The following is a 72089-nucleotide window of genomic DNA, read 5'->3' as shown; positions in this document are numbered from 1 at the left end:
AAATAATGAATATCAATAAACGATATCCAACCACATTTTTTACAATTAAGGATTAATATATTGTGGTGTAATATAAATGTATTCCTTTTCAATTGTTGTAGTGTTTCTAGTGCTAAAATATAATATTAGTATAGAAACTATGAAGACCACTATGGCACCCATTAAAATTTTCATCTTAAGGTTTTTCCACCAAAATTTTCGTTTGAGATATTTAGTACTTTTCTCGAATTTATTGGCACTTTGACAGAGTTTAACGGATTTCTCTTCTAGAAGAGATAGGCTTTCTTGACGTCTCATAAGTTTCTCCACGTTATCTCTGACCACAACAATTACATCATCAACCTTTTTTTGCCATTTGATAATTATTTTAATTTTTTGATTACTATAATAGCTATATAAATATTTATTAATTATACAATCATTATAACAATTGGCTTCAGAAGATTGAGGGTGGGGTATTGCAACAACCCAAATGGTTAATAATGGGTAATGGCTCCACTGCATTATAAAAGAATATAATATAATTGAAATTGGCATTTATAACCTAATAAATTTTATACCTGACTTGATATTGAAGTAACAAAATCGGAATTATCTGTATAAAGAATTATATTAAGTAAGCTTACCCGGTTATTCAGTAATCAGAATTACCTAATGAATTTTAATTCATCGATCATCATATATGATGTTTATTTGTTTAAGTTTAAATTTAAAGAAAGAAATTTGTAATGGGGGGAAAAAATGCAAATCAAATCATAATGTTATTAAGTTATCCAAATGGATGAAAACAAAAATTACATTAGGTTAGAATAAGATTATTACAATGAATTACAGATAAAATATTTATTTTAAGTGAACCACTTTCCAGGGATGATAAAAAAAATCAGCCTTTAAAGTAGCGCAAAATTAAATTAGATTGTGCAACTTATTTTAAAACTATTTCTAATTAGGGGGGATTAGACACTTAAAAAACGATTTTTTTGGCCCGAGCTTGCCCGCGGCCGGCCATTTTTTAGATCTAAGCCAGGCCCAGGGCCCATTGTGACCTAAGGCCTTAATTTAATTTTTAAAAAAAGCTTAAAGGAAAGAAATTTCAAGGTCAAACTATTTATTTTAATTAATCTTAAATGTTATTCATTAAATTTAAATATTCAGAATAACATTTAATAATTTAAAATTATATTTAACAATTTTATTCTTATTTAATGCAAAATATGATAATCAATTTTAATATTTAGTGCCTCCTTATTTTTTTATTTTTTTAAAATTCTTTTTTATAATTGTGATAAACAATCAGGCACCGATAGGAATCTTTTTACCAGTTCAGCTTTCCCCGCTATAATCAAAAACATTTTGCACAAGTTGTCCAGCTCAGCTGGGCGGTTCCATTCTCTGAAGCTATCTTAAATGAGTCAGCAAGGGAAAAAGGGAAGGTCAAAAACGAAATCCCATCCCAACATGTTATAAAGATTTTAAATGAAGTTATATTATTTTAAAATAACTATTTAAAAACTTAAGGTCAATTATATTTATGATTTTTTTTTAGAAAAATAGATTCTTATAAAATTAAAAACAGGGGCTCGGGAACAAAGACATTTTTGGATTCCTGTTCTGACAAGAAATTATGTTTCTGAATTCCTAAAAATTTCATATTTTATTTCTAGTCTATTCATATACAATTATTCATTCCTTATAAGCGTAAGTTTATAAGATGATAAAAACATTGTTGATAAAAGTTTGAAAATTAATAATCTCTCCAATTGATGAAACCAAATGAAGCAGATTCACGCGATTGGTAGATGGAAATTGAAAATCGAGAGGTAGTTGGGAAATCGAAAATATTTCACACTTGGATATGTTTGAAGAAATGCCAAGTAAGAGACTCCAAGCTTTTGATTATATCTCGGATTTTATGATGTTTTGGAGGCAGTAGCAATGTGAGTGACATAATAAGGGTATCATAATAAATCTATATTGTTCGGGTCTTGTATGATATTTTTTATGCTTAGGCGAAAAATGGCAGGCCCTAGTGGTTCGCCATGTTGGATGCCTTTCCATGATTGAATAGTATAAGTGCCATATTGAAGTCATGTTGGATTCTCGTAACCATTCTCAATATATGATGTACATTAAGGAAATTTCTTGATTAAATAAGGTCATTGTTTAAATCAAAATTAACTAAGTGATGTGTCTTGTTCAAAATAATCTAGTAAAATTATTGTGGCATGAGAAGTACTTTCACAACAATCCTTGACACCAAAGCCCGATTGATAGGATTGCAAAGGTGTAGATAGGCTCTCTTTGATCCTGGAGCATATTATTTTTAATGTAATCCTACTTAACACTGAACCAATAGTAATTTAGCGTATTTATCTATTGGACTTTAAAGCGAAATTAATTTAACCCCAAATAATACAGGAATAACTGCGGAGTTTACGATTGCATAAGATGATTATAGTAAAAAAAAAGGATTTTAAAAAGAACGAAGGATTTATTAATAAAAAAAATCTTGTTCACGAACCTCACTTTGTAGATCCAGACAATTTTCCAAAATTGGAATCGACAGCATAGTGGATTCCTTTGATCTAGATTCATTTACAACTGTTATTTATTACATAGATCAGCTTCATACAAAAAAATGCTTCAATATTTTACATTATCTTTTAGATTTTGAAATATCGGCTCCTGGGTAACCCATAAAAGTTTCGTCTATTTTAAGGACTAATAATGAAGACAATTTCTTAATATCTACTATACTTACAAAGAATACAAATAGAATTAAATATTTGATTTACAATTCAAATACTAAATTCTTTGAAAATATTTTCAAAAATGAAAAATAAAATAAAATGGACTATAAAAATTTAAAAAGATTGATTTTTAATATATGGAAAAAGTAATTAATAAGTTCCACAAGGAAAATGTTAAAAGAAAAATTTCAAATATTTACAATTATTTAATATTGTGTGAATAATTTTAAATTCTACGATTAATTTCGAATAATTCGATCGAATAATAAACAAAAAATGATTCCACAGATAATATATTTTTCTTATTCTTATTTGCTTTGAATTTTTTTATTCGTATTTATAAAATAAGAATTGAATCGTATAAAATTGAATAATAAATAATTCGTATTCGGTATAATACCTATCACTTTGGCACAATTATTGCATTTTAAAAGCTATAGTTTGTTGTTTCTTTGAATTATTTGATTGGAATTTTTTTTGGTTTTGCAGATTAGATTATTGACAGAGTTGATAACGCTCCTTGTTAAAAGTAGCTAGTTCCCGCTCCCGCTTCTACCTTCTCAAAAGGAGCTAGCTTCCGCTTCTACCTTCTCAAAAGGAGCTAGCTCCCGCTTCTACCTTCTCAAAAGGAGCTAGCTTCCGCTTCTACCTTCTCAAAAGGAGCTAGCTCCCGCTTCTACCTTCTCAAAAGGAGCTAGCTCCCGCTCCCGTTACTACATTTTTGTAAGGAGCTAGCTCTTGCTCCAAGTAATGGAGTGCCACTCCATAACCGCTCCTTTAATACATTTTTTTAGAAGGTACACGAAACAAAATCATATTTTTTTTATTAAAAAGTTTTATAAAATATTTATAATCTTTTATTAGCCTTTAAAAGTATAAATTTTCTATAGAATCTAACAAACATCCACGCCTCTCCCCTAAGACCTGTTTTGCAATACTAAATAAGCGCTCCATAGGAGCACTAGAGGGAAGCGGGGTATTGTATTTTATATGAACAATGAGAAAATTAAAATAAATATTAAAATATATTTAAAAAAGCATCATATCTAACAACCCAAGCTCAACTATAATGAATTGCCCAAAAATAATTTATTACCATAAAAATATTATTCCAAAATAAAAAAAATATAGTTGTCATTTCGTAAAGAAAGATTTTTTAATTTTAGATACTTTTTTAGACTGGAGCTGCTCAATTTTGAAAATGAAATACCTTTATTTAAACACAAAAGGCATTGTACCCTTAAATTTCTTTGATCATTTGGATCAACATCTTTTAGAAGTATAATATATTTTTTGTATGATGGAAATGGAAATTCGATTTCTTCTTCTATGATCTCAAATCCATAATATTGAAAACTATTTTTTATTATATATCTATAAAATGAATATTAATATGATTTACAAGATTTTCCCAAAATTTTCAATAAAAGATTAGAAGAAAAACCAATATAAAACTCAGCTCAACATTTAATAATGGATAAATTTAAATAAAATAAAATTTCATTTTTATCAAATTTTAATTAACAAATTTTAATTAACAAATATTATTAATATTTAAAAAATAATTTAAATTATACCATAAATTTAAAAGAGTGGTGGAGCGGCGCTCCTCCACTCCAACCCTAAAAGGAGCTAGCTCCCGCTCCCACTCCTCATTTTTAAAAAGGAGGGGCGCTCCAAACAACTCTGGTTTGAGAGTATTGCATTGATTAAAATTTGGTAAGAAAAACAAGCAAATTAGACTAAGAATATACCAGAGCATTCTAAGCGTTTGAGAAATAAAATAAATAAAAAATATATAATTCATTATATAATTCATCTACCATAAAATTTGTACATTATTCCGAATCAATACTAATAGTCTATAAAAATTTAATGTGCAAACGTTCGAAATGTTGAAAAATGTTTTATAATTTATTTCGAAATGCTTAATCTTTACCTTACTATTTTTTAACATTAGCGCTCTCGAACACCCAAACTCTAGAACGCTTAGGTATGTTCTTAGCCGCCTTAGGCCTCCTTTATATTAAATGCGTATTGCTCAAACGATGCGACACGTATGGGTATTTTTCAAAGGCAAGCAAATAATAGGTAAAATTCATGATGACTGCTAATGCGATAAAATGAATTATCAATAAAGATTATAATTTTTACCCAATATTTACTTACTTTTGACCCAGTGTTATGTGTTACATCGCTTGAGCGATACGCGCTTATTATAGACAAGGCCTTACACTGCGTTACTTCGTTGCGGATTTGTGCTAACTGTGCATGCAGTGTAACTCCTTATTCACAGTTAGCACGAATTTAAGGCTGATATTTTAAAATTACAACTTATTTTATATAATTCGCTGTGAATTCGCGTTAATTATAAATGAATGTTAGACAGTTTTTTTGTTTTTAATAAAATTATTGATATCGCAAATCCCGGGTCGAAGCCCGGCCAAAATTTTTAAAAAAATTTGGAGCGGGTCAGGGTCGGGCTTAAATTTTAAAATATGATATCACTAAACCTTGTGGAATAAACTGATATTTTAAAATTCCAAGGCACCAATATTTTCTATTTATAGATATTTTTTTTACAATTAAAAAAATATTAAATTTTTTTTGTATATAATAAATTTGGATAGAACCGGGCTGACAAATAATATGCTTATATTTCGGGTCGGGCTTGAAAAATTGGGCATGATGAAAATCACTAATATTTATATAAAAAGAATATATATAAAAGAAACAAACGACTAAATTAAGTAACTTTTCTGTTTTTAACCTTTTGTTTACTAGGTTAAAAAATATAAAAGTGCCTTCATGGGGTTTTTGAAAACCCCAAATTTAGATTTTTTATATTATATAAGATTTAATTTTTTCTGGCATGATTATCATTGAAAATTCTTATCCAATAATATTACAAATATAGGAGTTAATTTTAATATACCGATGGTTATAAATCAGTAAAAATATAGCATTAAAAATCTAAAAAAATTTTATCTTCTAAATTAAAAATTATTTTAAACGTCAAATAAAACATAGAATTTAAAACTTATAAAAAATGAATATAGATTCATATTGAAATTAGAGCATTTTAAAAATTTCTGATTTGACCAATGATCACCAGTTTAATAAACCTAATATACCTTCGCTAGGTAAGGGAAACGAAGTCTCATAAGTAGTGGCAAACCTCAGATTTGCAAGATCATCGATTCTATTCTAACGAATAAAATATCATTTGGCTTTAAAAGAAGAGTTTTAGTATGTTAAGTAAGTAGTTGTATTGATATATATGACCAATAAAGGCGACTTTTCGATTAGAAAGAAAAACAAGAAATAAAGGAGGATGAAGAGATGTATACCGTATTGCAAATTTGAGACAGGAAAAAGACTCCGAGGAGAACCAAATGAAGTTTGATGGACGGGGTAAGGAAGGACAGGATAAGAATGGATTTCACCAATGGCGATGTACGTCACAAATCACAGAAATTGATAAAAGGGAATTGGAAGGACAATTAGCCTATCCGGAAATATAAAAAGGCCATTTAAAGCCCTGCATAAGACTGATTCTTCCAGTCTAGTCAGACAAATAACCCATTTTAGTATAAAGTTCCAAAGCTTAAGATAACATCTGATCCACGAAAAAAAAAATTAGTTTTCAAAAATTTTAGGTATATTAATTTTTTCAAGGAAAACAGGAGATTTATAAGCGCTTCTTAAGGAAATAAGTGTTGAGGTATTGATAAACCTCAACATGATGTTATTATCGCAAATAATTATTTGGCCTTGTGAGCTAATATTATTATTTTATTGGTTATCGTTAATGGAAAACTTCTTATATCAGTACTTAATAGATAAACTGTGATTTTAAATGATAATTGATTAGTTAATATAATGGATATGTAAATTTTGGGACAAATATATAAATATTTTGAAACAATTCTGTTCAAATGATTTAAAAATAAAAGTATTAAAAGTAAAACCGCTTAATAATAAGTTGCATCCTCGTTTGCAAAATAATATTTGTAATAAGTATTTGGAAAACAAGATAATTAAAAGCACATTTTCGAGATTTCGAATTCAGCCAAAAAAGGAGAATGTCCGATCGGAAAAGGCTTGTGCAGACCCAAGCAGGGTTCTATTATTTAGATTCAAAATAAAAATTAAAATAAATAAGGTATAAGAAAATAATATATTGTAGAGCCTTGAATTATTATTTTTGTTTAACTGAATTCCATCCTATCCTATCTAATATCAAAAATGAGAGATTTTAGTGAAATTCTCATTACAGTAAAACTTGCTTAGTTCCATTATTCGAGCCACATTCTCAAGTTGAACCAAAAATATTTTGGGCTATAAAAGAATTTCCTATTAACTTTTGTAGGATATATTTTTAAAATTTGTTCTTAGACCCGGGTCGGGTAGATTTATAAAAATTAAAATATGGCCCTTGACATGTACCAGGGCTAGGCTGTTAAAATATGGCCCGGAACATGTACCCTGGCTAGGCTGGGCTTGCAGGTCATTGATTTATAGTACCATAATCATAATTATTTATCAAAATACGGCTTTTAATAGCATTCGATATATCACTTAATGTTAGATTTTTCTTCTCTCTTTAAATTTGACAAACTATACGAATAATATGTTTTTTTTTGATAAATATTTTCTTCGTTTTTTTTTGTTTTTATCTCAAAATATAACTAAAGATAAAAGCAATTTTTTTTTCTTACAAAAAAAGGCGACCTTGATAATCTGGCTACTTATCCAAAGAAAATTTTTTTTTTATACAATAGCCTAAATCTGGTAAGTTTTAATGTGCATTGCTATAATATATTAATAAGTTTCTAAAATTTCTCCTATCGGCAAATTATACTTGTTGTTCCAATTTCTTGACCGCTGGAGATTTGACATAAGTGGTAGGGACGGTATTTGACACCGGTATAGTCATATCGGGATTATAGGTAGGTGTCACATATTCTTGTATACCAGTAATATTGTTACCTCTCGTATTTTCAACGTTTCCCGAAGCATTTCCCATATTGGCCTCTAAGATTCGATTCTGGTGGTAATTAGAAAAAAATTTGTTTTCACCATCGTGATGGGTAGGAATGTTGCCATCGGATAACGAGGTAACTACCTTTTGTTCGCTCCACATTATAATTTAACCTATATCATTATACGAGGATTTAAACTCGATTTTATCCGAAACCTATTATTTATTTTTTAGACTGGAACTTTAAAAATAAATAATTTTAATAATGATTGTTGTTTCAACACTCAATTTGTAAGTTATATTTATATAACATAATATAAAACAGTATTTCTTAAAAATTATATTCATTCTTTCTAAGTAATTTGATTTATAAAGAAGTTCTTTTTCTTTAAAAAATTTAATGATTTCTATATCTTATTTTTTTAAAATCAAATCTAAATAATTTTATTAGGATGATAAAATACTGTTTAAAATTAGGGAAAACAATTTGTCGAAATTTTTAAATTTGCGTTTTTTCAAAAAATAAAATAAATTCAAATAATAAAATTTAGGCGTTTAAGGCTATGAAAAATATTAATTTATCCCTAATTGACAATACTTAAACAACAAAAAAAATGAACGGATTGTGACAAACTTGACAAACTAAACAAATAATTTTTTGCTGTCGTAAATGGCAAAATTATTTTGAAAGAAAAATCCCATATTCTAGGGTTTCGCAATGAGTAAAATCACTTCTAAACCCAAATCATCGGAAGTAATGGAATCTAAAAATTTTCTAACGCCAAACGAACCCAAATTGTATCGAACGAAACCAAGAAGCGGAAGTAGGCAGGTATCCATAACCCCTCAAAAAATACCACTTTTTACTGCTGCTAATGCTATTAAAGATCTCGGTAAGGAACAACAAATTTCCGGAAATCTTGGCGATAACAAAGGTAAACCACCTGTTACCGCGTCGGGGTTGAATAAAGCGCAAAAACAAGTTGATGAAGTGGTGGATATAATGAAGGAAAACATCGAGAAAATTTTGGAAAGGGACACAAAACTCCAAGATTTAGATAGCCGTTGCGATACTCTGAAAGATACCTCCTCAGCGTTCAAGTCTACCACAAAGAAAATTGAAAAAAAATTCTGGTGGAAAGATAAAATCTATTTAATAATCATATTTGGCGTTCTTACTTTCATTATTGTATCTGTTATGATAGGTATAATTATTCATTTTGCGTAAATGTATCGGATTTTATTAACCAAATTATTGTAAAACGGATGTGATTATTAAAATTTGAAATTAATATGACCCTATATTATAGGCCAAAGACATCATTTATAAAATAATTGAAGGTTGAAAAATGAATAGAAATATAAGCGAAAAATAACAAACAAATTCAAAAATCTTTTTAGTAAGGGATGGAAATGGAAAAATTTGCAACCAATAGATTTAGGCTGTGTATTTCATTTTTCATTATATTATTTAAATTCAAAATTAGATATTAGTAAATAGTTCTTATCATCTATTTATAATATCAAAAGCGGCCTTTTCTTTTATATTCAAATGTTTCTCTAAAAAAAGATATTGTGCGGAGTTTTATTATACATTTAAACAAAAACCATTCATTTTAAAATTAAATACACGTTCAATTTTATATAAGGGCAACCACATAACTATAAATGAAGGGTGGGGGGACTCGATAATCTGCTACTCAATACAAAATATGACATAAATTTTATAATTTAAAATATAGATGCAAAGTGGGGGGGGGGAAGGTGGGTGCTCTTTATTATTTTTTTTAAGGATATGTTTGTGTATTTTAAGAATTATGTTAATTCTTTAGAAAATAAAATAAATTAGTAAATGCTAAGATCTTTAAGACTTGAGAGTTCGAAACTTCTTGTATCTTGGTTAGTAAAACTTGTATCGTATCGATTATAGAAATATAAAATAGATTAGGAATCGAAAAGAAAATATTAATTGAAGGAAAAAAAATATCTTATGAGAAGCAAATCATTTTGAAACATCAATAAAATTGCAATAGAGAAGGTGAAGCTAAGGAATCAGAACCTATACATAGAATCATAAGATTCAAAAATATTTTAAATCAGGAAAAATTTTAATATATTTAAACGTAATTGATTTTGAATCATAATTTAAAATTAAATATTTAAGATTCAGCATAAGGTGGTAGATTTTATTTCGCTTATAACTGATTTTATTTATTGTTGATGAATCAATAAGCATTAATAAGGCCTTAAGTATTGTTCGTCTATAATCTCCCTTCTAGTATTATGTCAATATGGGCAATTTATATTTATTTTGCCAATAATGTTTTTCTATAAACTATCTACCAAACAGGTAGAAATTAAGAAGTATAAAATAAGCACTAATTATTTGCATAAATATCAGAGATAATGCTTACCTATGATGACTTTACTCTTAAGGCCGGATATCATAGATTGTATTTGATTCGTAATTCGATTGCTTTTTTGTGGGTGGCGAAATTGATTAAAGAATTTATAAGTAAGGCACTATTAACGCAAACCAGATAGTAATAATAACTTCTATATTCTTCATTTTGGCATAAATTTAACCTTTTTTTAAATATTTTTTACCAATAATTATTAAGGCATTTTTTGACACGATATATGCTTTATATAGCCAGTCTAACAAAAATCAAATGGCGATAGATCAAATAGCATCTCAATTAGGATTTCAGTTGCGGAAGATTAGAAAGGTAATTGATGTACAATGAGCGTCACATATTGTTGAGGCAGTCTCGAATAACCCTGTAAGCGCATTTCAAAAATCAAGCAACAGTGTAAAATTTAAGGGGTGTCCACCCGATTAGAGAGAAGTAAATTTTTATTAGATACATCTTGATAGATGTTCTATTTGAATTATTCAATCTATCTCTTCAGACAAGAACAATCAGTTTACTTAAAGCTGAAAAATCAATAAAGCGAACAATTCGTATACTAAAATCGTTTAAGAATAGTTTGGCTAGACGTTATGCAAAATAGGTTAATTAGGAATTATTTGATCCATTCCGATTAATGCATTACATTATAATTACCTAATATTATGCAATAAAAAGGGAACTTTTTACACCCCAACCAACGAAGGATTCTACTGATTTTTCTCGAAGTCCGATCCAATTTCTTAAGCATTCACTCCTCTCTAGGGTGAAATGTTCCTTTTTTTAAAATGTTTTTTTAAAATAAAATTATATATTACAATTTTCAATATATTCTTATTTTTAAGTTGGAATTATTTTTTTAGAATTAAATAATTCAAAAGAAAAATTAAAAAAATATTATTTGAAATATATTTAAATTATATAACTTTAATTAGCTATTTAAAATATAGGTAGGTATAATGTATTTATGAAATGCTTCGTTATAAATTTTTTTTGCCTTCAATACTAAATATTTTGCATGTGAAATAAGTATGATAATTAGATTTTATAAAAGGAAGATATTTAACAGAAAAGGTGCTATTTTTTTACTTTTTAATATTTTATTATGAACAAAATAAATCTTTAGAGAAAAAAAATATTTATTTTAATGTACAAGAGTTTATATTACAAAAAAATAATAATGATGGTATCTATCTAATTTTTAACAAAATCGATTTTATCAGCTGGTCAGATTTTTCCAAATCAGTTTTGTATGCGTAAGCTGCTTCAGTCGCCAAATTCTTTTCACCTATTAAAGTATTGTATTTGATTAAATCCAAGCACATTACATCATCTGTTTGAGTTTGCTCATCCTTTTTACTAAAACAAAGATAATACATTAATATATCTAAAAAATAATATATATAAAATGATACCACAGAATATCCTTGCACGATTTAATCGATTCTGGCGCTAAACTTTCTTGCAAATTTTGAAGATCTTGAAATTCCTTTAACCACATTTCCTTTGAATTTTTTTAATAATGATTACAAAGTAAACTTATAATTCTCTTATAAGTTACACATTTGAAGTAATATATATTGAAGAATGTCAGTATCATTTTTTTATTAGCTTTTATTAAAAATTATCCGCGGCTAACCCATACCAGCTGATATTAAGGTAACTTAACAACGTAAGGGTATATAAAGAAGGAGAAAATTTAAACTTTATAATATATTATATATGTTTATAAAAAGAGATCAGATGGTTTGACAAGCAATAATTATAATAAAAAAAATACATCCTTAATACCAAAGAGCGTTTGTGAAATTTAGCATAATAAAATATGTTAATATAATCTATTACTTCTAAATTAATGGAAAATTTTTCGGAATAAATACAACTAAGTTATGCAGACGATAAATTTCTAAAGTGATAAAATTATTCGGAATAAATACAGCTAAGTTAGGCAAACGATAATTTTTAAAGTAATGGAAAATTACTAGGAATAAATACAACTAAGTTATGCAGACGATAAATTTTTTAAAGTAATGGAAAATTACTAGAATAAATACAACTAAGTTATGCAGACGATAATTTTTTTTGACTCTTCATAGCACAGGTGGGATTATGCAAGACTCTAGTTATTTAAAAACATAAATTATTAAGATTTTTATATGGATTTTGGTAGTACAATAATATTTTTAGGTAAATGAATAAATGTACAAAATTAATTTTGATTTTATTAAGTAGTACTTAATGAATTATAATGGTTTTATGGAGCTTAAGGTCTGCAAATACCCCACCTGATCATCCGTGTAACTTTTTTTTTCCATTTTATAACATTGACATATTAACATAATAAACAAATTTTTTATACATTACAAACAAATTTGATTTTAAGTTATTGGGGTCAGAAGGAACCCTACCTACTTTCATGTCTAACTCTTGCTACTAAGGATTGATATGCAATCGAAATATTAGCTAAATTTGAAGAATTTATTTAAAAAGCTTCTTTTGGCTTGTCATCTTTTAATATTTTTCGCTCAAACGCTAGAACGCTCGCTCATTGTATGTTCTTATCTTTATATTTTAAATAAGAAAGGAAAAATATCAAAGGATTGATAGGTCAGTCAATAAGTCATTATATTTGATGAAATTTTATCCTTTCTTTTGAAAAAATAATTAAACATTGTATAAATATTAAAATTTTGATAATTTATTTACCCGATCATATTTCAGATCAACTGTGCAATCTTTCAACAAAGTCTTGAGCTTAACACTTGTATTTTTGACACTTTGATTCATTTTGTTAAAAATATAATCGGTATTTGAAGTATCATTTTCTAATATTCTTTTTAAAATTTATAAAAATATTTTAATGATAGAGTCCTTAAGATTTTATTTATTTTACTTGAAATTTTGTTCTTTTTCAATTATCTATAGGGTATATAAAATTTAAAAAAATGATTGTTACATATATATAATATATTTTTGGGTGAGGTAGAGTGTAGATGGACAAAAAATTAGCAGATAAAATTAATTTATAAACTCTAGATATTAAAACTGTATTTATAAACTCTAGATATTAAAACTGTATTTAATTTTTTTTTAGTAAAACTAATCTTAGGCATAATATAATTATTAACCCCATTGAAGTAATCTTCCTTAGCGATATCAGACTCATAATAATCCAATCCTGAGTCTCCTGTTGATATATTTAGAGAGGTGTCCGATCCTTTATAAGATAATGACTTGTTTGGTATCACGATTTCGGGCACGTTTGACTCGGCAATTTTTTTTAGTACATCATTTTTAAAATCGTCGAAATTTTTTGAATTTTGAAAAACTATAAGATTTTTTATCATGTTTGATTTTTAAAATTATTAATAATTTGGATAATGCTGATTTTTGGTTTTTTTTACCATACGCGAATGAATAAAATATATGTTAAAGAAAGCATTATAAATTTTAAAATACTTGGCAATTAATAACTATTAATTACAATTTTTTTTAGTCAATTCAAAATGTTTCTTGCAACAATCATCTCAAAAAAAACAATTAAAAATATCTAATAAGATATCAGTTTTCTAAATGGTTATAAATGTTGCCATACACTTAGTTAAGCCACTATCAGTATAAGATTGTTTTTAAATATGTCATCGAATGATATAAAAAATTTTGGTACAATTTTTTTTTAAAAATTCTCTGTTTGATAATTGTTATAGCTTCTAATATAATAAAATCATAGTATTTCAATTTGTGGCATTTAGACGATGGTAGAGGAGACGGGGGCTATTTCGGACATGGGGTAAATCCGGACAGCCTTTATTTAAAAACTATTTGACTTTGAGACTTGAAATTTATAATTAGAATAGATTTTTTATAAAAAAAATTAATATGTGAAAAAAAATAATTCGGCTCGGACAATTTGGAAAAATTTTAAAGCAAAAATAAAACCTCTTTAAATAACTAGTAGTAAAAAAAATGTGCTTGATTTTTTTCAACCAAAATTAATTATTTAATTTCCACACATATCGTGATACTGTGAACAACTTTGACCCCTTAGCAAATATAAAATCTCAAAGATTTTGAACGAATTTATTTGATACCGATCTCAATTATGTAAATACTACCTCCATGTATACACTAAATATCATTCACATTTTTCTATAATTTTTTTTTAAAATGCTAAAATTTATAAAGAAAAATAATCATAAATATATTACAAATATAGATTATAACAAAATTTTAAAAATGCACGAGAACAAAGTATCTATTGAAGAACCATATCAAACATTTGGTCAATGATGGGCCTCACGGATTATTAAATTTAATAATAAAGTTTATTCATATAATTTGTCGATTTTAAAATCATTATATATTAAGTATAGCCAATAAACATTAGTCCCTAAATATATAGGTTGTGTCCAGGAATACCTCGGGCTTAGGGGAAATTAGGACAATGATTATCTTTAAATTTGTTCGGAGGAAAAAAAATTACTTGAGGCAAAAATTATTTAGCATAAAAAAATTTAGCCTAATGATAGGGGTTCCCACACATATAGTTATTTTTGCGAAAATCTTATTTTCAAAATTTCATGGCCTTCTAAATCAAAATTGTCGTATATAGCCCCGGTCTCCGCTACCATATGTAGTCCCTAGATAATGTACTTAGTTCTTTACAATATTTGGACACTAAATCCCATGTTTTAGACCTCAGATTCAATATTAATAAAACAAAATTATTAGTAACAAACCACCCAATTTGGTAAGCTACAAAATAATCACTCATGATATTTTAATCCCATTAGGCTCGCCAATACTACCATGTCCAAAGAATTACTACATAACATTTTCAAAAGCTTTTACAACATGGAACCATAGGCGTAACCATGGGTATTATCTATAATTAATTCAAAAAGGGAATAGATAGAAATATTGTTTTATCCCCCCTCCTCCAACCACCCAAAACTTAAATATGGATTAGTAATATTTGGGTAGTTATAAGGAATATATCCCATAAGTAATATATTTTAGACAATTATCCTTACTTTAATAATAATCAATTTTTTTTAAAAATAATTATTATATTGAAAATAAATTTTGCAAGGTTTTTTTTTCATGTTTAGTCTTATTAAAATAATGTTGATATAAAAATTTTTTATATATAAAAGTTTTATTTATATAAACTAAAGTAAAAGATCCAAGATGTTCAAATTAATATTTGTGTAATGTCTAATTAAAATTTTATTAGGTATGCTTATAAATATAGATAGATATTTTATATATGAAAACTAACAACACATAATTAATTCTTCATTGTGTGTCACATTAATTTTAAAATTGGGAAATTGCTTTTTTTTTGTTGGAAAGCTTTTAATTTTATTAAGAGTATAAAAAATATTAATTATTAATGTGTTAAAAAAAATTCTATTCATAGAAATGCATAATATAATGGAATTATATACCTTTATCTAAATATAAAGATTTCGGTAAAAAAGGAAATCTTTATAAAAGAAAAGGATTTCAAATGACCTCATTAAACATTCATGTGACCTCGGAGTTGGACTTTCATTGAAATTAGAAAATACAACTAATATATTAAAATATTCTTGAAACTTTTAAGCCACAATAATAAAGTATACACATATTATTAATAGAATAGTGTGATATTTAAATCAATGATTTTTATTAAAAATAGTAACGTTGCGATGTGATACATCCATAATATTAAATGTTAATATTCTATACGTGCATAAAAGATTAATCTCATTTTAATAGAATCCTATCTATCGATATCTTTCATTAGATGTTATTTTTATAGCTATCTAATATTATTATAAATAATATATGTCTTCTATAATTAGTATAATTCATGAAATATACTAAATTTCTTATATATTTTAATCTAAATAAAATATTATATCATTATATAATGTTAATCGTCATTTTGATCGCTTCCATCGTTATCAGCGGCAGTTACATAAATTTTAGGTACAGAGAGTTTGTTTTGATCGTTGGTCTTTTTAAATATACGAAGGAAATTTATATTATTTGGGGATATTCTGCAAGGTTTATTAGTAGCGATTGATTTATCTTTATATCTCGATGACATTTTTGAAAAAATATGTGTAAGAGGGTTATATTCATGCTTTTTATAGATGCGTTTTGAACATCGTTCATGCGGAATACCGCTATTCGTGTTTTGTTCGCTTTTTACTATTTTATACCCATGAGAATTCTCATTTTTTTTATCTTTATCCTGCATCGATAGAACACCTTTATCATATTGTAAATCTATGGATGGGTGAAGGTCGGACGCTTCGGTATTAGTGTTTAATTCTAAATTTTTTAAGCTAATTTGTTGATTTTCGATATCATCTGATAAGGCACTATTATCAGTAGTTTTCATAATTCTGATGTTTGATCTATAATCCAGATATCTGACATTATTGTGATTCAAAAATATTGTCGGATTCATGTTCAGAACGTCGTTTATGACACGGTTAAATCTAAAATCTTTAGTGTTCTCAATTGAATAATGTCCATTTTTTAAATCTCCCAAATCTCCCCCAAGAGTACTATACAAATGACTTTTACTCTCCTTATATCGCTTTGATTCTCGTAACAATACCTTTCTCTCCTGATCCGAATGATGTCCTTGATATATACACGAAGATCTGAAAGTGCTTATGGTTAACGTATATAAGTAGTAAAATAATTGTTCGAACGTTCGGCAAAACGCCTTTCGGTAAGTCTTGTTAAAATATAGGTAAAGGCCGACGTGAAACCAGTGATCCGTGAGGATTAATATGTTGTGGAGATGAAAGTAATTAAAGGAAAAATCTAGATGATCCACCAACTCCAATATGGCTAGAACGTAAAAGGGGACGGAGCACATGGAATATAAAATGAGGAGGGCAATCATCATCTTAATAGCCCTTAAGCTTCTTTGAATGGCCAAAATCTATTTAAATAAAAATAAATTTTGTGAATAAATATATATAAAAAAAATAGAGCTCGAAAAACATTTCGGGAAGGACACCTCTAAAATTATAAAAAAAAGAAAAAAAGATTTTATGAAATCTCTGGTTCACGAGGGGGAAATATTAAGAAATAGGGGTTTATTTGGTCAATTGGATTAGATGATATAAAACAATCCATTCAATTTGTGGCGCACTCCAGATGTAACTTTTTCCCGAAAATGATTAATTAAGAAAAATCATAATAAAGCAACATATGTGTGGGCTTTATTGTCTCAAAATAAGAATGGAGATGCTAGTGACCGAACCTTAAATATATGCTTTGTTTAGGTTTAGGTTAATAAATAAGAGTGTGATTCAGATTTGGTTTAAACCTTTAAAAACCGATTCGAACTTTTTCGCATACAAACTTATGGAATTATGTAGAGAGAGGCACATTTTTTTTTGAAATTTTGTTATAAAAGTTCACATATATACAACTAGCATGTATAATATTGTTATTGCACGTCGTTCAAATATATTAATTCAAAATTTTTATATTATGACAAATATACTCTTCTGTCTAATTAAGGAAAAAGAGCGAATTTATTGGGAACTCATATATATGCTAACTTGGGTACTGACACCTTCGAATAGAAATATAATAAAAATATCTAAAACTAGTTGCAATTCAATTAAAATTGATTAATATAATTCTTTAGAAAGAATTAGAATATCAAAAGGTTCAAACCCGTTAACACACCTATTTAGAAGCCGATTCAGGTTTGGCAACAAATTTTTAGCGCTTAGTTGGGTTAGGATTGCTGAATGTAGCTGTTCATTAATACATTTTGGCTTTATAAAAAAAATCATCTTTTATAATAGATAATAAAAAACGAATATAAAATCATATTTCTATCATATAATTTCATAAATTAAGAATATTTAAATTATGGTTCCATAATTAATTTTCTTCTTAAACAAACGTTTTAATTTATATTTTATACAAAATAGGGAGTACATGATTCTAGAGGATTTAATCTTAATAGTCTACCTCAAGTGCATTTCGAATAAAATTCATTATTCGGTTGAGCTAAATTTGCAATGAAATCCTCCAGATAAGTGGAGTTGTTTGGCAAAATCTGGCTAATTTAAAGAAGAAATTTATTTATTAGATGAGTATATATATATATATATATATAATAATAATAATACTTGTAAAGCTCTAATACATCTCGCCCTTATAGAGTTAATTTTGATATTGTTTTTCCATAAGTAGCAAACAATGTGGACGTATAATATACTCGCGACCGACAGTGGAAGGGTACATCCGACTATCATTTGCAACGCTACGCTAATTATATTTTCTCTGTTACTTAGGAAACATTCGAAACCAGTTTCAAAGTTTATTATGTGAGACTTTTCCGCTTTTAATGGAAGACTTTTATACATTTGCAAATATATGATAGTTGAGCTGTTGTACTTCGAGATAATAGATAATTTTTTTGTTGAATTAGGATAACCGGCACTGGGTGGCAAATTATTTTTAGAATCTTGGGAATTGAACGAAGACAACGAAATTTGTTTTGAATCGTTTACGAATGAAAACATGATGTTCAAGAATCTTACATATTTATTTAAGGGTTTACGACAATAATACACGTATTTGCGGATAGTTGTATCATTGCTAACACATAACTGGTCAAAAATAATAAGCTCATTTAAGTCATTATATATCAAATCTTTCGCGGGAACATTCGGTCGATCGCTGGAAGCCGATATGATCAAGTCCTTAAGTTTTTTCTTTATTTCGTTCGAGTTTTCTTGGGCTCTTTTAATCTTCGTAATTTTATTATACGTCCAAACCTCATCAAAAATGGTATCAATGGGGTCAAAAGTTTTATTTAAATTTGCATTGAATGTATCCCCATAATTGATCTGATTAAAGTTTGAGATCATATAAAAGTCCGCCTTACTTTTCCTCCCAAAGTTCAAAAGATATAATTCATTGGGTATATTATGACTCCGTAGTTGTGGGTTCGAGGATATCACTACCCTGGAAAAGTCGGAATTTATTTGAATGGATTCTATGACATGGGGTTCTTGTTTATCTATCAAATAATCTTGATAATTTTTGTTCTTTTTAGTGATCAAAATAATCAGCTCTGGCACACTATATAATATAGATATAAGCCAGATTCCAGCTATCATATTGAGACATATTCGTCTCGAAAACTTGGTTTTGACGTTTGATTGAACGATTGATCTATATCTATCGATAGATATACCCATGTTTGTGTAAGCGCAACATACACCAGTCACGCTGTTGATAAACGAAACTATGATAAAAATATTGCATTTTTCCATCAAGGTGTAATATTTGCTATAAAAAGCGGCAACTATATACAGTGGGAGCATTAAGAAGCCTAAATATTTTTTTTTAAAGTTTAAAAAAAAGGATTTGAATTTTTAGGAAACTAAAAATAAAATGATAAAATTACAACACAAATGGTTGGTCTCATTCTAATTAAATTGTATTCCCACACCTTCATACAACAAATACGAAGTATATATTTAGTATTTTAATGCGAGTTTATTTATAGCTTCCAATTAAAATGCAAATATAATGATGTAAAATTAAATGATAAAAAAATTATAAATACTATCTTATTCTCATTAATTTTCTTAGTCACCAGTCACCAAAATTCCTATCGGTCTTGGACCAGACAGATTGAAGGCCCCGTCTTTTTTCAAAAACCGCTGTATGGACCTTTATTATTTAAATTTTTCTTACTATTTAATTCATATAATATTTTAGTAAATTTTTATGTATATTCTATTTTATATTACATTTCTAGAGGAGTTACTTTAGTTTTTGTGATTTATTTCTTTTTTTTATATTGCAATATACTATGAAACGAAAAGTTAGTCAAAGAAGAAATTTGCAATTAAATATTTGTATTTTTTATTATATTATTCATATTTTGATTTGATATCTTTAATATAAAATATACAATAAAATGTTGAAGCAAAGAATTACATTGGTAAAAACTATTTTAAAATATCAAAAAACATTTATAGACAGGTCTTGAAAAGGTCTTTTTAATCAGGACCATGGTCAGGACTTGTATCGGTCTGATCCGGTCAACCAAACCGTGAGCCTTTTTCACTAGTCAGAGGCTCTATCACCACTCAAAATATGCATTTAATTTAATTCCTACACGAATGGTGCTTATCAAATTTATAAATAGTACTAACTAGCTTGGAAGATAAACTGATTTTAGCTGCTCTAGGCGAGTCCAAAAATTTTGGTGATCTGACAAAAATTACAGGGTCAAAAATCTTCGGACACAATTATCCTTGATAAAAATTCTCTAAAAATGGAAAAATGAGGACAAAAGTCTCCATTTTTTTTAATTTTTATTTTTGAAATATTAAGTTGATATCAAAAAAAATAATATTATTTAAGTGACAGGTATGGCTCACTGAGAAGTTACAGATATGGGCTGAGGTAATATGGAGTTCGATCACATAGGGACTCATTTTAAAACCCTCTTGGGGGAGGATAGGGTAAAATTAAAAGATTAGAGAAATAGAATGTATTTAAAAAATGGTTTTTGTCGTTTATGGCCTTTTTTCCAATTTTTAAGAATTATATTTTTTGCTCGTGGATAGCTATTTTTCTTTAATTTCCAAGTAATTTATCTTCTGAGGATTTTTGCAGCCCAGAAGATATAAGCCCCGGGATTGAAAATTAAAGGTCGAAATTTTGTTGGTAACTCCATATATAAGTGAAGGTTGCAATTATCTTACCCTATAATTTTAAAATAGTTTTTCTTATGAAAAATCATCATTATGTTAATAACAAATAGTAATAATGTTAGAAGACTTCCTTGATTTCTTTCAATTTGAGATAAGGCAGCCATCTACAAGAAATAATATTATTCATTTAAAATTTAAAAAGAAAGCAATTTTTGGCACATATACCAATGCTTTAATGTTTATGATTAAATAAAACAAGTTTTGTAGTTTCATGAAAGATCCGGTTCTTAATAATTTAACCATTATATCAATGCACAAAATTTACTTAAACAATTAGATATTGACGAAATTATAAATTCTTTCGCTTTCTCTTCCCCTAATTTTTTTAAATTATTCATTTAAAAATGTATTTTAAAGTATATATTTTTATTTATATTATATATTAAGCATTGATGCAATAAAAATTATTGAAATTAATATTTGAGGTTGGGGAGTCAAAAAATAATGGAGGTCAAAAAATAATGGAGTGGAGTATATTTTTTAGGGAGGGGGGGGGGATTTTTTTTATCGCTCAGAAATTATAGGTTTCACTGTTCATGAGCATCCTGTTCACTTTAAAGAATGTTCATGAATGCTTGATGGTCTATTATTTGTATTTTTGATTTTATTTAAATGATTTGTGAAAATAAAAAATTTGCAAAAATATTTTTTATCCCTATCCCTACAATCCACAAGTGATAAGACTCATAGTCATATTACATATAAATTTTAAAGAAGTAATGATAAGAATAGTTTCATGATATGTATAAATTTGTATTATAATATTTAAATTTATTTTTTTAAAAAATAGGAATAAAACAATATAAAAAATGATCATCAAAATTAATTAATTATTCTTTAAAATTTTAAGTTATTTAAAAAAAAATTTAACTTTACATTGTATAGTTTATTCATTTAGAGATAATCTTATCGATTTTTTTTGGCGAAAGTAATGTTTTAATTAAATACGTCAAGAAAAATATTCGTTTCTTAGAAAAGGAAATACAACTAGGAAACGAAAAGACATAAAGGTTACTTATTTGTTTAACATTTTGAGTGTTAATACTTTTAGTGTAATATAGTATTTAAATATAAAGAGGAAAAGTCGTTTGAGTATAATATTAAAAAATTATGAGTAAAAAAATATATATACCATATAAAGGCTATATAGATGTATTAATTTAACTATACTAATGATATTTTAATTTGATATAATATATTCTAAAAATTATCAAAAAAAAAGTAAATAAAATTAAACATATACCATTTTATTTCACATTATCAGGATTCTCAATATAATATAAAATTTCAGTTAACAAGAGGTTATTTTAAATTAAATCTATTAAACTACACAAAAAAGGATCATTTTATAATAATATCATAAACTAAATTTAATTCTGGTCATCCATCTTTAAACAAATCATGAATTTTGGCATTTGCTACTTTAATTTGTCTAAGGACCCAGATTTATTCTCAATTTTAGTTAACGAAATGTCAAAATAATGTCAACGCAGCTAACAATTTAATTTAACATGGTTAAATAATCATTACTGTAATTTGTTATTGTTAGAGGTTTTATGTCAGTAATCTATATGTGGGGATTGATTTTCTTATCGAATATTTCCTAATTAAAAAAAAGAAGATTTTAAAGGGTATAAATGGGGAAAGAAACTGCTAAAAAAAGGAAGAAAAACTTGGAATCCCTTACACTTCTCAGTTTTTTTCTTGGTGAAAAATTCAGAATATTTTCAAACCAAAAGAATTTTTAAAAAAGTTAGTATTTTTACTACCAACTAAATTTCGGATATCATAATAGGTAGAATAATTCTTCTAACTATATTTATGATAATCAATTTTAGAACTCATTTTGATATAGTCAGTTACAACCAATAAAGTAGAACCCCCCCCCCCCTCCTCCCCCCAATAATTATTTTATATAAAAATATCCCTAATAATCTATATAAAATTTATTTCTTATCCTGATCCATAAATTTTTTTAAAGGCAAAATATTATGATATTTTGCATCGTCTCAGGGTGTGTTCACTATAGTTAGGTAATGACCATATGGCAGCTAATTCCAATCTATAGACGCGTGCCGGAAAAAATTTATTAACATATAAGTTGGTTTAATTTATATTAGTTTCTTTCAAATTTGAGCAGCTATATTTTTTTTAGGGAAACCCCGAGGCCAAATTGATCGTTTTCAACTAAAAATTGGGATTAGCAGATATTTTAGCAAGCTTTAGCTTAAACGAATAAAAATATAGAAATTACCCAATTATGGTCAGTAGTTTCTATCTTTTAGGGTATAACTCGAATAATATCACTCTTTATAAAACTGTATTTGATTTGCTGTCATATAGCTATGGAAACGATATCGTGCCCCTTTTTTTCTTGCTTATATTATAAATTCGTAATAAAGATTCTAAATCGTCAAAAAAAAACTATATCAAAGTACTCCGACTAAAGGATCTTTCATATTCCCTCATTGTGCAATCCCCTCTCCAATTGAATTTATTTCCAATTTAGCTATTGTATAGAAATTATTGGGATGAGGGGCTAATCACTAGATTAAATTATCTTATCGCGTCATTGAGTTTAACTACAAGTACTATCGTGATGAATAGAATTGTTAGATGAAAGGGGTAAGATCGGGGACTATTTTATCTAATGACAAAAAACGGAAAAAAATTTAACATATCCTCTACATCTATGTCACAAACACAACGTCATACCAGCCACGCTTTCTTTTAGTCACATATTTTTTCCCGAAATAAATTTGATAATAAACATGGAGTTTCCTTAGGTATATACATTTTTTCTTTCTTTCTTTTCTTTTTTTCTTTCCTTCATACTTTCTCTCTTACATGGCCACTTATTTATCTTTATATTTATTATTATTAAAACGGCCCATTATATAGTGATAAATAAAGCATTTTGATTTCTTTTTTTAATGAATATTGCATAGTGTGTAAAGATTATAACATATAAAATAATAAAAAATTTAAATGCGTAAATTCTCCTCTAGTACTAAAAAAAGTTAAAATGTGATTTTAGTTCAACAGGGTACCAGAAATGTTTTTTTTTATTGAATCAATCAAAATCAACTTAAACAAACTATACGTATTTAGTGAAATTTATAAACAAAATAATTTCATAAATAAGAACTTAGAGTGGGTGGCCAGTCAACCCGGATAGTCACTTATCCCCGGTCTCTCCTAATGAAAACTGGTCAATTTTTTTTTTAAAGTAATGTTTACAAGAAATAATGATAATCAATAAAATATTAAGCAATTAATCATTATTTTTAAAACTATATATTTTGTTATATATAAATTAAATAAATAATAAGACAAATGAAGGCGATAAGATATATATTTTTTATCATGTGGACATTAATTAATTTATTTATATAATCAGTATAGTGCAAGTCCAAGGTTATAATTATTTATCTCAAGCTATATATTCTAATTAAATCGGAGTTAAGTAAGAATTGTAATGTATGGACTCTAAAAGTTGTTCGCATATGTATTGAAAATAAGGATGATGGAAAATATAATATTATAATCCTTAAATTTTGAAAAATTTAAATAACGTGTTTGTTATCTTCTTCATCATCAGTTTAATCTATCATTTTTAAAAACAAGATACAATTTTGATATTTATTTCAGAAATTTTAATGATTGCTGTATTATAAATTTTAAATAATTTTAACTATCTCCATAAAACTCTTCAATTTATAGCTTTAGGTTTTTTTTCTTCTCACATCTAATTTCATCGTCTATCTCTCTTCCTTGTGGTTTAAATCATCTATTGCAGCTACTTCTATTTTTTTACACGCTTGTTTATTTATATATTTTTTTACAATAGGCATCCATGTCAACATCCTCAATTCAATCGTTTCAAGGTTGTTTTTGGAGCTATGTTGAAACCATGTGCTGTATCATTGTTTTATATGATTTATTATAATAATGTTCAAGGTGTATAATATATCTTAGAACATTATACTATAACTAGCCATTTAATCCATCTAGCATGAGCCTGCCTTTCATTTCCTTGTCTAGACCACGATAAATTAAAGTGTGAATGCTTATTTAAATCTATACCTTTCAAGTTTCATTCTTTTATATAAATAATGAGGTTATCTATTGAAGATTTGAATTTACAAATATAGCCTTTATCCTAAGGATCTAAATAGACCTGCGATAAACCAATGTTAACTGTTATGATTTATAAATTCTAAACAAACCTGAACTACTAAAAATCTAAATCTGAACAGAACCTCTAAAAGGTGATGTTGATTGGTTAGAATATTTTGATACCTTACAAGTCTTTAAAGATTAATAATAATCGGTTGTGAACGCTAAGTATAAATAAATTTAGATATTTCTGATGAGGAAAAATGGCCCAAGTTTTAATACATCAAATTATATTTTAAAAATATTAAAATGTTGTGCCTATGTATATATATATATGTATGTATTGTTGTTAAACGGCTCAATTTGAGTCGATTTTTAAAAACGGCTATCTCAATATTTTATCCAGGAAAATATTACACAAGCTAAAGATTTTTCTTTTGGCGAAATCTCGAGGCTTAATCTATATTTTTATGGCTAAAATATTCATTTAGCTGCTTTTAAAAATCGGCTTAAATGAGCCGCACTACTATATAGTATATGTAAAAGGGCTAACTCATTCCATGCTTTCTGAGGTATCACTTCCTATTTATATCTTTATTCTTAAAGAAAAAATATCAAGTATACTTATGGCTATTTTTTAAGGATTGTTTGATGAATCAAGAATTTCGCATTTTTTTTAGTATTGATGGGTATAATGGTGAAATCACGATTTAGCCAATTTCTGACAAACCAGCTAAATTAATATTAGCCAAAACATATAACTAAAGAAATCTCGTAGATGTTACAGGGTAGGTTTAGCCCTGGCGAAATATCTAGGCTTACTAAATATTGGGTAAATAGAGGTTTCGAGCAACAATAAAAAAATAGGAATAAAGAGATTTATCCTATAATATTTGCCTGAACCCATAATTAGAAAAAGGGTTCGTAATTTGAGATATTTTTCTATGAATCCTACAATAATATTTGAATGATGGGCTTGTCTTTTATTGACATTTGATTAGATTTGTTATTTCAAATCAAAAGTTACTAAAAGGTATATAGTATGAATTATTCATAAAATTTTTACAAAATCTTAAATTTTAAAAATGTTACAATTATTTGTCTAATTATAAAATTTTATTTGAAAATATTCGTGATGTTTTACAATTCAGTCCAAACTTGTTATCAATAATATTTATCCAAAACAAAGTGATTAAATTAAAATGTTTCTATTCTCAAAACTGTAGCAATAGTCATAGTAGAGGTGATAGGATCTTCAAAAACCTTTAAATTTGTCAATGCTGTCCTCAAGACATCATAAAGTTAAAAAAAATATAACCAGCTACTTTAATTTTTATGTTAAATATAAAAGAATTTACATATAAAACTGTATAACATATATAAAACCTATATTAATAAAATTTAAAAACCATATTATAAAAATATGAGATATTTAAATTAAAAAAAATAATTTCTATAAAAACTGCATAGATGGATTGATAAAAAATTTGATTTGCAAATTTCTAAGGCAATATTCTGCCAGATAAAAGTATTTTGTCATTGAATAAATAGCTTTTTTCTCTATAAATTTTAGATGAGGACTTATGTCCAAAATTTTTAAGTGTTTTGGTGACCAAGTTAACGAAGTAAACATTTTTTAGGAATGAGTATCTATTTATTTTGCTGTTTCCAGCTTGAGAAATAGAATTTTCATAATTATTTGATTTGGCCAATATGTCTATGCGATATAATCCCACGCAAGAGGAAGGATTTTCTCCCAGGGTATCAAAGTCCAAAAATTTTAATATTAAAACGTTACGAATTTGTCAGCATTACTCTGATATACCATCGACTATAATTAAGAAGCAATTATTAGATTCATTCTTTTATAAAGCAAATTTTTCAAGTTTCAAATATATTATTATACTATAAAAGATTGGAATTAGTTTGGATTTAATCGTTTTTGTTTTTATCCCTTCTTTTCTTTTATAATCCATGTATATATAATTTGGACAAAGGTTCAGAATCTACAGTAAGTTTTATAAGACCAATCATATTGCCTTCTTGTTGCGTGTTCCCCTAGCAGGCCTTGATCACGAGAAATCAAATAACCAACATTACTATTATTCTTATGATTTGTCAACTGTGTCTATGAGGATTCATGTACAATAATATCCTGATTGATATTCCTCATTTATCTAAGCCTTCATATTATATGAATCAAGTGCGCTATATTTATCTTTAGCTATTTTTTATATGAACCTTCTTTGTTTTAAATTCATTTATATAAAAAATTATATATTTTTGTAAATCCAAAAATGGGTATCCCGTCATTACAGAGAAACCTTTATAGAAAATGCTAATATAGGAAAACTTTAGAGAAATTTTTTTATAGAATATATAGTTTATAGAGAATGATTTAACATAGAATTATTATAGAAAAGGATTTTATAGAGAAAAATTTGAGAATGATTTTATAGAAAATGCAAAAATGAACTCCATCATCATAGGGATACGATATTCCCATATGAGTTAAGAATTAATTGCTTCAAAGGTCTGTACCCCCATGCAGATTTTAGGAAGCAGTTGCTTCGCTTCGTATAGCGTTTTTTTATATTTTATTTAAAAAAAATACATATAAATTAACATCGTCCGATGGGGTGAGTCACAAGTGGTTCTCGACACAAAGGGAGGTTTTCGGTCATCCTTTATTATTTAATCTTAATATCCATTATGGTTGTTTTAAAAAAAAAATTAGCATAAAACTTTACATAATATTTTTTATAAGATACACATACATATATGTTGTATAATAAAATTAAATATTATAAAAAAATAATTTTTTTTTTAATTAAGTTAAAATCGATAACTTAAAAAAAATAAATTAATCTTTCATTATCTTTTTAGCAAATATGTAGTATATTCAAAAACAAAAATTTATAATCCTCCAGAAACGTCTTTTGAATATTTTTATACATTTTTTTAAAAAAAAATTGAGCTTAATTGTAATAATTTTTTTAAAATATTTTCTTAGCTTTAAAGAAATAACTGACCTCATAAAGTAGTCGAATACTTTAATATCTAAATCGTTCTTAACGACTATTATATTCTTCGGATTCCCGAATTCTCGAATATGAATAAGCGAGCTTATAATAACCCGATAATTAAAATCAAAAAATGCTAAAATTTGATAAAAAATATAACTCAAGAACCTAAATTATTTTAATGCCGGTTACGTCTCAGAAATAGTAAATTTGGAATTTAAGCAACGCAAGTTAAAATAGTAATAGCTTATTGAGATTAAGCGTTTTATATCTTAAAAATTGAAGCGTTTTCGTCTTGTAGGATTTTTCAAATACTGCATGTTACATGTTGATAAACGTTTTACTTTGCTTTTCCCCATTAATATTTCAAATATATATAGGGCATAGCCTGAGAGTTAGTCAGTTAGCAGAGGATTTTTTTTATTGGTTATTTTAAAAATGGCCTCCATTGCTTTTTGAAGCGAGAAAGATATAACTTTTTAAAATTTGAAATGGCCACAAAATTTTTTCTTATAGGTGGGCCATCTATCAAATGCTTTTGGATGGAAGTAACCGTGTAGAGTTACAAAAAATGGCATGTAATTTAATATATGAGATATTTTATTAACAATTAGTAATTTCATTTTAGCCTCAATCATGCCCTGACTCATATCTACATATTACAGAAATTGAATTGGTGTTGTAAGTGTTGAAAAAAATACACTGCTTTGGAAGAGATCGGAATCCATTTATACAATTACGGGGCAATCCCATAATTTTTAATAAAAAAAACAAAGATTGTGATAGTAAGCGCTCTTTTTATAAAATATATGTTAATCCTACTGGGCAGCATCTATGTTTTTCCAACCCATCCTAGCTTTTCGGAAATCAGGATATGAACCCAATAACTTTGAATACCCAGCAAGATATCACTTAATTACAGGAGCTGTTTGAAAAAAATTGGTATAAATTTGTATTAAATACATTTTTTATAGGTATTTATTCTCAATGTTTTAATGTTTATCAAAATTTAATTTTCAATTCCTTTAATTAAATTAGCCTATTTATAAAATTGTAAATTTAATTTTCTTATTATTTATCTAATTTTCCTCTATATGAACTTAATCATATTTATTCTATAAAATATATCACGTGAATATGAATGAATCCTAAATCTTTTAATAAAATTAGCGCTTCTTGATAAAAAAAAACTATAAATAAGTAAATATATGCGCTCCATGGCTAATTAAAAAAAAATCCCTTTTATTAAAACTGTAAATATAAATAAATCTTTTTATGTTATCTTTTAAAACATTTCGCATTATTTGTCGAATGATAAGGAATTCTCCTAATGGGTAGTCTAGGCAGTTACTTTCTTTTTGCTAAAAAATTGCAAATTTCAATGATATTATTTTTTGATACCTTTATTCGTTTTTGAAATAGGATTTTTGAATAAATAGCTAGTGTATATGAATACATTTTTACTATATATTATGTTTAAATATAAAAAATTCTTGATATATTACGGAATTAAGGAATATTTAGCATAATCTTAATTATTTGTAATATTTATTCTATATTTAAAAAATAACAATTCACCTTTTTATATGAAATATAAGTAGAGGACATGAAAATGCAAAAAATATTACAATTTTGCAAAATTTAATTGTCTAAAAATATTTCTAAGGGGGCTCTTGCTCTTCAAACGACTCCAGTAGTTACAATTTTTCAGTAGAATACAGTCCAAATTATTTTAACTTCATTTCCCAATTCCTTAGTAATTCCATGTGCATTGCAAAGGAATGCTGTCGTCCACCATTTTGTTTATAATGCATCCTTGCAAAATATTTCAACTACCCCCCCCCCCCTCCAATATGTATTATACATATACCTTATTTCTATTTTCTTCTTCTTAATTATAAAAGAGAGTTGAGGAAATTTTTTTTGAATTTAGGAGAGCAATTAATACTATAGAACCTCACTGGGTTAGTTTGAGCTCATGATTAGTGGGTTTATTTAAATGTGTTGACCTATTATTTTCAAGATTTTAATACTAGAGACCTAAGACACCCCCTTTTAAATAAAAATTTCGGGCCAGGCTTGAAAAATTAGGCCCGATGCAGATCACTAGTTTCCCTTAAAATTTAGAAATCCCACAATAACAAATTACAATTTATCGTGCGTTTAATAATAATATTACAAAAGGCATCTCGCCGTCTAATGTTGTGAATAAAATAGAGCTACGCTAGGTATTCCTCATTTCCATCCAACCTTTAAAAAAAATTTTGGGAATGAAGAGTTTCATTTACGTCTTTTTCAAATAAAAAGAATAAACAAATATTCATAAATATATATAATAAAAAATATATTAAAAATGAGTGTAAATTTTAAAAATATCGATGGCTCTAAAAAGAGCTTATAGTAAAAATGTACCTAAAAAACATGTATAATTATGTTTAAAAATTTCTAATTGTATTTTTTATTTTAGGAAGATTGACTCGCGTTTTTCGTTTGTTATGTTAAAAATTTTACGTGCTAAATTTTTCAAAAAAGAATATGTTGATTGGGAGAAATTACCATTAGTTGAGATGACTATGGGTTGGAAAATAAAATTAATAATTTGATATCATGTGAGTTCTTTCCTGGTGAAGGTGCCCTTATTAATTGTTATCCAAATTTGTCTTTTATAGGGTATGTATGGGCTATCTTTATTGGCCCATTTCTTTTGAACTTCAGCCCGAAGATGTTTAAATATATGCATACAAGTATGTGCGGCTATCAAGTATCACGTAATTTGTCTTTTCTATATTTATTTTTCTTAAATATTTTATGAACAGTTATTTCAATCTTTGTAAAAGAAAATCCATTATCATGTCAAATTGGGTTACGTCCAATCTATTAATCAATCAATCATATGGTTTATTATTTTAATAACTATTATATAATATTATATATATGGTGAATTCAATATCAAATCAATCAAAGTCGATTTTCACCCCGATCCCCCTCAGAATTTTTTTATATTGGTAATATATGCTATAATTAATAAAAAAAAATTTTTTTTACTTCATTACACCATTAACTCGCTAAGATTTGAGAGTTTAAAGAGCGGAAAAATGGTACATTTTTGACAAAATTTACTTCATTATTTACAAATATCTCCAGAATAAATTAAGTTAGAGCAATAATTTAAATTATTTTATTATATAGCAATAGTGGATCTTTAATATGACATAAATAAATGTGATAGAAACCCGATCAATACCCAAAACCGGATACTAAACTTAAAATTGCCCTAGTAATAAAAGTTTTTTTTTTTCAAATTTTTTTTCCTGCAATTAACCTAAGTGCTAAATAAACCCCCCCCCCCCTTCCCCCATCTCTTAAATATTTTTTAAGTAAGCGCCTTTCATTTAAACATAATTTTTTAATAAAAATTATTATTTAAGTATTCATTAAATTTAAATATGATGGTGTTTATGTTAAATTTTATCAATTTTAGCCATATAAAGGGTCATAACTCTTAGAACCACGTTTATCTTGGTCCCTTGCAGAAATATAAAACAATCTGGTATACATCTGCAAAAAAATATCTTTTTTTTCTATGGCCATTTCTAGTTTTGTACTTTGGTATATTATCGAATTGTTTTCACATTTATTTATATGTTATATAAAAGATCCATTATTAAGCTATAATATAAAATTTAAATTATTGCTCTAACTCAATTTATTCTTGAGATATTTGAAAATTAATGAAGTGCAGTTTGTCAAAAATTCACTATTTTTCAGCTCTATAAACCTCCATATCTTAGCGAGTAGAAGTAAAAATATCATTTTTTTTTCTTAGTTATACAATATATTACCATTATACAAAATTAAAGAAAATTCTGAAGGGGTCGGATTGAAACCTTGATTGATTTGATATGAAATGCACTATATATAAGTATAAACCTAGAAGTTCCGCAGGAAAAAAAAGCATGAAAATTTATCTTTTGGAAATCCTAACAAATGAGAAGACGGATAGAACTTATAATATAAAGTGTTTGTTCCACATGATTGCATTATTTCTAGTTGTTAAAAGATCCGATTCGGGTGACCCTAATTGGGCTTTTTAACAAACCCTAGTTATTTCATTATAAATTAATTATAATTGATTATAGATATCGTATGTTAATATGAAATTATTATATTTTATTTAATAAAGGATCTCTTATATAAAAAAAATATATAACATATTTAAAAGTGTAGTAATTTAAATTCACATTATTTACTTTTTATATTTTTATAGCTTACCCCAACCTCGTTTTTTAGGTCTAAAACACAGAATATAATGTAAATAAATATTAATTATATAATGGAATAAGATTAATCAAATATTATTTTATTTTAGCTGCATATCACGGGATTTTTATTAAATATTGATTTATATAATTATATTAAAAAAAAAAATTTTTTCTTAAATATTCCCAATGGCATTAATACTAACCTAAGTTCACGAATGAAAGATGATATTTAGTTAAATGAACATATTCAAAAAGTGAGTTTGCGGGATTTTCAATGATTAAAATGATAAAAAAATGAGAGATTAAGCTGGACAAACGCAATCACAAATCACATTTTATGTAAATATTGGTGAATTTTTTTGTAAAATTACGAATTTATCAATCTTTTTCTAAGTTTCTTGCTTGTAGTTTAATATTTCACCCATATTTTTTGATAAAAGATTATCCGTTTGTACGAATTTAAAGAGCATAACATATTTTGCAAACATATCGATATTTATATTTTATTTAAAGCTACATATGATTCTTTCAAAATGTTCTAACTTGATTCATTGTTCATCTTACAACTTTTAGGATAGTTATATTTTGTAATTAAAATTATATCTTTTTTCAATATGATAATTGTTTTAAATAATTCTGAGCTACTTCTTTATACGCTTCGACTTTGGCTTTATCAGACCCTTGCTAATGATGATTTTATAATTATACGGTAAAATCCAATCTCATATTGAGCCTTTATTATGACAACCATATCTAAATTGATAATAAATGATTATATTATAGCTTCATAAGATTCAAGCATTTTTATTATTTTATCTTTAACATTGGTGGATGTTTCAAAGAGAGAAAATATGTATTGCAGGAACAAGTTAAAGTTATCTTGCAGGAAATTTTTTACGAGATTTACCTGTTCCTTTACCTTATTTGTTAATTTATTAAATTCATTATAGCATTACTTTGTTATTGATTCAATATCAAAGGGTAAATATTATACCTCCTTAATTGCATTATTGGTTAAAGAAGGTGTTTCTTATTTTAAGGATAAGGATTCCGACAAAAATTCAAAACTTCGGATTTTTTGTAGGGTGGCACTGCCGATGACGTTGCCGCTAATGTATTCTAATTCCTTACCGATTTTGGTGTAGCAAAAAAATAACAGATACTTTTTGAATGAAATATACAGCTATTTTTTTTAATATTAAATTTCATAGATAAATATATATTTTTGAATTTTTCCCACCACATTACAAAAAAAGTTCCACACCTTAAATTACTCGTTGAGGTTCGGTTCAATTTATTCATATTGCTGATATCACCACTAGAACTTACGTATTTACCATAAACTTTTAAAATTAAAATCAGCCCTTCTCCAGCATCATTCGCAATCTACGTCATTATTTTCTTGATGATTTATATCTTGTTATCCATTTCACTTGGTTTTCTCTTCTTATATTAATCAATAGATTTTACAAATTTTATGTAGCCGAATTTTTTCAGCCATATTAATCGAACTAGAATATTAAAATTGAACATCTTATTTCACCAGAAGTTAAATAATATATATTAAATTTTGTTCATTTAGAATAAATCGAAATTCAATAGATATACTCTCAATATCGATAGTAATCATTTAGACTTACACAGAGAAATTTAAACTTAAAATCAACCACCTCCCACCCTAATTAAATTATATTGAAGTTGTCGAGTATAGGCTTTTTTTGCCCAACTCTTCTTTACTTAGTCTATGGACGTTTAATTTTCGGATAGTTGTGTGTACAAGTACGTGCGGCTTGCCCAAGTGCTCCTCATGTTTTCTTTCCCCCTAAATTAATATTAAGTTTGATGGATTATGAAAAAAATTAGTGTAGCTCTATTGCTTGTCAACACTAGAGGGCTTAGCGCTGAATCACGTATCACATAATTTCATAAATAAACTAGATATTTTATGGAATTTTGAGATTTATGATTATTTAACGGGATTTTTAGCATATTATTTGATTTTCTTAATTTTGCGGAATCTCGGGTAATTTGGGTGAGTTATTTTTCGCGGGACTAACTAGCTGACTCAATCTAAAATTATCCTCTGATAACAGAAATTCACCGATCCAATTGTATAACTTCACATTGGTCATTGAGCCTTGCCGACTTAGTTCTTTTTAAAAATGATATATAATCTTTCTAGATGTAGTATATAATTTTAGATGATATTTTCCAATATTTATAATCAAAAATTTTATTTTATTGTATAATTTTTAATATAATATGTTAATAAAAATTTTAAAATATTTGAGAATAATATTAAAAATTCAAACATAATTCCGGTAATTGGATCAAAAGATCTTTTCCATAGGAGCATCATGCAGGAACGCTAATAACTCTTCTAGCTAAATTAGCTGATTTCAAGAGTCCTAGTCGTTTCGTTTCTAAATAGATAGTGCATCTTGTTTCGGTACAATATGTGGACCAAGTAAAACATAACATTCCTGCTCCAAATTCTTAATGCTATTACAGTCTTTACCTATCCTATTACTTGATTATTCGAGATTTTTTCCGCATTTTTATCATTATCAAATGATACTTAATTAAAAATTAAAAATGTTAAAAAAATTTAAAAAAAAAATTTGGAAATAATCTTTAGATTTTGAAATGTTAAATCAATTTAATTTAATAGTTTTAAATTAAAATAAATTACTTTAATTATTTTTATCAGATTCTTTTTAATCTTTTCCGCCAATTTTAAGTAAGGCTCACAATTTCTTCAAAATTTGTTTATCAAAGTATCTACCACACTTGTACGCAAATCGTTTATCATTATTAGAGAGTGTAGTTATTTCACAGTTATAATTCGTTTGAGTCTATCGAAATTAATTGTATGAATATGATTGTTAATTTAGTGTTGTTAAAAAGCTAATATCCCGATTAACAGAAAAGTTTGGACATTTATTTGACAAATCTAGGAGCACTTATACAATATTATTTTGGCTAGGGGCATTTTTAAAAATTGACCCAAATCGGATTTTTTAACAACACTAATTATTAATGAAAAGGATATACTTGGCATAGTAGATATTTCAATATAATTCATATCTAATTTTATTAATTTCAATATTCAAAATAAAAAAAGAAGAAATTTATAATCTTCTTAAAGGTGCGAAAAAAAAATTGCCGATAATTTTTTGTTTGTGTTATTGTAAACAAGGTTTATATTTTATATATGTAAATAAATTATAATTAATATATTTAAAAAAATTAAGTAGTATCCACAGGAGATTTAACAATTTTCAATTAATATTGAATAAAGGGGAACGTTGTTGTATTGATTGCAACTCTATTATTTTAATCTGTTTTTAGTTATCTAAATTAACAAAAAATTTGTAAACAATATAAACAAGCCTATTCACTAATTCTTTTTTAATTACATGCGAAGATAAAGGCTCAGGCTCAGTAACATAAAATTTTATCCTTTTTATTAATTTTTAATATTGATTAATTTAAATATTTTATTCATTCCTTTTTCAAATAAAAATAATATTTAAACTTGTATAGTAAATTGGAAATGATTAAAAAAAATGCATTTAATTTTTAATATTTTGGCTGATTTCAATAAAATTGATATGGGCATTAAGTCTCATTTTTTTATAAAGTGTAGTTCCCAATTCACTGTTATCGTGCTTTTAAAGAGTAGTTAATATATGAGCCGGCAGTGAAAATTTGAAACTTAAAAAATTTGGCGGTATTTATTCCGACTATAGATTTCTATAAAAAATTTAAAACTTAGCCTCTTGAGTTCAGTTATAATGATGTTTTGTCGGTAATTTAAAGGTCTCCTGTTCATCATATTCCTGATTTGCTCAATTTTTTTTGTTCAGGTTAGGATAAAGGTTAAGGGTAAAACACTGATGGCCAGTATGGTTTATATTTATTTTTTTTTAAAAAAAGAGCGCATAATATTCAGAAATTCTATGTTTTGAATTATCTGTCATATGGTCCGCTTATAACCATTTTGAATCGTGTAAAGAATTTATCTTTATAATTTATCCCTTCAAATACATTTTAAATAAATAAAAAGTATTGAACCGTAACCAGAACCCCGAATTATTTTCTTAATATTTTATGAGCCACCATTTTAAAATTTCCAGAAACATAGTTGGGTGATTCTTTAAGTTTATACTCAAAAATCACTTAAATTTTTTTTAGGGTAACTACACTAGAACCGTTTTTTAGTTCAAATTTTAAATTATTTTTTTTATTGACTTGAAACAACAAAAAAAAGAAATGTTGATTTTTTATATTTATAATTAACTATTATTAAACAAGGTATAGGCTGAGACCTAGGTATGCTAGGAGTAGATGCAGCGTTAAAACTTTAATTTCAAACTATCTAGTGGCTCCTCCCCAAGCTAAAATTCTCTCGTTGTGATCTTGCCCATCTATTGACCATGCCACAGTCAATATCATTTTAAGCTAATTAAAATTTCTCACCTACATACCCCCTCCCCCACCTCCCTCTCCCCCAAAAATTTAGACAATATATCATTACGACGAAAAGAAAAATTATAACTTTTTTAATAACGACTATATAAATTAAAATTTTTAATAAAGCATTTTAATAAAAAAAAATGTGTAAACCCTAAATTATTTATATAAAAATATAATATAGCCAAAGGTCTACAATAAGTGGTGGACCTTAGGATTTCCAATAAAATTTATGAGAAAAAAATTAACCCAATAGTGCTTCCCCCCCCCTAGCAAATTCTGGATACACCATGACCTCAGTCAATAATTTAAATCCATAGGTTTTAAAAATGCTAATAAACAAACAAACAAATCCCAATATTTTTTTGAAATATTTTTCACTATTAATATTTTAAAGCTTTTCTCCTTGCAATTTTTTTGATCTATATCAAAAAAGAGAAGAAAAAAATGTTTTTTTCAATTTATACAATAATATCATCTAGTCATTTAAAAAAATATATATCTTCATTAATTATTATTTCATATTATGATGTTGTTATTGTAATAAAATCATATATATATACACTATATAATACATTACAATAACATTAATTATATCTAAAAAAGTAATTTAGTTAAGAATTGCGTGTACTATATATTTGTATAATTTAATAAAAACGAAAACATATAAGAAAGACTAATATCTATTTTCTTGACGATAATTTTAGATTTAAGTTAAAAACCTGATCTTTTAGGATCCAGTGGCGTATCCAGGATTTTCTTATAGGGAAAAATTGGGGGCCTTCGGCCGGGTCTTATGTTTTAGCTATTCTATTAAATTATTCACAATTTAATAATAATTATATTTCTATTTTTAACTATTATTTACTAATTCGTGCTTATGGATATTACAAGCCTATTTTTTATTATTTCAAGTTAGGTATATAATATTTGATAAAGTTTTTTTAATTAAATGTTGAAATAAAGTGTAGTGTCATTTTTTTTATAAAATTTGCTTTAAAAACTAGCCTCAGCTTAAATTCTCATACAATATAAGTAGAATATAATTTTTTTATTGAAAATACTAATAGTAGTATGTATAAAATATTGACTAGAAATAATTAAATTAACAAGTTTTTTTTAACTTCTTATCAAATACAATATTATACAAAATATTTTCTATAATTATAATGTGATTTTTAATTTTCGTGGGAATGTTGCCAATTCATCAAGAATTTCGTTTGTCGTTGGAACCAAATCTCTGTGGATATTTAACAGAGCTAACCCATTTAGCCGAGATTCAGTACTTCTATGTTTTCAAACCATCTCAAGTTGGAAAAAGTCCTTTCATTCGTACATGTTGTAATAGGCAAACATGCAAGAATATAAAACAACTTCAAAATATTAGGAAATTGAGCCAAGGTTTCTTTACACCGATTGAGCGCATCAATAGCATGCTCAGGTAAAATAGCTAAACGTAGTAAATATTTATACCACAATTCGAATTCACTGATTAAATTTATTTCAGTATTAATCTCATAGGAGTAAAATTTTGCTAAATATTTAATTTTATCAATAGTGGCATTAGAAAACGAAGAAGGATCTTTGGGTAATAAAACTTGAGGATAGCTAAAGACTTGTTTTTTATCTAAAAACCGTACTTTTATTTGCGATAAAAAAGTATCTAAGAATGGGATGAAATGGATATTTTATAACATTCTTCAGTTGAGCCAATATTTATTTTCTTCTCTGTATATTTTCCGCCAAATCAATAACCTGAACCAAATCTAAATTTGGTTTTTGTAAATTTCTACAAAGTAGTGAGCTAAAAACAATTTATTGATGCAACTAGCAGCAATGATAAACTCTGATTGTTCAATTGAATTCAATAATGATATCGCTTCTGACGACACATTACTTTTTTTCATGCTTAGCCTTATTTAATTTTTGTATTTCTACTTCTTCTGTCCTACAAAATGGAAGTAAAAATGAAAAATATTTAAAAAAATTATAGATATATATTAATAATTAAAATATAATTAAAAATACTTATTGATTCTAACTCACTACTAATTTTGAATTTAATAAAATAAATATATATAATAATAAAATAAATTATCGTTTGATTTCAATCTCTCCATTTTATTAATATTTTTGAATAATATGTTGGAAAATTGATATTCAAATATTTGTAAAATTTTGATTGGGGGGGGGGGGGTAAAATTTTTATTAGCTTAAAATGACATTTATGAAAATAGTCAAATTTGCGACCCCCCCCTCCCCCCTCCATTGGTTACGCGCCTGTATAGATCTATTAAAAACAATAGTTTAATTCAATATTATACATTATACTAGTTAGAAGAATATATTTTTTTGTTTAGATTTAAAAGTTTTTGAAACCTAGATATGACCTAAATTTGATGATATGGGCTGGGGATAAGGTTAATCGAATAAATATCATGTAAATATGACAGCTTTGATTTTTAACCAAATTTGGTATGATATGATTCTAGGGACACCCAATGTGAGTAAGAAATAATTCATAAATGCATTCATTTCAATAAAATTCCTAATCCCTGCCAAAAATATAATATTAATTCATATAATTAATTGGTACATAGTATAAACAATGATGTTGCTATAATCATTTATGAGTATGATGCATGAGCCATTAGGCCTGACATTGGCAATATTTATTATTATTATTTAGCTTAAAACACGTCTTTTGCTGATTTATACAAAAAAACCCCGCTATAATAATCAGAAATTATATTTCCTGGTTTTACTGTAAAAACATGTATAATTTCTATTTATTCTCTTCATATACGATATCACATGAACACAATATATCAACTAGCAAGTAATTTTAATCTCTATTTCTTAAAATAATTCAGCTATTTCAATATTTTTTTACTATTAAACTGACTAAAGGACTAATTTTTGGCTCATTAAAAATAACGAGTATTTCCTTTAAGGGTTTTTTAAAAAACATTACGGTGAATAAAATGGTGGTGGGAAAGTGGAAATGGATTAATTATAACAAAATTCACGATATTTAGTGAGGTATTATACATTATAGTGAGGTTTTACGACATAATATATAATTGTATTTTACGGCATAAATTATAATTTAGTTTATATAAAAAAATTATTTGTAATATAAAACTGAAGACCTATTTGTATATAAACATTTTAATAAAAAAATTTATGGCTTTTGAACGCGTTTAGTTTGTGTCCATTTTTATATTATAGTATTTTATTTATTATACATACTATTCAATATATTTTGAGCTCTAAAATTGTATCATTTTATTATATTATAAAAAAAAATCAAGTGTTTTCATAATGCTAATTTTTAATTTATTAAAAAATTTTTTTAACTTGGTTAATCTAATTCAATAAATTAGAAATTCTTCCAACTAAGCCTTAATCAACATTACAACTAAGTAAGGGCAAAAGTTATGAACATTAAAAAAAAAAATACGCATGCTTTTTTGATGAACTTACAAATTTGTAATAAAAGAAAGAAAGAAAGAACAGAAAATTTATCAGCGTTCTTTTAATTTTTGTTAGGCAAGTTTTTTTTGAAACAATCTTATTACAATTTCAGCAGTTTACATAAATTAATCTTTTTAATGATTTTTATAAATTATACTAATATTAAGTTTATAAATATTCATCAATAAATTTATATTTTTGGACATCATTTTTCATTCTATCATATATAAAAAACCCATTTTTAATAATAATCTATTGTTGTTCATCTTTTAAATTATTGTAATGCCCATTTATGTATTAGGTCAAATCGAAGTATAGAAACGTTGGTAGTATGATAGTTTATAGATTGAAAACGAAGTGGATATGAAGGATAATATGAGGAAGTTGAGGCTGGAGCCCTAGTTGAAACTAGAAACAAAAGTTAACAAGTAAGACATGTAATAAAGAAAGTTCTTAATTATTTATTAAATAAATGACAGTGGAATCTTGATATAAATGGCAAGTGTCTCATAGAAATATTAAATTGACGACCTTACCATTAAATAAAGCCCAACTTAAATAAAAGAACGGTATTAGCATTAATCTTTATAACTATATTAAATACCTTTTTTTTCCTACTAAGAAAAATTTATAGATATTAGAAAAAAAATTCACGTATGACAAAAGATTCAAAATGTTTTTTTTAAAAAAAATTTTTTTTTATTATCCTTTATTAACATTTTTTTATATAAGATTCTTTACAACCCAATAGAACATTCTTTTTCTTACACATGGCTAAACCCCAAATTTGAAATTTTTTTTTATTCTTTTAATTTTTACGAAGATAAAAATCTAACAAAAAATAAATTAAAACTTTATGGTTCAGATAAATAAAGCTTTGAAAATCCCAATAAATTGATTTTAGGAAAATTTAAAACCTATTTTTTAATATGAAAAATATAAAACATGATTTAATATAATTGTATTTAGATTCGTGGCTAATATTTAGCATTTAATATATTTTAAAATAAAATTATATTTAGAAAAAATATTATAATTATTATACTAACTAAATAAAGTACCTAGAGCTTAGCGATTGGAAGCATATGATTAAATCTGTTTTAATCAGGAATAACAGATTTACTGATTTGTAAATTCTTTCTATTTCGATACGAAAATACTTAATCAAAATTAATTGCAGATTTCCTTTTGAGGGAATATATTATATAGACTGTTTGAATGTATTTAATATAAATGTGAGTAGCAGGCATTATGATTTTTTTCTCCTTATTTTTAAGGCATAACCCCTCATTCATTGTTGACGCGAATTCGCTGAAAATTTTACAAAATACGCTGTATTTTTGTGTAATTTTATTACTTTGCCGCGAATTCGCGCTAATTGTGAATGCAGGGCAACGGAAGAGCTATGTTAATATAGCGCCTGAGTCCACTAAAATAAAGATAATTGAAATAGTCTATGAATGAATGATTATATAATATAATGAATGGAAAAAGATATATATTCGGCTGTATATTTATTTCTTTATTTATAATTAAAATCTAAAAAATTAAACAAAAATAATTAAAATATAATAATAGTAAATTATAAAGTAATGAGTAATGTTACTTTTAATAGTTAGGTTGTTACCTGATTTTGGGGAAATTTTAAGCTTGAAATTATAATTTATTATAGAGCAATAATTTTTTTATAGAAATAATTCTAATTTTTGATATTCTAAAATAAAATCTATAGTATCCACTGAATATTTTATTCAAAATATTAATATAAATTAGATTAGGATTTCTACAATTAAAATAGCGATTTTATTCTTAATAATATATATATAATTAACTAAATCATTAACAGTATTTTCATAAGTTAATTAATTTTATATTGAATCAGAATCTCAAGACCAAGAGAAAATTCATTGCGTGCCGCCATCTATTAATTGAGAAATTGATGCTAATTACAACATTGTAATTTATACTTAATTTGAATTTAGTTTTTTTTATAACTTATTATAGAAAATATAATTTCAATAATTTATATTAATATAAAAAATAAAACTGTAAAATTTTATGTGTAATTAAGGATCTATCAATAATAAAATATTATTTAAAAAAAATATTAAATATAAAATGTTAAGTATTGATTATTCTTGTTTTTATCGGAAGTTTATAAAAAATATTACTATATAAGTCAGATGGCGCAATATATTTAAAATATTTATTATGAAATCCTCATCATATACAAGATAAACAAGTTAATTTTATTGGTTGATTTAAACAAATTGTCATACTACCTGGTATGATCTTCCCAATCATGGCGCCCATACAACGTGACCAAACGGGCACATATGTCCTCTTTTGAAAAAGTGTAAATCGTGACCATAAATTTTTTAGCTAAAATCTCGTCTTAATGAGTTAATTGAACTTCGTCAAGTTAATGTGTTGTGAAAGTATTATTAGAAACATATAAGAATTTTACAAATAATATTTAAAGAGCAGATATCAAAATGACTAATTTTTATGTAAGAAGAAAATATTTTGTTTTAATATTAACATAGCACATTAAATATTTCCTTGCAAAATCAAAGTTTTTGATAGTCTTATGGAGAAAGAAATTGTACCTGGTAAAAAGTTAAATTGGCCTTCTTGCCCCTCAATCAAACTGCTCACATTCCAATTTGAAAATTAAATGAGAATTATTATATAAACTATATATTTTTTTTATTGGACTCAAATTTCTTTCATACTAAAATTGAAACATTTATTTCTTATAAAAATGTTAAAAAAATATATATATAACCATAACAACCGCCATAAAAAAATATATTAATTTCAAACGAATCGAAATAGTTAAGGTGAATTAATTTACATACATATAGATATATCTCAACTTATTTTTTTATGACTATATTGATTTTTGATCAATTTATTTTTTAATATAAGTTTATTGTCCATAAAAATATTGATATTTTATTATTGTATTAATTTGAAGAAAAAGAGAGCACCGAAAAACATTTAGACAATTTTAGTGTTAAACTCAAAATACATATAAATAATTCAAAAAGATTCATCCAACGATAAATGTGAGATTACTAACTTGTATGGATTAAAAGAGATACTATTTTATATAATAATATTGCTAAAAGGCATATTTACCAGAGACCTGCAGATACCATTTGCTTTTTTTAAAAAAATTTTGATGAAGTTATTGGTTCATTTAATCTGAGGAAAATAAGTTTTGAGAAAAAGGTCTAGCAGTATTTTAAAAATATATTTGCATTACAAACATTTTGCACGCAAAAGCCACCAAGGATTTTTAAAAACCACATATAAATTTATTTAATATATCGTCGGTCCAAAATTGGAAGTGCAAGATTGCCGAAACTGATTAAACGGATAATTGAAAAAGTCACGGGAAAAAACAAGGATGGATAAAAAATGGTGTAATAAAAAAAATAAATCAAGATGAATTGGCAAAGGGGGGGGGGTGGCAATTAAATAATTAAATATTTTTAATAAAGTGGGAAAAGAAAATATTAAGATGGATGACTGTTGATAAATTGAAAGTCTAGAATGGTGTTGTTAAACGGTTCGATTTGAGCCAATTTAAAAAAAGGCTAAATCAATATTTTATCCAGAAATATGTTAGGGGAGACCAGGGCTAGTCGGCGCAAGGGGCTTGTCGGTTCAAAGGATTTTATTTTAAAACCAGTAAAGATTAAAAATTGAAATTTAGTTCTAAAATAGAATTCTATAATATCCATAATTGGGGATAAAAATAATTTATAATATTTAGCTATTTAAATTTTTATCCGTTATGACATGTTTTTGACGTAAAAATTACAATATTTCCACTTAATATTATTAGGTTGTATTAAAAAATTAAAAGTTTAAATATGACAAAATGAATATTATATGAAAGTTAAATATCTATTTTAATATTTGGGAAAGTTTCAGATTGATTATAATGCTTAAATATATGTTAAGATCAAATTAGTAATATTACCACCATCGAGGTTAGTAGAATCGTGGCTAGTAGGCGCAATCAATCAATTTTTATTATATTATTATGGTACCCAAATAGATATGTGAAATTCAAAATAGTAAAATTTTTACTAAAAAAATATTATGAAGATATTATAAAACTGTATGAAAATGATATCTCATTAAGAAAAATACCATTTATTACAGGTTAAAATATAATATTTTATAAATGTAATATATTAAATAATAATTATTATATAAATTTATTAATGTGATTGATTTTTCATAATACATTTCAATTTTAATATAATATCAAACCTAAATAAATATCTTGCAAACTAAAATCTTCATATACATATTGTGATAATATATTATATATTGTCACATATAATATAATATTTTATAAATGTAATATATTAAATAATAATTATTATATAAATTTATTAATATGATTGATTTTACATAATACATTTAAATTTTAATATTCAGACCTAAATAAATATCTTGCAAACTAAAGTCTTCATATACATATTGTGATAATATATTATATATTGTCACAGATATTATATATATTGCATATATAAATTTTAGCCTGATAATAAGATCAATTATTTAAATTAATTATATCTAGCAAACAAATATAATATATATATTTAATTGACAATATAATATGATTCAAATTAATATATTTTATTAGATATGAACATTTTAGCATATAAATTTTAGCCTGATTATAATATCAATATATTTAAAATGAATTATATCTAACAAACAAATATTTATATATATCTATTTAAATGACAATATAATATGATTCAAATTAATTCATTTTATTGGATATGGACATTTTAGTTATCAGATTATATTTAGCCTGATAATAAAATCAAATGATGTTATATATTTAAATTTAGAATTAGATAAATTTTGAGTAAATTTATTATTAATAAAAATAAACATTAATAAAAGATGTGTGTATTATATGTAAACAGGATTATAAAAGTTTTCATAATTTTGAAGATTGGTTTCAATGTAGAGTGGTTCTCTGTTAAAAAAGATTATTATTTTATTTGTTATAATTGTAAATATAATATTATATAAATAAAGTATCATAGATATATATTAAAATCTGTAAAAAAAAAATTTTTGCCCCATAAGAAACCTAATAAACCACTTGATTCGACTAGCCCCATCGATGATCCGACTAACCACGGGTTCGGGGCTAATAGGTTCAAAAAATGACTTTTACTAAAACCTTTCTATAGAAATAATTATTAAATATTTAAAAAATCAAACAGTATATATTTACAGGTAGATGTTTAAGGTATCTATTGGTATTTTGTAAGATCTTATATGATCATTATTTTCAGAGCTATGATGATTTTGACAAAAATTGCGCCGACTAGTCTCCCCTACGTTAGCCTGAATATTTTGGTCATAGATGTCAAAAAGGATTGGACATCTATTAGCGAAATCTCGAGGTTTAAGCAATATTTTTCTGGTTAAAATATTGAGTTTATCATTTTTAAAAATCGGATCAAATCGAGCCGTTCACCAATATTATTAGTCCAGGAAATATGTTAAAAATCCTTTTATTGACAAATTAGATCCGATTAATTGAAGGGAATAATTGTCAAAAAAATTAATAAGTATACAGTAACCTTTTTATTTTTGGAAAACTTTTTATTGACAAATTGGATATGATAATCTAATGGGATAAATGTTTAAAAAAAATAATAAGTGGACGATAGTACAACCATTATTTTAAAGTGGTGAAAATATTTTAAAAATACTTAATTTGTTATATGCCTCAATTTGAGCTGTTGTCAGGTGTCTTTTTATTCAGGAGATTATAGGTTCTAAAGAAAATTACTTTTGCCAATAAAACTTAAAAGGAAGGGATTTATTTACTTGATTAATGTATTTTTAAAAATTAATTATATTATCAGTAAAAATATCTTAAAATTTATGAAAAACAGTTTAACCACTGTGTCAGATATTTTAATAAGCTATATAGAATTTATATGAATAAATGCTAAATAAAGAATTTTAAAAAATAATCTCTTCTAAATAGTAATGTCCGACTTTGAAATTTTGGCACCATCAAGATTGTTAGTGGATATTTTCAGTTTCTATAATTGTTTTTTTTAGAAAATAATTAATTTATTTTTTAACAAAAAACTTTTTCTCTTCAATTGTTTCTTTATTTAAGTGTTTCAAAATATTTGCATCATTAGTTAACTTTTTTGTCAATTAAGAATGAAAAAAACCTGGTTTTCAAGGAAGCAGACAAACGATGATAATTTTTAATTTATTTAGCTCTCTCAAAATTTTATTAAAATAATTTAAGCCTTTTTTCTGTTTTTTTGTTTCTTTTTTATGCATAAAAAAACAAAAAGTTTTTTTTCTTTTTTAAAAAACAATATTTAAAAAAGTAATTTCATGGCAAATAACTCAAAAACTTTAATATTGATGATCATTAGATGATTTATTGAGCTATCGTAAAACTGTCGGAGGCTTAATCTCAAGGGACTATTAGTTTGCCATGTCTGATAATATTTCCTTATCTAGTAGGGGAGAATAAAAATTTAGTCTTTATAATAATGGATTATATTTTATCTTCTTATTAAAAAAGCGGATATATAAATATTACTTATTTATATTTAAAAATATCATTAGAATGGGTCAAATTTATTTTTCAAGGTTTTTTTTAATGATTATCAAAATAAAAGTCAAAAAATATTGAAAAGTTTATGTTCTTTTTATTTTGGCATGTAAGACATCTTATTACATAAAAATATCATATTTTTATGTTTTTTAAAAATAATTATGTTGCACAAGGCAATATGGATAATTGACTTAAAGCCTAACTTTCAATTTTTTAAAAATCAGAAAGGTTTTTCTGCAAATTGTCGCAAAATAAAAAGTTGAAATAATCAAAAATTGAAAAAATGATTATTATAAAATAAAATTTTACAAATAACAAATAGTAAACTCAAAGTTAATGATCGCATCCGAATTTTTCATGCTCGACCTGGTCCGATTTTTAAAAAAAAGGATATTAGACCCGACCCAATCTTAAATTAATTTTTTTTTATCTGTGAAAAAGCCCAATCCAGATTAAAAATTAATTTTCGCCAGGTTTGGTCCAAATTTATTTAAATATAGAAAAATTTAATATTTTTAATTGGGAAAAAACTGACCTGGCCCGGCCCGAATTTTAAAAAAAATATTAGATCCGTCCCAGCTCTAATTGGAATTATTTTTTTAAAAAAAGTCTAGACAGTCGAATTATATTATTTTAAAATATAAAAAAATCAATTTATGCTATATCATTTTTTTTTGTAGTATAGGCATTTATTTATATTATGACATTGAAAAACATAGAATAAAACAAATATATCTTTTATAAATATGACTAACTCAAAGGATTGCAACACCATTAAAGTATTCATATTTTTCAATTTAATATCTACAGTCTACACAAAGAACAAGTATATTCCATCATTTACTTCTCATACAATTTATTATCGAAAATAAAATAAATTCATTTATTACATTTTACATACAATCTTATATTCTAAGCAATTTATCTCCTTTTACAAATCGATATTGTTTTCTTTAAAAATCACATTTTTATATGTTATAAATGTTTAAGTATTTTTAAATAATTTTTTTAAAAAAATTCCCCTAAAATTATTATAATATTCATGCACACAAATTTAATTATATATACAAATTGTTTTTATTTTAAAAAAAATTTCAAAAATTTTATAGCTTATTTAATTGAAAAAAAGGACGAAAAGTAGAATAATAAAAAACTTATCAGGGTAAATTTTATAATTTTTTTTAGGTTTTGACTGAGCAACAAAAAAATCCTTTTAATGGCTAACTTTTTGACATGTAGATATTTGAACACTAATAAATAGTATAGTATTATTCTCAAATGATACAACTCTGTGATACTTTTTTTTTATTTATCATATAAATTTGTAAAGCTAAACACTCTAAATCTTTATGTCTTGACTGTTGAATATAACCAAATATAATTATCATTGGATGAATAACGAGATTTCAAAATCTCACACTTTTTTGAGATTTAAATTGGGATTCTAAGATTTGCAATTTTTAATTGGAAATTTAAAACTTAGTAGAGAGCATAATAGAAATGCAGAGAGTGAGATTAAAGTTGAAGATAATAGACAAATCTAATTTACATATAGATAAAATAGCTAGAAAACATTCCTTTCCAAAAACGGTTATAATAACACAAGTAATTTAGAGCAAGAATACCATATTTTACTCGGCCTATATACTAAACCAGAGTAGGATGTATCAAACTTTTGAAAATAATTAATTGGAACTTCCTAGACTTACAAATTTAGCTAGGAAAGTCCTTTGCATACCTGCAATTAGTACTCTGAAAGAATCTATTCCATTGCTGGATTCATCAGAAGAACCTCTTTATGCCCTACTAATCTCGGCCTGATAATATTTATTCATTAACAAATATGATTTAATTAAATTTTTTAATTTATTTATATTTGCTTACTTTCTATTTTACTTGCATTCCAAGATTTATATATAAATTTGTTTTTAATAAAAATCTATAGAATGTTACTTAATTGATGTATCCCTCGGACCTTAGTAAAAAAAAGAATAATAGAAGTCTATTAGGTGAATGAGAAATACATAAATTTATATGGGGGTGGGACAGGGAATGATATAAGAATCTAAACTATATTAGCAATGTTAATGATAAAAGTGTCCAAATCAGGCGCGTACGCAGGAATTTGGTCTGGGGGGGAGGGATAATAAAATTTTTTAAGAAATATTATTGTTTTTTAAAAATATCAAGCATACATTTATTAGGACTAATAACTATTTCTAATACACAATTTAAAAAAAATTATATGTATAAAGAATCACTTAAATGACCCAAAATAGAAATTTGAATTTTTTGAGCCTTTACACAAAAATTAGGAATAATTGCATTTAGTTTGTTATATATTTACAAAGTAAAATCCAATCTTCGTTGTAATTGAGCTAATTTTTCAATTATCTCATCCTTGCTTGTCGTCAAATACCTATAAATATTCAAAAGATCCAAACCTTTCAACCTACTTTCAGATGTTGTACTTCTCGGTATGTTTTTCAGAGACCTGCAGGCTCGGCCCCCGGGCTGGACAGTATTTTAATTTTTTTAAATTTACCCGGGCCGGGCCCGATTTTTTTTTAAAAAAACACCCAAGCCTGGCCTGAATTATTTCAAAAAAACACCCAATCCGGGCTGTATTTTTTAAAACAGCCTGTATTTGAAATCGTTATTATTAGCTATAAAAATCTAAAATAAATATAATTTATTTTAAAAAAATCCGGGCCGGGCCTGAAAATTTTATTTAAAAAAAAGCCGGGCCGGACCTGAAATTTTTTTAAAAAAAGCCGTCGGGCTTAAAATTTTTTTAAAAAAGCTAGGCCAGGCCTGAAATTTTTTTAAAAAAACCTAGGCCGGGCGGTAAAAATTCTTTAAAAAAAATCCGGGCCGTGGCCTGCAAATGGTACTTCTGCAGGCCTCTGTTATTCTTCTTAAAAAAGAGAATGTTCTCTCATTAGTTTACTAATGGGAAGAGTTTATAAACTCTTTTAATACATTGGGAATTTAATCTAAAATGTGTTTGAAATAATGCAGAGCATCCATAGAATTTTTTGGGACTATATCATCCATAGTTAATCTTATAAACATAGTTATTCAGCTAGTAAGGCATCATAAGATACTTTAACATCTTCATAATAAAAATCTAACAAATATTTTTTTTTATCACCATCTGAAAAAGGTTGGGAAGGCTTTTGTGGAAGTAATATTTGCAGATTAGTAAGTGCTGCATGATGAATTAAAAATTCATTTATTTGGGGTTTAAATGTATCTGTATTTAAGATATACTCTTCTACTGATCCTATATTAATGTTTTAACGATGAGCTTGCCTTGCTACAAATCGAGGGAGACAAATATTAAACACGTATAGCTCTGCTTTTGACTCAACAATAAAATATAAAATATGAAATTCTTCATCAACATTAGCCCTAATTTCCTTGAGTTCTGATAAAATGCTCTCCGCTATTCTCATTTTCTTAATCAAGTCAATGTCATGTTTTGAAAAGTATTAATTAAAATAGTTATATAATTAAATAATACATTCTAATGAGAAATAAAATTTGGAATAAGCATTGAATCCAATAATTTTCTTGCTTCTGAAGAAATATTTCTTTCAGACCATTGTGATATTTCAGTAATAGCAAATATTGGCTCTTCTAACTCCTTAAAAGCTGTTACTGCTTGATGGCGGAGACTCTATCTCGTTGGACAAGGTTGCAATTTCTTTTTCCCTGTTGGACAAGAAGTTTCAGAAATAATTATTATTTGACTAGAAATTTGAAAATGGTAGATAAATATTACGCCACTAAAAATTTGAAAATAATAAGTAAATATTACGCCGGAAAACTTGAAATCGAAATTATTGATAAAATAACTTAGTAGATAAATGTGATAATAAATGTAATTAAATATATATTTAATATGAGATACGAATAAATATTAACAAATATAAATTAATATAGACAATAATATTTTTGAAAAATATATCCGGCATCTGCATTTTTTGGCTTTGGGGGGGGGGGGGGGGGATTTGTCCCCCTTCCCCCCCCCGCTGCGTACGCCAATGGTCCAAATGAATTATAAAAAAAATGTGGCCTCGCTGATGTGGTGTTGTTAATCGGTTCGATTTGAGCCTATTTTTAAATATGGATAACTCAATATTTTAGCCAGAAAAATATTGCATAAGCTTCAAGATTTCACTAATAGATGTCAAAACCTTTGCGCCATCTATGGCAATCTCCAGGCTCATTTTATGGATAAAATATTGAGTTAACCTAAATCGAATCAAATAGAACTGTATAACACCATTAGACGGCGACTAATTCGGTGTGCCGATAAACGCCGATGAAAAATTTAAAAAAGTGAGTACTTATGCTATATTTTTTATAAAAAAACGATTGTGCTTAAATTATAGGTAATTAAATAAATAAATAAAAAATTGAGATAAGGCAGCAAGTATAAAATTTTAAAATGTAAAAATTAGTTGAAGTTAAAAAAATGTTTATTAAAAAAAAGGAGCTTTATAAATTATATTTTCATAATAGCTATTATAATTTTTTTTCCCTCAAAATAAGTAATTTTTCAAACTTTTTTATGTTTTTTCTGCTAGAGTTGTTAAATGGCTTGATTTGAGCCGATTGGACTAACTCAATATTTTAGTCAAAAATATCAGGCAAGCCTGAAGATTCTGGTCATAGATGGCACGTTTGGACATCTATTAGCAAAATCTCGAGGCTTGTGCAATATTTTTCAATATTTTTCTGGCTAAAATATTGAGTTACCCGTTTTTAAAAATCGACTCAAATCGAGCCATTTAACTACTTCTGGTCATCTAATTAAATATTTAAAAGGAAGGTATTATATATTTTTTAAAAAAGTTATATTTGCATCCCCCCCCCCCCCCCCAAAAAAAATGAAACACAAGATTACGACGGTCATATTTTCCCGTCATTCCTAGATGGCGAATTTGTAAGATTATAAAACGATTAATTTTTTTGTATTTTATTGAATCGTTTGTAGTTTTGTTGGACTTGGTTGGTTTTTAAAATATGTAAAATATGAAACCTATAGATTTTACTCGTAGGTAGAAAGGTTTGGACATCTATTAAACAAAATCTCGAGGGATTGTGTAATAATCTTAATTTAAATTTGTTGAAATAGAGCTGTTTAATAAAACATTAAACCTTTGAGTGACAAAATATACCAAATTATACCCAAATATATCATTATTTGGAAAAATTTATTTGTAAAAAATTTAAGGGCATATAGCATAAATTATATGGTTTATTACAAGTTTTCAACAAAAAATTAACAGGCTTGGTTTTCACGATAACAGGGGTTTTAAAAAAAAATATCAATCCGTTGATAATGCTCCGTTAATAATGCATTGCGAATTATTGAGATTTAACCTTTATAATCAAGATCCAAAGTTATTTTAAAAAAAAATACTACAATATTTAAAATAGCTGAGGATAGTCGGGTAAATTTAATATTATAATTAAAGTGACGATGTATATTTTGCATTTAGACAATGAAACTTTTCAACAATGTATATTTATTAACAACATAAAAGTGTTAAACGCACTTTAGTAATAATATTATATTAATGTCACACGTATCCCGCCCTAACTTTAATGAAACTAGTTACAAATTTTTTCTAAATAAAATCAATTTCCGTAAATACCAAAAGAAAAAAAACTTGAAGCTTATAAATTTTGATATTGATGATTGCACATGAATTAGTTTTGTTTGCAAAGGACATTTTAACATTAAAGGATTTATTTATTTTTGTTACCTCGGATAGAATAGGCAATCGATAGGGAAGTTATAAAGTAATATGTTGACGTTTGCAAGATTTTATTGGACCAAATGGTATAAATGGCTGAGAGATTTGTGAGAACTATCAATAAAATCATAATGATATATGTCAAGATCCAAAGATTTTGGTAGTTATTTTCCACCTTGACTTCTCTCATTTATTATTCTTTTACTTATTTATTTTTATTTATTTTTAAAATATGATTTAAAAAATAGCTCAAATTCTCATAAAATGAAATTATGTAACTAAAAAGAAAAGGATATAATACTATATTAAATATACTAACGTATAATTAGTTGCAATAATACACTAATATTATTTTAGATAAAAATTATATTTATAATAATAAAAAAATTAATATTTTTTTTATATTTTAAAAATTTAAAAAGTAATACAAGCTTATTTATTAATATAAAAAAAAATGTTATGTTTTTATTGATTTATAATACCAATTAATAATATTATTTTTCTCCCTCTAATATTACAAGGTAAGTAAGAAGGATATCGTGCACGTTCCTTCTGCTTTTATTTTTTATAAATAAATCTATATATTAAAAAAGATATAAGAATAACAATTAATAATTGATTAGAGTAATATATTATTGGCCAATATCTATCTTAGGAAAAAATTATTATTGAATAATTAATTTTTAGAATTTGCAAGACAAAAAAAACAATGATAACTGCGTCTATACCATATATATAGCCTTGCAGGTCCGAAGTGGTGGATAAGCCTAATGATTTTGATATTAAATAAGATGATAATTAGAATATCTCTAGGGAAGGGGATTAGTATAAAAGCCGTTAGTGTTGATTTTTTAATATATAATTTAACTTTATAAAAAATGATTAAATTATTTTTACAGTTAAAAATATCTGGCCAGGATATTTATTTGTTATAAAGTATTCCTTAATTGTCTTTTATTTTGTTTTCTTTTTGTTCCTTTATTTTTGTAATTATCATTAAATTTAAAGCACTAAAAATATCGTTTATTATTATATATTTAGGATGACACTTCGAAAAAAATGGGGTTTTTTTATATTAAAAAAAAATCAAGATTTGTCTATAGGTTAAACCGACAAGAGTTTTTTACAAAGAAGAATACAACAGAATTGATAAACTTTAAATACTAAATAGTTTGGAAAAGATACTCTTCGGGCATCTACGGGGAACTAGACTAGAGCAAAATGTTTCTTTATAAAATTGATATGCTTGTAATGCCATTATTCTAGTCTAGATCATATCTTATTAAATGGGGGAAATATCAAATGTGTCATATTATCTTAAAATAAGTTTAAAAATAATTTCGCAATTATTAATTATTTATTGTTTTTGACAGTTTTTACTTCAATTTTGATGAGTAACGTATATAGCAAACTTTGTAATTTTTATTTTTTAAAAAGAGTATATTTACTATTTTAAAAACGCGTGCGGGGGGCTCCCTGTAATTTAATATTAATCAAACATTGGATTGCAATTTAAAAAAAAAATTATTTTAAGATAAAAGATGGCGATACTTTTTATCCTAACGAATTACTGTCTTCGAGAAAAATATAAAAGGGCGGTAAGTATTGCAATAATTATTAATTCATTTTTCATGATAAAGTATGTTTTCTTTAGACATTTTACGTGTAAAATAATTTTTCTGGGGGATGTTATATATATATATATCAGAGACTCGCAGGCCCAGCCCTTAGCCCGGCCCATTTTAAAACCAAATATTTTAAATAGCCATTATAAGCCATAAAAATAAAAAAAATATATTTAAAAAAAATCCGGGCCGGGCCTGAAGAAAAAAAATTTTGAAAAAAAAAATTTAAACCTGGTTGCGTAAATGGTACTCCTGTATGTCTCTGATATATATAATTCTTTGTGATATAATATTTATTTTTTAAATATATTGAAGATATATTAATAAAAGGTAAAATTGTATATTTTGATTTGTAGTATAAATATTTTGTTTGAAATTCAAACATTAATAAAGGTTGCGTAATATTCTTTTTGATATAACTAAATTAAATTTCGGTGGGATTTATGAATTTTTTTTTTCACATATTGTTTTTACTAGTGTTGTTAAATGGCTCGATTTGAGCCGATTTTTAAAAACGGCTGACTCAATATTTTATCCAGAAAAATATTACGCAAGCCTAACGACTTTGCTCATAGATAGCACAAACATTTGGACATTTATTAGTGAAATTTCGAGGCTTATGAAATATTTTTCCAGCTAAAATATTGAGTTAGCCGTATTCAAAAATCAGCCCAAATTGAGCCGCATAACAACACTAGTTTTTACTTTATATATTTTAATATATACATTAATGACTTTAACAAATGATGTTTATTTCTAAACAAAATAAAAAAATGAATTGTTTTAGCAGCTAAAATAATTATTGATCAACCGAAATTATGTCAAGCTGAATTGATTATATTTTATTTTTCTCTCTTTCCCTAAATTAGCAACCATAATATTTTAACATTTAATATTTTTCATCATAATTTTTACTAAATAATTTATTTAGAGTAATCTAAGTGGATTTAACAGGCAGAGGAGGTATATAAAGCAATCCGCTTTTATTTTCAAGAAACGTGATGCTCTAATTTCATCGCTTAAATTTGGTTTTAATTGACATGGATGCATGTTACCAGTTATTTGAATATCATCTGGTTAATATGGTAAAATTATAATTAGAAACATAAGAATTTATGATAAAAAAATGAAAGGCTAAACTTTATAAGAAACTAGAAGGGTCGGCAAAATTTTAGGTTCATGATATTGCCAAAGGCTAGAGAGAATAAGTCGAGAGATCCAACAATGTCCACGATTAAGGACATAGAAAAGCAGGTACTTATTCAAAGAAGGTCTTATACTGGAGTGATGAAAACATTTTTTATGAAGCTGCTACGAAAGAAATCGTAACAGTCGTTTAGGGGAGGGGGGTCTATCAGATTATAACTTTGGAGAGATTAATATATTAGAAAGGATCGAGATATCAGAGGAACTAATCCGGACAAAAAGTAAAAAGTGAAAGGGGAATGGAATTAGAACCTATAAATTTAGACCATTGATCTATTCTCTTCCTTTTAATTTTAATAATGTTATAGTAGAGAAAAAGATTTAATTTAGATGGGATAACATAATTTTTAATTCTTGGTCTCAAAAGGATATAGGTTATGCAGGAATGCACAATAGGAGAATTAATTTTTAAGGATGTGTCCTAGTTCTTATTCCTAAACAGCCGGCTGTTTAGCCGGCTGCATAGTTTTGACTAAATGGTTAAAGGTAAAAATAAAAACGAGCTCACAAAGTACTTTAAAAAAATTAAAATAGGGTATCCTAGTTCCTGTTTAGCCTAGGCTAAACAGCAATAAATATCAAAAATAAGTCTAACAAGGAGTGTTGAAAAGAAGTCAAGAAAAAACATTAAAGATATTTTAGCGTCGAGTTAAATTATAATCATTATTGGTTCAGTGCGAATGGATCAACGATGGATCTTAACTACTTGTAGTAAAATTTCTAATGTAAAAAAAAAATAGCGCGATATTATTAAATATCCCAAAATGTTAATACAAGATATATGTATAAAGGATAATATAATGAACCGATAATTTGGAACGAAATGGCAGAGTCTACTAATGGTTTAAAAATTAACTTTGCGTTCAATCAAGCGCCATATTTTAGATTTTTATTTCTAGAAAACTGACTCCAATTCCGGCTCGCATTTTCTTTTTTAGAAGTGTGGTTTCCTAAAATTTTTGTAAAATGGGGTTTAAACTTAATGCTGTTTTGAGGATTTTAGGTTTTGCTTACTCGTTCTTCTCATGGCACCTATCCTCGAGGTATAATGTACCGGGACTGACTAATATCTTTTATCATTACACCTCTTTTATATTGCCAAGCAAATGAGTCCCCCAATAGCAGCGACACAAGAATCTCACTACTCCCACCCCCCTTCCTCCATTTTTTAATAATATCATATAATGAGATATTTTAAAATTTTATTTTGACTCTATATTTAAAATATTTTCCTTATAACCATTTTATCGCCTATTTATAAAAACACTTATATTAAAAATATTAGAATAATTATATAATTTTACATAATTTATGAATTATATTGCATAATTGATCAAAAGAATTACGTTAATAATATCTTTTATTGAGGTTGATTTTAACTAACATATGTATATTATCATTTTGTGCATTCATATATACTATTTATAATATTTTTTCACGATAGATAATGGTTCTATTATAAAATAGGAAAAAACATATCTAAGTTTTAAATAGAAGCATAGAAGGCAATCTCCTAGAGTGGCAGATCTCACTTAATTAAGAATACGATGTTTAATAAGGAATAAAACAAAAGCATACATGAAAGCCCATAAAAATGATGAGGGTATGGAAGAAAGAGAGAAAGAAAAAGACCCTCCCCCCCCTCCACACACTCGAGTTGTAAAAGTCTAGAGACCCACTGGAGTCCCCTATTTATCGCAAACATACTAAGTGATTTAAAAGAAATCATGATCCTATATCTTTGAAAAGTTAAGATTTAAATGGTCGAAATAACTTTATTAGCTCTTCGTCGATTATGAGATTTAAAAAATAAATTAAGGATAAAAATCATAAAAATCTAAAAATTAAAAAAAAAGAAGTGTTTTAAATTGATATTTAATAGAGTCGTTTTCAAATGACTCATAACAAGAACATCATAATTTAATTTACTATTCTATATCGACATCGAGGAACATAGACAAATAGGAAAAAAAAATTTTAACTTATAAAATTAAATTAGCTATATTAAATATTGTATTTTTTTTAAAAAAAATAAAAGATTTAATAAAATTCCACTTTGTGAATTTAATAATTACCTTTATTGTATCATCAAACAAAAATATTATTAAAAAAAATTATTTAGCTATCTATAAAAAATTTAATAGAATATTTTAAAAATTTATAATAATTTTGTCTTATAATTAATATTTATTTATTTTTTATTCTATAACTGGTTATCACCACTTAAAATGAAAGCCACCTCATTCGACCTCACTCCATTCACTTCTACCACACTTTATCCTCGATCATATTAAACTTACTGTATATCCATTTCCATCAGATTTTCCCATTTTCGATTTAATTTTTTTTCTGTTATTTATTACCAAAATAATATATGTTTACTCCATTTATATTAATTATCCCAGATGATCCATTTCCTATCCTTGCATCATGTGATAATTGGAACCAAATTCATTTCTCTTCCTTTACTTTTCCCTATACTAACACCGGGACATCCATATCAAATCTTCATTGTCTCAAGAGTTATCCACTTTCCATTTTTTTTCTTATGGATCTCGGTATCTATCATTGCAAAAAAATTATAACTATTACATTGATTATGTCAAAAAGGCTTCAATAAGTATTTATATATAATCTGTCCAATATGCAAAATTCATTGGCTTATGGCTAAAAGTCAGAACACATTTATAAAAAACTTCTAAATAATATATTTTATGGCATACAATAAAAATAATGAAGGAAGATAAAGTGCAAATAAAATTTAATATAGGTTTTTTACAGATCTATGACCTGTTAAAAGCTCTTCTTTTCTTCAAATACTTAAATATAATTTCTGTTATAGTTTTTTTTTAAAATAATTATATTTTTGAAAACTTTTTTTAAAAATAAAAATTTACCATGTAATTATAATATTTCAATTTTAAAAAAAATATAAATGGAAATTAGTTTTATTTTGTTGGGGAGAAAAAAGATAAACGGCTTGATTTTTAAAAATGGCTAACCCGATAGCCAAAAAATATTACGCAAGACTGGAGGTTTTCGATTATAGTTGGCAGAAATTTGGGACATCTTAACAAATCTTGAAACTTGCCCTATTTATGGCTAAAATATTAATTTAAAATCGGCTTCGAGCCATTTAACAATCCTAGAGGCTCATTCATAATTTTTAGATTTCTTCTTTTTTTTTTAGATATGATTAAAATGTTGAAATTTATCAATTTAAAAAAAACAGCCATAGTAAAATAAATCATTAAAGTTTTTAAAACTAAATTTAATTTTTTAATTCATATTTTTCAACCGAGTTTATTCAGGAGTGCTCTGACGGAACTCTCAGCGGCCGGCTCGAGTTTTAAAGATCTAATCGGCGGCCGGCGACATGCCGTTTTTTAGCAGCCGCCAACATAGCGGCGTAAATCGGCACGCACTGATATAAATTTTTTCTAATATTTTTATTTTTTTAAACAAAGCTAAATTTAAATTAGAAGTAAAATATACATTACAGAAATATCGGCATATTTTTTAGATCTTTATTGGAAAAGAAAACTAATTATAAATTCAAACTCAATTTCGTAATTTTTATCGTTATCATTTTATAAATATAATTTTATTTTAGTTTGCTGGAAATAAGGATAATCTCATTGAATTCAACGTCAAACCCAGCAGCAAAGAAATCCCTTTAATTAGGTGTGCTAGACCGGAACACAAATTTTGTTTGGCTGGCGTGGAAAGATTAGGAAGTTCAATCATCTCTTTTCACTATAAATAGAACATCCCATATCCTGCAAATGAGGTTTTTTGAGAAGAATATGACATTTGTTAAGCATTTAAAGTGTAATCATATTTTGTGCTTGTTGCAGATTGTTTATTTACCAACTTTGCCAAATAATTTATAGATATATTTTATTTTCACTTGGCTTTTAATTTCTATATTTACTAATCTAATATCATCATACTCTATAATTTTAATAATAAATTATAACGATGTAAAATTTTGCTCTATTAGTTACAATTTTTAATTTTTGAAATCTTAGGTCTTAGGCTTTCGAACTTATTTAATATACTATGCTATCTAATCGGGACATTTAAATTTAAAGTTCTCATTTGAGTGGCATTTTATTATAATCAATGGAATCGCAATTCAAAAACGGGTACCAGGATATGAATCAGTGCCATCATTGCAATTAAGCATTTTCTTTGATGACACTTACAAAACAATACAACAGTGATGTTGATTAGTCATTAAAATATAAATGTATCATTTATGAAAATTATTTTTAAAAGATTTATTGGCCGGCCATGCGCCGCCGTTATGAATATCGATGGCACACCAGCGTGATTTCATAAACAGCAGCATTTTCGGACATGTCTACTTATAAATAACATCATTCTATAAAAAGTAATATTTATTTTATATCGTGTTAAATTAAATAGCATTCAGAAATATTTCAACATCTAAAAAATATATACTTATATATTCAAGGTGTGAATGTTATTTATTTTTTTGGAAATAATTTCAAAATATAATGGGGAATTTTTCATATAAAATTACATTTTCTATCAATTATTCATGAATAATGAATGTGTATTCAATATATATTTGTATATTATTCATGAAATAAAATTTAAAAAAAAAATGAGATTCACTTGGGACATTATTCATCTATAATTTTATAGAGTTTTCTTTCTATCCTACAGATATTTCTAGTTACTTTTCATAAATTCCTCTATTATTATAATAGAAGATGTCAGCCATCACATTTTCCCCATATTACTATTGGTTTTCACAAAAACCATTTATTGATAAATAATATCAAAGATAAACAAAAATCATTTCTTACTCTTATAATAATGGAAATAGATGCAAATTCAGTGAAAATCAGCACAAAGGTGTCTCCACCAATGATAGATAACATCTCTCTGCCATCTCACTTCAAAGAATCTTCGACATTGATAATATTGTTTAACGGACACTTCATTTAATATATAGGATTCATAGATAATTGGATTTTATTCCAAAGTGAATAGTAGTACATAAAAATTTATGCGAACAAATAAAAAAATCGGTAAATTCCTAGAGATGTGAAATATATATATAGTATACTATAGAACCGTGCATCAATATTATGTTTTATTATCAATGAAACTCGTGAAATGAATCAAGTAAAGAGAAATAAGAACAAAGCTATATGAGAGGTAATGCTCCATAGGCAAATAGAATAAAAGGGGGAGAGGAGTGAGTAGATTAATTGACGGCATACTCAATCTATCGTGAATATTCAGCCATCGTTACTCCCCTACACAAGATTATACAATTTCAGAGGGATACAAACTATTGATTGATAATGAAGTCCCAGCATTAGTGGCCTTAAAACATCCAATATTTCTCTAAGCGAAAGGCCAGACTCTAAATCAGGCAATCGCAAAAATGATTTTAAGGATGAAAGGGTAGACGTTGCCCTAAACCTCTACATAGAATAAACCCAAGAGTTCGAAAAAACTAGACTAAAAAGAGTACAAAGGTGGTACTCCAGCCAGTCCTTTATTAAGATTCAACCCAGTAACCCACCTTGAGATTTGGAATGAATACAACCAATATGCTATCCTAGCTACCAAGACCAATTCTTCAGACTAAGAAGCTCAATATATATAAATTTGGCTCATATTATTTAATTGCTATTGTAAATCCTTGCTTTTCCTCCGTCTCTATTTAAATTATTACTAATTTTAAGCCTTAAAAAAAGTAGAAAATTATCCACTTTTTGTATTTTTGTGATCAACATTTGTTTTATAAAATTGTTACAAATTTACATCTCTCTTGTTCTAGCCTTATTTTTTTATGTATCCTAAATTAATTTGAATTGAACGTTGTAGTTTGTATTATATTACTGGCACAGGTAATAGTTCCAAGACCCCCATTGTTAATTAAACTCTACAAAATCACGCCTAGTTTTAGATTCCACCCTAAAATGAGGGTCAAAATAGGGACAACTCACTTAGAAAATAGGATCGCGATCTTAAAAACATTGGACAATTTTATAATCGATATTTTTGTCCCCTGAGCCTAACTTTTAATTGTGTCTTTCCTCAATTTTTAAATCAAATTACCTAAGTATCTCAGCCAGGCGCACCGATACCCCCCCCCCCATTTGCCGGTTATCATAAATACCATTTTAAGCTAATTTTCTCATACCCCCCCTCTCCCACCCCCATTATTCTCCCTCAAGATTGTATACAATATATCACTATAAAGAAGTAAAGTTAGCAACTTTAAAATAATGGCTAATAATTCGAAAATTTTAGAAATAAACATTTTTTAAAAAAAAGTGAAAACATAAAAATTATTTTTATAAAATAATATAGCCACAGACATACAATAAGTGAACCCAAAGACCTCTAATAAAATGTATGTGGGAATATGACAAACATTTTTAGGTTTTCTAGAAGATATAAAAATGATTACAATGTAAAGTGGTGCCGTTCTCTTCTAGGAAAAGAAATCTTTTTGCGGCATAACGACAAATAAAAACTAACTAAATATTTATGACCATGGACTATTAAATATTAAAAAAAGTATTCAAAATAGCAAATAAAAGGTAATATTTTGTGTATATTGGGAATTAAATGTATTGTTGATAATAATTTTGTTAGTAATTGCGTCATTTTTTTTCCATTCAATTTATCCTCCCAAAAAGTTGTCTACTTAGTTAGAAGTATATTTATTCAAACCTGAAAATATTATAAAGGCAAATATATCTCATATTTTATTTGTTTACAATATTTTAACGCTAACTCGAAATAATTGCTCTTTAAAAAATGAAAAATATTTTATAAAATTTGATTTTAAACAGAAGATAAAAAGTTTTGGCTGAATGGTCAATAATTCACTTGTTTATGGTACAGTTTTTAAATCCTTTCAAAATATATATTCAATAAATGGTTTCATTTAATTATAAATTTAGCCTAAGCTATAACGTCCTTATATCATTTTTCCCAAATTTTATTCATTATTTCTACGAATATCCCATTAACACATACTTTAAGTATTCCGATGTATTTGCCCTATATCCCATTATGTTTTCCAAGGCATAATTCACCCCCCCCCCCCAGATCAATACATGATAATTTCCCAGACATATTTCGCCATCCCATTATCGGATTCATTTCCCATTTCTGGCCGCCATTTAAAGCAAACCCTGCATATTAGCAGTATGGGTATAACCTTCCCCCCCCCCTTAATAAAGATCGACTTTGCAAGAATCTAGCCACCCTAGTTTTTCTCACAAATATTTCACAATATTAATCATTTAGAATATCAACCTCCTTTTCAAATTTTTCCATTTCAAAATTATCAGATTTCTGAATTTAATCTGATCCATTTCATTCCATTTCATTCCATTTCATTCCATTTTATTCTATTCTATTCTATTCTATTCTATTCTATTCTATTCTATTCTATTCTATTCTATTCTATTCTATTCTATTCTATTCTATTCTATTCTATTCTATTCTATTCTATTCTATTCTATTCTATTCTATTCTATTCTATTCTATTCTATTCTATTCTATTCTATTCTATTCTATTCTATTCTATTCTATTCTATTCTATTCTATTCTATTCCATTCAATTATTTTTTTTACATATTTCCAGTTTCTTGAAAAAATTTCCATTATTTTACCATCATGTCATTGTTCCATGATTTTATATTCCAGCAGTCTACCGTATTTAATTCTGTTGGAAATTTTTTTTTATCCAATCTTCTAATCATTATATACTATCTTATCTTTTATAACATTTTTTTAAAGTTTATCTAAAATCTCATACCCTTTTAATATGATTTTTATTAATTCCCAATGAGATTCTTTTCCCCGAAATTTATACCTTTTTCAAATTTATCTTTGATTTCATGAATTGCCTTTACCATCTACCCTTCTATAGGACTCAACAAAACTATCTCTATTTTCTTTACAATCACCCGCCCATAGGATATAATAAAATTGTTTCCTTTATTATTTTTACAATCCAGCCTTCAGATTCTATAGAATTATTTTCATTAATATTTATACCGAGATTCATGTTGCACAATCTCTAATTTTACCTTTTTGCTATCACATAATTAATATTGACAATGAATATCAACATGTCCAAATCCTTTCACATTTAAAACATTTCATGAAATCATCACGATTTTCAATGATATTTATCAATGTTTGACTTTCCTCATTTTACTTGAGAATTAATTGGTTCATTTATTCTTGGTAGGAAACCACCTCCATTATTTCCAGTTAAACATTTTGCCTCAGGGAGTGTAATGTTTAATGTCCTGGTTTATTACATGTACTACAAATAAAATGACTAGCGTCCCTTTGGAAATTGTTCCACATAATATTATTCCCATTTTGAAATCATTATCATAATTATGCCAATTAGGCCAACTATTTACACGACTTTGGAAATCCGTACGATTTCTAACCCCGGCTTCTCGTTATTGCAACCCAATATGAACGTGAATCCAAAAAAGTTTTTTACCCAGGGGTAAAAATATTTGTTTGGTATTATTTATTGTTAAATCATCATATTTTACGACTTTAACACCTAACATATTTATAAGAAAATAATTAATATTTTAATCAAAAAAAAATCTTAACTTGTTAATGTTAACTCTAACAATTAATACTTTTGCCAATTAACAATAATACACATAATGTCTTTCTTTTCGTTGATAAAATAAACAAAATTCAAAAGAAACTCTTCACTAAACTAAAAGTCAATAATATAAATTAATGATTCTCCTTAAATAAATTAAAAAAAATATATATCTACTAACTTCGAACCCGAAATTACTAAATTTAATATGTGAATGTGACAGATATATTATTTTATCCGCAAGAGGGCATCTTTCTAATATTTTTTTTAAACTGGTTTATAAAAATTATTTTATATTTTTGAAATGTTTTCAAAATGTAATCTTTTATTTTTTTTCCATAAAAAATCGTAATTTAAGTATATTGTTCTAACTCTAACGGTAAAAAAATAATTGGCTCTTTAAATCAAAAATTTAAAAACATAATTCAGTAACTGGTGGTAATCTAGAATTTTAACTAATAAATTTAGCTAATTAAACTCGATGGGATAATCTCATATAAATACGCTTTGAATTCGAAATCTGAGTCCTAGTAGCGTTGATAAACAGCTCGATTTAGCCAATTTTAAATTAAGATTTTAGCTAAAACAATATTACGTAAGACTCAAGAATATGTTAATAGATGTCCAAACCTTTCTGCCATTGAAAAAAATAGGCAGGCTTGCGCAATATTTTTTGATACTACCTTCTAGCTCGTTCTTATTCCTTTTAGAATTCTGAATAGCGATCTGATAGAATATGATTTTAGGCTAAACAAAAATCTTAATTCACCGCGTTATTTTGAATATCATCATTTATGTATAAAAATTAATAATAAAAGAGCGACCTTAAGTAATGTAAAATGAGACGGCTCGGACACAGTCGAAGTGTATCATTTTATAATTGAAAAATATCCTTTAGGAGAGTTTGTAAAAATTATCATACTAATCTCGCTAGTAATATAATATATCACTTTTAAATTATCACAGGAAGATAAAATAATGCTAAATTCAATTTTGAAAAAAAAAAATGAAATATTTGTTGATTGTTATTTTCGTCGGATTTTACGTATGACTTAATTTTTATCGATTGATTTGTAAATAGAGATATAAAATCAATCTTTATAATAAACTATAATACCTTAAAGGCAGAGTATTCGGATCCAATTTTTTCGGGTTCAGGAGAGCGAATATAAATTGTTAAAATCAGATTTAACCGAAAAAAATAATCCGGCATATATATAGAGTTGCACACAGTGCAAACTTTACCACTATTTTTTTTGACGATAATTATTTTGAATTACTCTTAATTTTATACGTATTTTTCTTATAATTTTTTTTAAAAAAAAAAAACCTAAGAAATTTATGGGGAAGAAATTATCTGAAATTCTTAAGGTAAAGTAAACACATGCTGAAAAACATTTCAGGTTCAAATCAGAATTTTTAAAATTTAAAAATCGCCCAGCAAATCCCTGCTTTAATTTGGGTAAGAAAAATTGCCATTTCTTTTAAAGAACCTTCCTGATTTTAAAAAGGTTGTCACCTTAAGCCGTGGTTACGGCCATTTGCAATTAATGATAAAAGAATATTATTTTTTTTATATATATAATTTTAAAACTCCATCTTTATTTGATTTTACCTTTTTTGACCATTTCTACCCAAAAATATTAAGGATAGGTAACTTAAGTTGCAACTGAGCCTTTTTTTCCAACATTAAGTTAAAAATCGTATTAAATTTAGTATAGATGCCGTTTGAAGAAAGAAAATATGTATGAACTAAATTATATTACCTCCTCCCCCAAACTGGTCTGGTCTTCAGAGGTATATACTTATTTCTATTCTTGTTAAACATACTTTAATATAATCTTTAATTTATCTTAATTTATTTGCAATCTGATTTAGAAAGAAGATTTTTTTAATTAGTTTTCTATTTTTTTTATATCCATTATAACTATCAGCTTATTAATATAATATCAATGCTGTATTAACTTTTTTCTAATAACTATAATAATTGCATATAGATGTAGTTAAATAAATATATATAGACCTTGTCATCAATTATTTATTAAACTAAAATTAATTATAAATTTTTATATTATAACTGATGGCTCCCCTCCATTAATTATAGATTATGTGTCAACAATGTTTGTACAATTGTTTTTTTATATTAATTGCAAGTATATATTCTAATTATTATTCCGTGTTTTGATTATCAAATATGTCATTGGTAAAATATAATTTTACAAAATTATATTAATTTTTTTGTATATAAAAATAGTTGCATGTCAACTGTCAACTTTTAAATGGAAGCATTGCTCTACAAATTATTAAAATATGATTTGGCTAATTAAAATGCACCAATCCTGTTTATATTATATCTCATAAAACAGTAAATAAATAATGAATTTATGTAATTACGTATATTATCTTAAATATTTATTTACAGCTCGATCTTGTTCTCTTTCCACTTTTGTTGGTATTCGTCAAAATATTCATCATTTTCAGGCTTTTCCGAGTAAGGCACATAATAATCTTTGGTCGAATCTATTTTGTTTGTCCTAACATCGTCCACATTCTTGGAATTCTGCTTTGATATGTAATCATTAGCTGTAAGTTTGGGTAATTTGGTTGATCTTGCTATAGTTGGTTTTGAATCTCTTATCGTGGTTGATTCATGCGAAGTTTCAAATGTATTTTTTGGTTGTACAGTTGAACTTTCGAGTTTCACGGTTGTTGAATCTATTTTAACCTCGTCAGACCCCGGAATCTTGTCATGGAGATTCGCTTCTTTTTGAATATTTCCTTCTTTTGCCGATTTATGAGGACACTCATTATTGTTAGAGGCAGTTCCTTCTTTTTTGGTGGAATCCTTGGGATCTTTATCTTTTTTATCCTTGCTCTTTTTCTTTTTCTTGTTTTTCTTCTTCTTGTTTTTCTTCTTTTTTTTATTGTCCTCATCGGTAGAATTGCGTACACGTATGGTAGCTTTTTTCATGTCATCTATATCCATATCATTTTTTATCTTTTCATTCAGGGCTACTTGGCTCATGTATCCAATGATTCTAAAAGTTCTTTTGTAATGTTTATACATATTGTCTAAATTTTCGAGTTCTTCGTCAGTTAGACCTTCCTTATATATTATCAATATATATAAATAGTTAATATTTCGATTATAAATAAATGATACTACTAATAAATGTGTTTATTAAATTATTTCTTCAATAAATTAAAGAGGCCATAATTAATTTTAATATAACTGTATCAGGTAACATGCTAACGCTAAGGTAGTAGTCATAATAAATCTAAATTGCTGATAAATAGGAATTAAATAAAAGTAAATTATTTAAAATATTCGATTTTTTTTAAAAGAATATCTTACCAAATTATCATTCATGTCAGAAGACTCAGTAGAATTTTTGGCAATAGCCCTTGAGACGTCTTTCCCAGCTAAATAATGAAGAGTCGCGTTAATGCTATAATTATCTTGGTAAAATAAAATAAATTTTTTTAAAAATCATAATACTACGAATTTACAAAGAAAATGTTTACGATTTCTTGCTAAACATCTCAGCCAAATTTGATATGAGCATACTTTAAATTATTATTGTATATTTAATTTATGGACCAATTCAAGGAAATTGCCGATACAGCCGCTGATTTATCTCAATTTCTCTTCACTTAATATATCTCATAACCCAACCTTAAATTGAACCTAACCCTACTCTTTACTGTCAGATATTTGCTTAATTTTAAATATATCTCATCCAATTATAAAAACTTTGAGTTGAACATTCTTCGATTTAAGCCATTATCTATATATTTGACGCCAACAAGTTTATTTACATTTATTCTTATGTTGATAGAGTTTTTATCAAAATATTAGATAAATATTAATTAATTTTGAAAGTTCTTATGACTATAATAAATATTCTAGACTTGCAAGTCAATCATTAAATGTATAACAATAGGTCTCATTTTTTTTCACGACCCGCTACTCATGAATACAAAATATTTTTTATTATCATTCACGTTTTATGTTAAAATAGACATTTAAAAATAAAAATCTATGTAAAGATGAAAAATGCCAATATTTTTTTATATTTTAGTTGGGTTCTTTTTTCTTTTAGTAAACGATTATTAGCTATAGAAAATATCCTTCACTGGAAACCCAACTGGCTGGGGATGGCAAAATTTTACTGGTTAATTTTTTTTTAAAAAGGCTCAAAATTGACAAGAATAGAAATTAATAGAAATATTCTATAAAATGTAAAATGTTAGAAATTTTGAAAAATTAAAATGTTTATTCAATTTTCTTCTGTCGAATTTGTGAAAATCGTGATTTGTAAAAAAAAAATTCGTTTTGGGTATAGTCTCCTAAAGGAGTTTCTAGGGGAACAAATCCTGTTATAAAATGTGTAAGGAAAGGGGTTACGTTTTTAAAGATGTTACCTTTTAAAATTTTCCGTGATTCGCGAAAAATTTTTAATCACGCCAATCACACCCGGTAATATTTTAGAAAAGCTCACCAGGCCCAATTACCGTTCCAATTCAAAAATTTATTCCCACTCACAGTGACCTACTGTGACTCGATGGACGCATGGGTTTTTACGACCCGCGTCCATCTATAATAGAAATCAGCTGGGGGATGCGCCATGGTTAATTTCGAACATAGTTTCATTTATAAAGAAACTCTTATATAGGAAACAAAATGGCGTCCACCGAAAAATAATTTAATAAATGAACATGTCATAGATGAAGATATATAAATATCAATCAATAATATCAATTATCCGAATTTGTATTTATATAATTAGTATGTCAATCAATATGGAATAAAAAATAATAATATAAATTTAAATTAAAAATACCTAATTCTGAGGTTACATCAAAGACCACACCTCTAATAGACACGTATATTGGTTCATTGGGCTTAACAAATGGTAAAAAAAATAATAATTAAGTATGCTATATAAATATGTAATATTTGCGTCATTTGTGGTATTATAGTCAGGTTTATGAAATGATGGCTATTTTCAGAGGTAATCGGAGAAAACCTTCCATAAAGAAATGAAAGAAATTAGGACAACTCAAAATGTTTATTATCATTTTTTATATTATAATGATGTTGCTAGTAGAGATCTGCAAAGTAGGCCTGGCTCGTACCCGGCCCGGCCCAACCGGGCTTCGGGCCGGGCTCAGGCCTAATTCTATTTATAATAATCAAGTCCGGGCCGGGCCTAATATTGAAAAAAAATTAGGCCGGGTAAGGTCGGACCTTGAAATTTTTTTTAAATATAGCCAAATTTATCAATTTCATATTGAATTTTTTATGTAAAATAAAATTTTTGATTTTATTTATTGAAACTAAACGACATATAGCATATTTCTTTTATTTTGAGTAATTATAAAAATTAATTTCTATATTTAAAAAAATTTGGGTCAGGCCGGGCTTGAAAAATTAGACCCGATGCAGATCACTAGTAGCTAGTATGGTCAGAAATTACAGGGGCTGAAGAGGCGCAAAAAAATTTCGACCCAAGGTTAGATGCCAGTGTCATTTTAATCAACCTCTTGGATTAGGTTAGGTTAAAAGAAATGCTGTCAAAAATATTTAATTTAGGAAATTTTTAAAAAAGGAAATCAAATTTTCACCAAAAAAAACTCAAGATTTGGTCAAAAGAAGATTTTTTGAAAAGCATCTAAATTGAGGTTTTTGACAAAACTTATAGCCAGGTATAGGATATAAAAATGGTCATTATTACGTTTTCCAATTTCAAAGTAATATTACATGGGTATCATTTTCTCTTTTTTTTTCTTTTCTGATGTAGTTTTCAGAAATATATTAAAAATATTGAATTATTATCTCATAATTAAGTTTTAGAATTTGAACTAAACAAAAAATTCCAGAACTTAGTCACGACTCGCGCGTTAGGTTTTCGGGTTGGATCAAACCGGTTCCAGAACCAATTCCAATTTTAAAAATGGTTCCAGTTCTGGTTTCTAAAAATGTTTTATTATCTGCTTCCAGTTCCTATATGTATCCATCAACCAAGTGTTTACAAATTCTCGAACTATACTTATAAATATCCAATCGTTATAATAATCTTTCTTAAGAGTAGTTTATTAGTGTATTTCTTCTAAAAAAAATAAAATACTATCTAACAATAAGCTTTTATAAACATGTATACCTACATTGCTTCCATCAAATCGACCTAAGAATGGTTCTGTGAAGATCATCGTAGGTTGATTGTCTGGTCCTGGCGCGACAAATATTTCTTCCAATTCGTATTTCGCGTGTAGACCCCATAGAATGGATTTTGCGCTTAGGATTAAAAAACAGAAATATAATCGATGCGATGTCATTATGCGCCAGCTGATTTCGATTAAATATGTGTATCGTTCCTTAAAAATGTTCAAAAATGTGACATAATATTATATATTTTTCAAAAAAAAAATAATATCTTAAGCACTTATTTAAAATTATTTTGATCATTATTTTGTCACGATAAGATATATAGACATTATTATTTTAAAATAACTAGGTCAATTCAAAACGTAATTAAAAATTTTCTATTTTTTATATATAAAATGGGGATCACGGGAAGCAAGTTCAAAAAGTCGTATATTTGCGACTAATAAAAACAAATATTTTTTATCATCTCCCCTTAGAGCGTTATTTATTCATCTTTCATTTTTTTAAAATATTATTTTAGTCTATGACATAAAATTTTAAGTCAAATTTAGAATTTGAGTAACTTTTTTTTTTTGAATTTTACCCAATTATTGCTCATTTTAGTATATTATAATAAAATGTTTAATTATTATGCATAACGGAATATTTCTCTTTTTAGAGTTATAACTTTTTCCATAAAGTCTTCTTATAAACGGCCAATTTGGGTTTACGGCCTGATTAATATTTTAGCCAAAATACAATTATGTAGGTCTCGAAATTTGGCAAATAGATGTCCAAGCCTTTCGCCATTTATGAGCAATATCTCCAGGTTTTCATAATAATATTTTTGCTATCTAATCGTGTCATTTTTAAAAATGGACTCATTTCGGGCCGTTTAACAATATAAAATCATCCTATTTTTTTTATCATTCCTTAAGGCATTTTATTCATTTATTTAGTAAAATTTCGAGTCAAATTTAGAATTTCCATAAACTTTTTTGACATTTTACCTAATTTATTGCCCATTCGCTTAAATGTTCAATTTATGTTTAAAATGTAAAATTTTTGAGTTATGACGACGTTTCCATATTCATATATTTAGTTTTATTGCCCAAAATAAAATTGCTGTAATTTAATCCAAAATTTTGAAAGGAATGTTTATATGTGAAACAATAAACTTTTCTAGATAACATTTTAATATAATTTTTTTTTAAGTTGTTTAGATTTAAAGAAATGTCTATTCCAAAAATATTTTTATATAATTTAGATCGATATAGATAATGAATTCTGTATCTTAGAAAACTCTTGAATTCCTGCCGGGAAACAAATAAATGATGATAAAAGTAATCGGTCAACTGTTGATTCTCATACTTTGACAGTATCAGAATGATGCAGAGTCCAATTTTCTTAAAACTTGTTAAATGCAAAAAAATAGGAGACTGAGGCACACTGAGGCGAATTTGAAAATATTGATTAATATCTTTAATGTCAAAGTCCCCATTTGAGAGATGAAAAATCATTTAAAAAAATATACTAATGGTCAATGGTAGAATAGGTATATTGATTGTGCTAAATAAAATAACTATTAAAAATCTAGGTGTAGGTATTATAAATTCTCTTTATGTTGACGTTGATGCAAGGGACATATTTTTCGCCTATAGGTGTATATTATAATTATCTATCATATGAAAAATTTTTAGATTTAATTGATTTAAAATGTATTAAGTAGGACTTATGGGCCCAAAGGCCTATTGAGCCCCCTGTCTCCCTAATAATGCCATTTTTTAAAA

The 72089-nt window shown here is 26.3% G+C and overlaps 3 protein-coding genes across 4 annotated transcripts in view; 1 reads left to right on the top strand and 2 right to left on the bottom strand.

The window, feature by feature from the left end:
• The window catches only part of LOC135931803 (nucleoside diphosphate kinase 6-like), a 1521-nt gene extending 1500 nt beyond the window's left edge, over nt 1–21 (top strand). For both annotated transcript variants that reach the window (XM_065469098.1, XM_065469099.1), the window contains one exon: nt 1–21. This exon is cut by the window's left edge and continues 702 nt beyond it. The gene's annotated coding sequence lies outside the window, so the exon portion shown is untranslated.
• A 16044-nt stretch (nt 22–16065) lies between these two features.
• On the bottom strand, nt 16066–52869 carry LOC135930825 (uncharacterized). Its single transcript, XM_065467614.1, has 3 exons — nt 52686–52869; nt 18305–19515; nt 16066–17094 (listed from the first exon to the last, which is right to left on the bottom strand). The coding sequence occupies exons 1-3, from the start codon at nt 52864–52866 to the stop codon at nt 16066–16068; spliced, it is 2421 nt and encodes an 806-aa protein (XP_065323686.1). The 5' UTR covers nt 52867–52869.
• Nucleotides 52870–66561: 13692 nt separating this feature from the next.
• Nucleotides 66562–70490, bottom strand: LOC135930824 (uncharacterized). Its single transcript, XM_065467613.1, has 4 exons — nt 70320–70490; nt 68996–69056; nt 67507–67610; nt 66562–67257 (listed from the first exon to the last, which is right to left on the bottom strand). Exons 1-4 carry the CDS (start codon nt 70488–70490, stop codon nt 66568–66570), a joined length of 1026 nt encoding a protein of 341 aa, XP_065323685.1. The 3' UTR covers nt 66562–66567.
• Nucleotides 70491–72089: the final 1599 nt, after the last annotated feature.

This window comes from Gordionus sp. m RMFG-2023, chromosome 1, assembly GCF_954871325.1.
Source record: "Gordionus sp. m RMFG-2023 chromosome 1, tfGorSpeb1-WG-v2, whole genome shotgun sequence".
NCBI lineage: Eukaryota > Metazoa > Nematomorpha > Gordioida > Chordodea > Parachordodidae > Gordionus > Gordionus sp. m RMFG-2023.
This window is presented reverse-complemented; position numbering and strand designations above follow the sequence as displayed.

Coding starts and splice junctions, on each gene's coding strand:
- LOC135930825 (XM_065467614.1), bottom strand. CDS start 52,866: ATGAGAGAAGTCAAGGTGGAAAATAACTACCAAAATCTTTGGATCTTG. Junction 19,516..52,685: donor GATTGCCTATTCTATCCGAG/GTAACAAAAATA, acceptor AAAAATATTTAG/GCTTCTTAATGCTCCCACTG. Junction 17,095..18,304: donor GATGTATTAGAGCTTTACAA/GTATTATTATTA, acceptor TTATTTAAATAG/ATTTTGGCCATTCAAAGAAG.
- LOC135930824 (XM_065467613.1), bottom strand. CDS start 70,490: ATGACATCGCATCGATTATATTTCTGTTTTTTAATCCTAAGCGCAAAA. Junction 67,611..68,995: donor TGATGTAACCTCAGAATTAG/GTATTTTTAATT, acceptor TATTTTACCAAG/ATAATTATAGCATTAACGCG. Junction 67,258..67,506: donor CTGACATGAATGATAATTTG/GTAAGATATTCT, acceptor ATAATATATAAG/GAAGGTCTAACTGACGAAGA.